General features: G+C 37.6%; 10 protein-coding genes across 12 annotated transcripts; 6 read left to right on the forward strand and 4 right to left on the reverse strand.

Moving 5' to 3' along the window:
* Positions 1–5,685: 5,685 nt before the first annotated feature.
* Positions 5,686–8,178, reverse strand: LOC121751285 (palmitoyl-acyl carrier protein thioesterase, chloroplastic-like). Its single transcript, XM_042146002.1, has 6 exons — positions 7,680–8,178; positions 7,424–7,557; positions 6,525–6,638; positions 6,267–6,444; positions 6,134–6,202; positions 5,686–6,026 (listed from the first exon to the last, which is right to left on the reverse strand). Exons 1-6 carry the CDS (start codon positions 8,028–8,030, stop codon positions 5,802–5,804), a joined length of 1,071 nt encoding a protein of 356 aa, XP_042001936.1. The 5' UTR covers positions 8,031–8,178; the 3' UTR covers positions 5,686–5,801.
* A 7,737-nt stretch (positions 8,179–15,915) lies between these two features.
* Positions 15,916–20,643, forward strand: LOC121751630 (5-oxoprolinase-like). Of its 2 annotated transcripts, none has more exons than XM_042146424.1 (3): positions 15,916–16,111; positions 16,198–16,285; positions 16,608–20,643. In XM_042146424.1, the coding sequence occupies exon 3, from the start codon at positions 16,657–16,659 to the stop codon at positions 20,470–20,472; it is 3,816 nt and encodes a 1,271-aa protein (XP_042002358.1). In that variant the 5' UTR covers positions 15,916–16,111; positions 16,198–16,285; positions 16,608–16,656; the 3' UTR covers positions 20,473–20,643. The 2 variants fall into 2 exon arrangements, with proteins under 2 accessions (XP_042002358.1, XP_042002357.1); XM_042146423.1 differs by having other exon boundaries at positions 15,923–16,078.
* A 785-nt stretch (positions 20,644–21,428) lies between these two features.
* LOC121752895 (protein DEK-like) lies at positions 21,429–28,061 on the forward strand. Of its 2 annotated transcripts, none has more exons than XM_042147986.1 (11): positions 21,429–22,081; positions 22,706–22,739; positions 23,112–23,191; positions 23,297–23,356; positions 24,269–24,379; positions 24,453–24,533; positions 24,645–24,725; positions 26,617–27,124; positions 27,261–27,358; positions 27,440–27,470; positions 27,563–28,061. In XM_042147986.1, exons 1-11 carry the CDS (start codon positions 21,656–21,658, stop codon positions 27,712–27,714), a joined length of 1,662 nt encoding a protein of 553 aa, XP_042003920.1. In that variant the 5' UTR covers positions 21,429–21,655; the 3' UTR covers positions 27,715–28,061. The 2 variants fall into 2 exon arrangements, with proteins under 2 accessions (XP_042003920.1, XP_042003921.1); XM_042147987.1 differs by having other exon boundaries at positions 24,648–24,725.
* A 130-nt stretch (positions 28,062–28,191) lies between these two features.
* LOC121752897 (acyl transferase 5) lies at positions 28,192–30,224 on the reverse strand. The gene is made up of 2 exons (XM_042147988.1): positions 29,511–30,224; positions 28,192–28,911 (listed from the first exon to the last, which is right to left on the reverse strand). The coding sequence occupies exons 1-2, from the start codon at positions 29,964–29,966 to the stop codon at positions 28,282–28,284; spliced, it is 1,086 nt and encodes a 361-aa protein (XP_042003922.1). The 5' UTR covers positions 29,967–30,224; the 3' UTR covers positions 28,192–28,281.
* Positions 30,225–32,825: 2,601 nt separating this feature from the next.
* Positions 32,826–34,733, forward strand: LOC121752898. Its single transcript, XM_042147989.1, has 3 exons — positions 32,826–33,451; positions 34,244–34,353; positions 34,460–34,733. The coding sequence occupies exons 1-2, from the start codon at positions 32,841–32,843 to the stop codon at positions 34,347–34,349; spliced, it is 717 nt and encodes a 238-aa protein (XP_042003923.1). The 5' UTR covers positions 32,826–32,840; the 3' UTR covers positions 34,350–34,353; positions 34,460–34,733.
* Positions 34,734–41,303: 6,570 nt separating this feature from the next.
* Positions 41,304–41,915, forward strand: LOC121752899 (auxin-induced protein 15A-like). Its single transcript, XM_042147990.1, has one exon. It carries the CDS (start codon positions 41,535–41,537, stop codon positions 41,799–41,801), a length of 267 nt encoding a protein of 88 aa, XP_042003924.1. The 5' UTR covers positions 41,304–41,534; the 3' UTR covers positions 41,802–41,915.
* Positions 41,916–48,067: 6,152 nt separating this feature from the next.
* On the reverse strand, positions 48,068–48,531 carry LOC121751386 (auxin-induced protein 15A-like). The gene has a single exon (XM_042146123.1). It carries the CDS (start codon positions 48,446–48,448, stop codon positions 48,182–48,184), a length of 267 nt encoding a protein of 88 aa, XP_042002057.1. The 5' UTR covers positions 48,449–48,531; the 3' UTR covers positions 48,068–48,181.
* A 2,485-nt stretch (positions 48,532–51,016) lies between these two features.
* On the reverse strand, positions 51,017–51,583 carry LOC121752962 (auxin-induced protein 15A-like). Its single transcript, XM_042148072.1, has one exon. The coding sequence runs from the start codon at positions 51,393–51,395 to the stop codon at positions 51,129–51,131; it is 267 nt and encodes an 88-aa protein (XP_042004006.1). The 5' UTR covers positions 51,396–51,583; the 3' UTR covers positions 51,017–51,128.
* Positions 51,584–52,038: 455 nt separating this feature from the next.
* LOC121752961 (auxin-responsive protein SAUR20-like) lies at positions 52,039–52,500 on the forward strand. The gene has a single exon (XM_042148071.1). It carries the CDS (start codon positions 52,116–52,118, stop codon positions 52,392–52,394), a length of 279 nt encoding a protein of 92 aa, XP_042004005.1. The 5' UTR covers positions 52,039–52,115; the 3' UTR covers positions 52,395–52,500.
* A 9,566-nt stretch (positions 52,501–62,066) lies between these two features.
* LOC121752610 (RNA pseudouridine synthase 7-like) lies at positions 62,067–68,455 on the forward strand. The gene is made up of 12 exons (XM_042147732.1): positions 62,067–62,178; positions 62,258–62,301; positions 62,380–62,457; positions 62,950–63,050; positions 64,047–64,134; positions 64,704–64,782; positions 64,947–65,029; positions 65,375–65,440; positions 65,591–65,647; positions 66,149–66,277; positions 66,545–66,783; positions 68,323–68,455. Exons 1-12 carry the CDS (start codon positions 62,067–62,069, stop codon positions 68,423–68,425), a joined length of 1,179 nt encoding a protein of 392 aa, XP_042003666.1. The 3' UTR covers positions 68,426–68,455.
* Positions 68,456–69,414: the final 959 nt, after the last annotated feature.

Here is a 69,414-nt window from a genome sequence, read left to right on the forward strand (position 1 = left end):
GAATTAATGACACATCATCAAACTACTTCAATTTCTACATTATGAAAAAAAATTGGAAAATAAAAAATAAAATTAGTTAGAGGAAACCATCAACAATTTCTAAATCAAACACGTGTCTGGTCGTCCAATCGCATAGTCATTATGAGCCCTGCACTCGCCCGATATGGGCGAGTGGCTCTCCCCCGTACATGTGTGGGTGGGCAATGAGACTCATTGTATCATACTCCCTCCTGTCCCAACTTAATTGTCACTCTTGAAGTGGGCACGTATATTAAGAAACGTAAAGAAAAGTTTGTTTGAAAAATTAGTGGAATATGAGACCCTTTTTTTTAAATATTAGTTTTATAATAAAATGTGAGTAGAGTGAGCTAGTGGAATGTGCGACCTACTTACTATTTATGATAAAAATGAAGTGTAACAATTAAATTGGGACGAATCGAAATGGAAAAGAATGAAAATTAAGTTGGGGACGTAGGGAGTTATTGTTTTTTTCCTAGAAAATCTCAAGTAAATTTCAGTATCGATGTACACTCATGTGATTTGATTGGTAAAATAGTACTACCGTAAAAATAGTACCATTCCGTTAAACACTAGTAGTACATGTTATTTACAAATTTACATAGACTATTACTATGTTGTAAAAAAGTTATTAAGAAATTCTCCAAATGTAGTGATGCCCCAATAATTTTCCACATGAGAAAAGGAATCTTATGTCGAAATTAATCAAAATAAAAGCATATATGATAGCGTTTACCTATATTTAATTTTGTTCAGTTCTCACATTGCCGATTTACTGCGTATGTGCTATTGTACTCCTATTATTTTCTCCTTTAGTAAAGGAAACTAACTTTACCAACCTCACCAACTTAAAATTTACATACTTTTATAGGGTAATTATTTCGAAACGAATCATGATTACCGACATGATTTCTTTATTTTGTTGCTTTGTAATTTGAGTATCGTCTAATTATACATGGTGATTCGAAACCAAAATCATTTGAGAAATTAATCAGTGACAAAATAAACATATTAATTACTTTCTGCTTTTCATTAATTTACGTCCACTTGACGTGGATCTTTGGTCCGATAACAAAATGTCTTTAATTAATTATGAGATGAAAAAAACTCCTGCATAGCAAAGAAAATAATAGAAATAACAGCATTCTTTGTCATTTATTTCGGACTGCATAGTTATGCTTAATTATATATAAAAAAAATCTGATTAAATTGGTATATCTATTGCTTCATCTTTTTTCTCAATCTATACATAACTGTTTACAATGCTAGAATTACACTAATTAGAATAAAATTAGTCTAAATCATTTTTATTTATTTTATCAGCTACTATGTATGCGTTTAATTTTTTGAGAAACTATTAAATGATTTAATGGTATGTTATGGAATCGAAAGAAGTATAGTGTGGTTGACAGAATTGATCTCTCTACATATACGAAGGATGGCACTGCGCATTCTTCCCCACTGTGAATGCTCTAATGTCATAGATCATTTGATTGTTTTTTTGCCTTTCATTTGTAATATTATCATGGGGTGCTAATTTGTGAATAAGGTGGAAATAATTTTAAATGTGGCCATAAAATATCAGGTTGGGATATGGCATGCGTCCACTTAAATAGTAGTAATATTTTTAATTGTAGCACGTGATAATCAAGGTTAGATGCGAAATTAACTGCTCCTATTTTGAATGTGTCATTACGGTAGCTATATTTGAAGTTTACGTTGGAGTATCAGGTGGGGGCATCTTAAGTTTAAAAATCAATTTTATAAATCAATAAGAATGAATTAATTTCCAAATCTCAGTAGTAATAAAATACTACTCCTACACAAAACTCTATTTTTTCACAATGGAGTAAACACCATACGTTTAACTGTTGAAATGCAGAAGGATTTGACCAAGATTCAAAAATAATTGTTTTTATTTTTGTTACTTCATGAATTGGAGATGTATTGGATTCGTGAAATTCATATCCTAGCTTGGTCGCTTGATTTTATATTTTTATTTGCAATTCGTATTAATAACAAAACAAAAAAACAATACTTATATGATTAGATTATTAATTAAAAAGGGCAATCCTTTAATGGCATGGACGTGGGTATTGTCAGTTTTATGTTTTATGTGTAGCTTTCCATTTTGAATTCATCTCATTCCGTACGTTTTCCAGCTTTCCACCACATAAATACCGTATAAATAGAGAAATAATAGTATTATATTTGCATATTAATCAATTAGGATTCATGTTGAAATGATTTAACAATAGATAAATTAAATGCAGTAGTACTTTCCTCGGAATGTGTAAATGATGTTTCCAATGAATACATTTATGTTAAATAAGGTCATCCGCAATGGGGCGGACGATGGCACGCCCAATAGGGCGCATCGTCGCCCCCATTGCGGTGTGTGACATAGGCCGCGGACGATCGTCGCGCCCTATACTAAGGGCGCGGAGTATAGCTCGGACGATGTCTATCGTCCGCGCCATCGTCCGCCCCATTGCGGCCTACGCGGACGATGGCCGCGGACGATAGGCCATCGTCCGCGTCATCGTCCGGCCCACTGTGGGCTACGCGGACGATCGACGCGGGCGATGGCACGCGGTTTCGTTTTTATATAAATAGAGTTCATTTGTAATTTCATTTCACGATTTCACTTTCGAAACTTATTACATTTACATAATTACTACGAAATGGATTCAAGTCCCAATAGTCCTATGTTTAGCGAAGAGGCGCGTTGGCCCGGTACAGAACCCGGCGAATATCGTTCGTTCGACGCCGACACCCAGTACGATCCCGATTTCAGTACGGAATCGTACGGGTTGTCTGACATGGAGCCGTCACCAAACCGACCAAGCGTTCCCTCCCGCCGTGACGCCGCAGCGACCGATCCCGAACTCGCCGCGACCGCTTCCGCCCCAGCCAAAAAGAAGCGGAACCGGCAGCGGGCGCAGAAGTTGATGCCGCCTCCCGGAAATTGCGATGAGTACGCCCCCGGCCGTACGAACTACACCGACGATGAAACCCTTATTTTGGCCCGGTGTTGGGTAGATATATCGGAAGACCCGATTTTCGCGAACAACCAGAGGCAGGGCGCGTACTGGGAGCGCATCGCCGGCCTCTACAATGAGGCCAAGCCGCCGACCGCGTACAAGCGCAAACGTGAGCAACTCCGCAAGCACTGGGATCAAGTGAAGAAACAAGTGAACTTGTACGCGGCGGAGTTCGAGAAGTTCACGAGGGCACAGGGGAGCGGCGAGAGCTTGAGCGACGTGCGCGCTAAAGCGCTGTTGTCGTACCGGTCGATGTACATCGACTTCAAGCACGAGGCCATCCGGGCGCTCTTGAGGGACAAACAGAAGTTCCAAGGTGGAATTCTGCACACTGGTGCGCCGAAGAGGACGAAGACCACCGAAGCTGGTGATTACACGAGCAGCGGCAGCGGCAATCACCCGGTTGACCTCAATCGGACGTACGTGGATGAAGGGAGTTTCGGCACACAGGTGTCCTCCCGACGTCCGCCCGGCGTCAAGGTTGCGAAGGCCAAGGGGAAGGCGGCCGCGACCTCATCCTCGACTGCTGCAAACCCATCTTCGTTCCCGGAAACGCTCCCGACCCAGACGGCTACCGCGTTTGAGTCGTTGGCAACAGCGTCGATGGCGAGGACGTTATTGCAGACGCACAAGGCCCTCAAGAAGTGTACCGACCCCGACGAAGCCGAATATCTCCGGGCATTAATCGATGAGCTGCGTCGGAAGTTGGGAATTGCACCGACTTAGTTGTTTTTTTTTTGTAAGTTGAATGGTGTAACTTTTTTTTTATTAATGCGTCGCCATTTATTATTTAGACGTTTTTTATTTACTCGTTACTTGTTATTTGAAAACATTTAAATTAATTAAACAAAACAATAAAATGATGATGTGGCGCGGCTTAGGGCGCCCCACTACAGGTGGGGAGGTAGGAGGATAAAACTGATGACGTGGCGCGCCATAGGGCGCGCCTTAGGGCGCCCCACCGCTGATGCTCTAAACCCCTCAATCGATTTGAACCTGAGTTTTTCTTTCTTTTATTATGAATTTTAATAGTATTAAATCGAAAAAAGTGGATTCATCAAATTTAAAAAGTTTAATTCCAAATAACATGGCACATGACACGTGGCAAAACAAAAAATCGCCAGCCAAATAGGTGGCATCAATGTTTTAAATTTTTATTTTTGAAAACTTCCGATATAAATGGTTTAAATCCGCCAATGGCAATGATGCACCTTATCTCCCCTAAAAAGTTCAACTTTTTCTTTGTTTTTTTAAATAAATTTTATCTGTTAGGCCATCCATAATGGGACGTCCTAAGGCGCGCCCTAAAGCCCGCCCTATGTACCGTCACGTCAGCATTTTATCCTCCTACCCTTCCATCTACGGTGAAGCGCCCTACGGCACGCCCTAAAGGACGCACTAAGCATTTTCTTTTATTTGAATATTTAAATAACTACAAAAATTGGGAAAAACTTTCATTTCATTTATAAAATTAATTATCTTAATAACTTGAAGAAGCAAATTCTCGTTTCACCGAATTCTACTTTTTAATCATAATTTTATTTATTCATTTTCCCAATCATACTAATTAAATATAACCTTATTGCGAATAAATTCGTGTAAATCTAAAACTATTTAGGGGTCTACTTTAACAAAGCTAACAAATAATTAGTAAGACACTAAGCATTTTTAATAATTAGTTTTCAAAATATCTCAACTAGTGCTTATAGTCCAATGGTTAGGATACTACCCTTCCAAGTAATAGACCCGGGTTTGACTCCCGGCAAATGCATTTTTTTAAGGAAAATGCGTTGCATCGTCTGCTTCGCCCACAGTGGGCGGACGATGGCGCGGACGATGTCCTATCGTTCGTCCGCGGACTAAGCTTAGCTGCTTAGGGTAAGAAAAATGCATTGCATCGCATTTTTTAAGGAAAATGCGTTGCATCGTCCGCGTCGCCCACAGTGAGCGGATGATGGCGCGGACGATGCCCTATCGTTCGTCCGCGGACTAAGCTTTGCTGCTTAGGGTAAGGAAAATGCATTGCATCACATTTTTTAAGGAAAATGCGTTGCATCGTCCGCGTCGCCCACAGTGAGCGGACGATGGTGAGGACGATGCCCTATCGTTCGTCCGCGGACTAAGTTTAGGGTAAGGAAAATGCGTTGCATCGTCCGTGTACCCACAGTGGCGGACGATAGCGCGTCCGGAGTACTTCGGAATTACTTGTTGACGATATTGAGGAATACTGAATTAGTGTTAAATGGTTTAATTCGAATTTGCCGTTAAGGTTATGATTGTTTTTACCACCGACTCAACTGTAAAATAAGATAACCTACTAATTTTACAGAGAGGCAAGTTTATTTTTCTGGATATTTTTGCTAAAACAGGTTAGACAGGAGGACAAATACCTCTCATTCAAATTAGCTATTTTAATTATACACTCATTGATAACAGAAATATAGTAGTAGAGAAAAGGACATAAAAGTAGTAGCCACAAGTTACGATGAACTTTGGATTTCTCTCATTCCACCACCACCCACGTGATTCCTTTTTCCAGAATTGCAGTTTTCAAGAATTTGGCAGTTTTAAATGTTAATACATTCAAATTCAATTAATTAATTAATTAATTAATTATGCCATAGGAACAAAAGATAGATATTACTACTCCACACAAAATCCTCCAAAAACCTGAGTTTACATGAGCACGATAATACTAAGTTTTTAGTTGATTAAATCAAAGTGAGAGAGAGAGAGAGATCATGGGAGAGTATGTTTCTTGGAGTGCCAGAGTGATCTAGCTCTCACAATATCAGCATGACTTCCTTCCATCCGAAGAAGAGATGTGCATTCCAAGTGTTGTTGTTTAGTGATGGGATTGATGGTTGTTAAGGACTCAAGCACATTGCTCTGACGACATTCACGTCTATACTCTAGAGTTATGTTCTTCATCTTATAATCTTCCAGCACATTTACAGGCATACTCTGCACATATGTATAATCATTCCATCACTAATCTTATAAGCCTAGCCTAGCCTAGCCTTGCCTTGCCTTAAACACTGTGTACAAATGGTAAGTAAAAGTAATACTACCTCCAAAATCCATCCTATGTACTTCACGTTGTTGACGTGCTGATTGGCATCCATGTCGCTCCATCGAGGCTGCACAGGCGATTAATTAATTTTACAACATTAATGATAAGAAAGGGACTTAGTAGTAACTTACAGCCAAGCCGGTGCGAATTCGATTAGCAATTTGATCACTAAGCTTTTGGATGTTTTTGGTGTCCATGTTTTCGATTGCAATAGCTGCCCTGTCAAGGTAAAAGGGCTGCAGCTCCTGCCTCACTTCATCTGGAATTTTACTCAGTCTTCTTGTTTCTCTGTTCATTATGGCCCACGTGCTGCATATATGCATCCAATCAAATTCATTTACTACTCCATAATTTTATATCTCAACAAATGTGATTTCTTTAATACCTACCTTGTTGCTCTTGTAATAATTTTCTGGGATTTGTAGTCTCTGATAATCCAGTCACGCCGCATTCCGTTTTTGCCCGCCGCATCTACCCACGTGTCTATCTCCACCACGTCACCCCTGCACCAAATATACTTTTTTTTCACTCCACCTACTTAATTACCATCAACTATCCATAGTTTACATTCTTCATACAAGGTTTACTAACTTAAAAGAAGACCATATTTAAGATTCTTCGTAGAGACTAGCATAATTTATTGAATTTAAGTTCAGAGCTAATAATTGATTTTTCCTCTCCATTCTGCATATTTATTTCTTTTCATCAACTCCAATACCTTCAGCCCTTTCTTATTTTTTTTTTATCTCGATGTCATAATCTTGTGAAATTCACTAGAATCCCTATTATTCCTTTCAAATTAATGATATTGGTGGTCAAAACTCGACATCGCATTTAAATAGAAAGTTATAGTAGTATGTAAAGTTAATGGATTCTTTCAAATTAATGATATTGGTGGTCAAAACTCAGTATCGCAATTTAAATAGAAAGTTATAGTAGTATGTAAAGTTAATGGATTGAATATATATGAGATGATCAAAGTATGACTAATCTTAAATGCATGATTAGAGAACAAACATTTAGTCACTGTAAGAATAATTTTAGTTCATTGTAAGAGCGATTTAGTTCACTATAATTTATAGAGAAGTATTCAATCCGTGAAATATTTAGTTAACTATAATGACGTTTTGGTTCACTCTGTGTTTTCAAATTCGTGAACTAAAACACATGTATAGTGAACTAAATTGCTTTTACAGTGAACTAAATTCTTGTTCTTTAGTTATGCATTTAAGTAATGGTTGCTCTATATGGCTACTCTTTACTAGTAGTATAAATAAAAGAGAGATACCATGAGCTATATTTGTCAATTTGAACATGGATGCGGGTGACGACCCAAATAAGTTTCCTAAGGCTCATCTCCCAGGTCGCTCCAAACCCGCCTCCAGCCACTCCAGATTTCGCTACATGATTCAATGCTGTTTCCTGCACCCACATAATCGATCATCATTGCAAACACAATAAACTAAAGTTAGAAAGTGTGAAGAGATAATAAAATGAAAATCAATCTTGCTAATTATCAAATGTTAAAATAATCTGTGAATGACCTGGAGAAGATTCATGAGGGTTTCCATGGTGGCAGTTTGATCAGGTCCAATCTCATAAGACCTAATTACATACGCCTGTCTGAACACAAATCGTTCCTCCGCAAATCTCCCCAACAGAAACTCATGGTTCATCAAATTCGTATCCCTCTCTACGCACACTCCATTCACTTTCTTCCCGTTTATCGTCTCCACATTCGTGTTCAGCACCAACTGCAGATTTCTCCTCCTCGGCCTCAGCTTCCATCCGCCACCAAAACCCACGCGCACACGCGCACCCAAACCCTCGTATTTTTCTAAGCTGATGAGCGAATCTCGATTGAAGGGCACCGCGGCGCTTTGCAGCAACGCCATGACTGTCACTGATTCAGTAATGTGTCAAATTTTGGATTTTGAAGCTGGAGTGTGGCATCTCAATTAGGTTTAGTGAATTTATTTGAATTTAAGTTGGTAATCTAATTAATGGAAATTAGAGCTGGAACGAAGGAGATGGGCAGCTAAAGATTGACTTGAAACATTCAAAGGAGGGAGTAAATAAGCAGCTCAACCACTTGTTTAAGAGTGGGAGAGAAAATGGTGGAGGCCATCACGGAAATAGTATAGCATACGATACTACAAAGTACAAACTATTAGAAATTTTAATGTTGCAATTAGTAAATTAAGTACAACTAATTTCCATCTAATTATAAACATATTTGCCTTATGTATATAATCCAGACAATATTGAAGGTTGTATTGTAAAGACAAGGTTTTTCTCCTCAAACAATTAGGATGGATTCCTTCAATATTTCAAGTTTCAAAAGGTGTTTTAAGTATATTTATGTTATTTGGGGGCTATAGGTCGTGGAATAAATTAATAATTCTATATGATATTATTAATCTAAACTGCGTATATGAGTATAATCGTGGCTATGATTTACTTTCCAGGCTTAGTGGGTTCAGGCCCATTTCTTTTTATTCTTTTTATGGAATGGGCCATTGTATTAAACGCGTAGGAATTCATACTATATGTACTACTATATGGAAACAATATTACTTGGGTGTCTTAATAGTTTTCCATCTACCTATATAATCATTTGAATGTATAAAAATTATTACTAATATACGAAATCTGAAAAAAAAAAAAAATAATCAGTAAGTAGGAATTTTAATAAAATGAAATTAATAAGTATTCACACAAAACACCATAATATAATAGCATCTCCAATAATTTATATTAAACTCAAACCCATTTTAGTATAAATATCACATTAAATATGATTTTACTACAACTATTTACACTAAACTCAAACTTAAAAGTATATTCTCTATTTTATGTTTTTTTTACTCACAAAATTTGAAAATATTTTGGATTTGACTTTCGTGTAAACCTAAAGATAGGCATTTTTTCCCCCAAAAATAAAAAATGGGATTGGTTTTAGAGTACTATTGGAGCTAATTACCTATCCCATTTTAAATTTTAGTATACCTTGGAGATCGTCTAATAGCCTTATACTCATAAGCATACAAATTTAAAGAACATGTTTGCCAACTTGGACCAAATAAAAAGTGAAGGTATAAAGCCCAATCTAATTATAGCCTCTCAAAGTCTTAATTGTCACATCTACTTCCTTCCTTAGTAAAACCCATTGTAGCATATTGTATTTATCGACTGATTAAATGCATTGTTCCACCATATTGTTAGCGTGACTTTACCAAGTAGCCCTCACTCAAAAATATTGATTTGGGCATAATGATGCCACAAATGAAGTACTTTGATGCACGCATACCTTCTAATTAATGAACATATAAATTATTAAGGAGTACTCTCTCTGTAAAAAAAATTGTGTTAAGTGAGTCAAGTAAAGGAAGAAGAAAATGAGAAATTAAAATGGTAGAGAGATGAAGAGAGAATAAAGTAAGAGAGAATAAATACGCTGACTTTTATTAAAAAGAGAAATGACTCTACTACTAAGGAAAGTACCAAAATGATAAAATGACTCAATTACTATGGAATAAGGGGAGCATAACATACACTAAATTGTATAAATCTCCTCAAATTATTGGAGGAAACAAACTATAGCGTGTCTATTAATGTACCTTCTAGAAATACTTATTATACTAGTACTTACTAAATAATTTATTTAGCGACCAATCTTTATAGAAATATTTAGATATTCCAATTAGATACTAGAGGATCTAGTCGTAGTTTTTAGTGCTCGGGACAGACAGTATTGAACTCCAACGCGTGGAATGGCCTAAACCAATTGTTGCTCTCTAATTCGCAAACCTTACAAGTTGGTGCCTACAAAATATAAAACAACATGCTTTCTCCCCAACTTCAATTTTTAACTCTAACTCAATCTTGCTTTAATTATAAGAGAACAAACAAATGAAAAATTAATCCTAGGATGAGATTGCTGACCAATGAAATGGATCATCGTTACGGACGTGGAATCACTAGAAATATCGGTCAATTACAAGTCATGTTCGATAATACTATCTATGATGGAGTAGTAGTATTGTCTTGTCTCTTTAAGTGTGTTTATAAAATCATTAATTATTGGGTAGTGATCATTTCCAATTATAAGCAGAGTTACTAATTATAGAAAAGATCCTTATAAAACAATTAGATTCACATCCTCAATTAACAATTATTTTTGGTAGAGTGTCTAAATCTAAGAGGCCAGGGAATTTAGAATCTAGAATATCAGATCTTGAAAGAAAATATCAGATCCGAGGCGAAGCCGGATATCAATTTCTTGTGTACTTTGAAATCAAGCCAATTCAATAGAGTGGACTTCAAATAATCATATTCTATATATTTATTCGCTATTTTAAAGACTGTATTTTTTTAAATGTGTATATATTTATGAAGTAATAGTATTCCCTCCGTCTCATAATAATTGTCACTCTTATTATGGGCACGGGTTTTAAGAAATGTAAATAAAAGTTGGTTGAAAAAGTTATGGAATGTCTGATTCACTTTTTTATATTGGTTTTATAATAAAATGTGAGTGAAGTGAGTTAGAGAAATGTGAGACCTACTTACCATTTATGGTAAAAATGAAGTGTGACAATTCTTGTGGGACAGACCGAAATGGAAAAGAGTGACAATTATTGTGAGACGGATGAAGTAGTAACTAAGGGCATCCACAATGGGAAACCCTATAGTCCGCCCTATAGGGCGCCCTATGCTCCACCACATTAGCATTTCATCCTCCTACCTTCCACATGCAGTGGGATGCCCTATAGGCCGCTCTATAGTCCGCCATAAGCATTTTATTTATTTAAATATTTAAAACACTACAAAAATTGGAAAAAAAAACTTCATTTCATTAAAATTCAAACATTACACTACGAAATTAAAAAAAAACTAAAAATTCTCAACGGCGGTTACGGTCCCAAACTTCTTCAATCATGTCGTTCATGAGCTGAGCATGGTCTTGTTGGTTGCGCATTGAGGCCTGTCTAGATAGAACCTCATTGAAGCCCATCGGTAATCCTCGAACGTGGGACGGGGCCGCCATGTTGGAGCTAGATCCACCTTCGTCATTGCCCCAATCGGCGACTCTTCCACCTTTGTGTTCGACTATCATGTTATGCAAGATGATGCACTCATACATGACATCGGCGATGGCGTCCTTGTACCAGAACCGCGCCGGACCCTTCATTATTGCCCACCGCACTTGGAGCACACCAAATACCCGCTCCACATCCTTACGCGCAGCCTCCTGCTTTTGCGCGAATAAAACTCTCTTCTCACCCATTGGGCAACTGATCGTCTTCAAAAAAATAGGCCACCTCGGGTATATGTCATCGGCCAAGTAGTACCCCATATGATATTGGCGTCCGTTGGCAGTAGAGTCGATGGCCGGGCCGTTGCCATTGCATTGCTCGGTGAAGAGGTTGGATGAGTTGAGGACGTTGATGTCGTTGTTCGACCCCGCTACACCGAAGTAAGCATGCCAGATCCAGAGCCGATGGTCAGCGATGGCTTCGAGGATCATCGTCGGGTGGCTGCCCTTGTATCCACTGGTGCAATTCTTCCACTCACAGTGCATGCAATCGATACTCCCTAGCATTCCAGGAAAGTCGTGCGCCGTCTCGTGCATCTTCATCAGGGCCTGACAATCCTCAGCAGTCGGCTTTCGCAAATAGGCGTTGCTATAAGCCTCCACAACTCCCCTACAAAAATTCTTCAGGCACTCGCGACCAGTTGTATTCCTGGCGTGAAGGTACTCGTCGAACATGTCCGCTGTGGTGCCATAGGTCAACTGCAAGAGCGCAATCGTGCATTTCTGCAACGACATAAGTCCGGGTCTGCCGATGCCATCTTCCCGATACTGGAAGTATTCATCACGTGCCTCCAACGTTTGGACAATGCTGAGAAAAAGATCTCACCGCATTCTAAAACGGCGGTGAAAAACCATTGGGCCCCACCGTGGTTGCTCGTCAAAATAGTCTGCGAACAGACGTTGGTGAGCTATGTCGTGCTCACGGCGGACAAACGTCCGACGTCGAATCAGGCGTGGGATCTGCACCACCTGGGCCTGCTCCGCCGCTTCGCGCTCCATTTCGGCCAAGCATTCCGCCGCAGCCTCATGAATGCAATCGAATAAGGCCCGAGTAATGCCCTCCGAGGTACTCCACTCGTCGTCGGGTCTCATTTTTTTAGTGAGAAAGATTGAGAGTGAAATATTGGTGTGTGGGGAAAGTGAGAGATGAGAGAGAATTATTGGTGTGGGAAATGGAAGAGAAAAGGGGGTTTAAATAGATAATAATTTCAAAAAAAAAAAAAAAAAAAAAAAAGAAAACGCGTTGCATCGTCCGCGGTATCGTCCGCGTGACCCGCAGTGGGGCGGACGATGCGTGTTCCGACGCCATCGTCCGCCGATGATGTATCGGGCATCGTCCGCATGAATACAGTGACGGACGATGTATTGGGCATCGTCCACTGTGGATGCTCTAATAAGATTAAATTTAATTGGGATTCGAGCATTTCCTCGCTTAAGAAAGCTAATTAAAAAAAGTGAAAGAAATAAAGAATAAAGTACGCCCATTTAAGTTATGTTACTTGGGACAAAGATATAAAAAAAGAAGATCCCACCAGATGTTCCTATGATTGTACATTAGTATTTTTTATTCACGTGTATTTAGTAGGTAAGAAGGTCTAATTTTACTTATGAAATATCAACTAATTTTACTTAGGAGTAGTATTTTCGAATTATGTACCTATTACAAAAGAGAGCATTCTTCGCCGTTGAGCTAATGTTTATTTTCAACTTCAATGTGTGTGTGTATCAAAGAGTATATGAACACAAGATTCTAATATTTTTTGAGGATTGAGACCATCACCAGATTTGCTTAGAGGGAAAACAGCCTCAGGCTCAATCAAGACGATGACAACTCTTTTTGCGCTTACAATCCTCTATCTTAATTTTGTGTCCCATTTATTGAGATATTCATACTTATTAATTAGTTGTCTCAAGGAGTGTAAAAAATACGAAGCATTAAAAAAGTTAATTTAAATATCTAGTAAATCATTTTTATAATCAATTGTTGTTGGAATAGAACGTTACAAAGACTTGATTAACGGTTGATATTCCTTTCACATATAGATACGCTTAAAATGAAATTGTATATAGCCTTTGTAAATCTAACTTGGTATTAGAGCACACTACACGATCAAGCCTCACAAGAGAATGTACTAAAATATGCACATGTGATTTATATCCCATGTTGAAAATATATCCTCTTATAATGGTTTGTTATGAAATGTTACAAATGTTGATTGGTCTCTCATTCACAAATGAGATTATACTTACTCCTCATAAAATATAATACCATGCACTAACAACTTTTTTTATTATTTAATTAATTTCAATTTTTATGATTTGGTTTGCTGTTATAATCATTGACACTATCATTAGTCCAATAATGATTTCTAATTATTTTTCTATATTTAATTTTCGTATCAAAGTAGTTGGCAATTGAAACATAAAAATGAATATAACAATCTCACATCGGTGTTCACAATGAGCTTAATCCACTATATAAGTTTCATGGACCTCTCCTCCTATCACCAATTGGTTTTAGGATGAAACTCATGAATTATTATCAAAAGTTAAAAACCGATTACTGCTCCAAATTTTGAAATTTTCATTTTTACAATAAATATATACTGATATTCATTACATAAATACACACACTGCAAAAAGCAATTGAGGTAGGCATATATATATAAATTATAACAATAAAACTATGTTGCAAATTAATAGTTGTATAGTACGTGACTAGTGACGACTATGGTGGAGAAAATCCTGGAATTGGATTGGTATCGATGTGCACCAATTAGATGTGAAATAATGAAAGTTGCACCTGATTTTGCATGACTCATCACGACCCTCTACCTCTATATATATACACCGGAGTTGGCTATCGATCATTGTACAAGAAAACATACATCTCATCAGCCCAAAATTAATAGAGCCTAGCTAGTTAACTGTGATGGCTTACAAAAATTGTAATGTGATTGTTGTAGCAATGATGGTAATGGTGTTTGTAGTGTTGGCTCCCAAAATAGTGGAGTGTGCAATTGGTATAGATCTGCATCCTTGCACACTTCCGGAATGCATCGCTGCCTGTAAGAAAGTGTTGAAGGCAAAGTATGCTAGTGCCACCTGCGCAACCGGCCCTAAGGGGAAGTATTGCATCTGTCTAGGCTAGTCCACTCCATGTATGTATGTGCGCGCGCGCATGTATTTCTATGGCTTTCGTTTTCTCCTTTCTGCGGTGTGTGTTACGTATGAGGTGTTTTGAGTCCTGCAGTTGGCAAAGTACTGCTCAAATAATGTCGTAGATCTTATGACACAAGTAGTATCTGTTTTAATTGTATCAAGTCTCTATATAATGTTTCTGTTGTACTTATTTATTTTATTTTAAAAAAAAATCTCGAACTCAGCACCTCATGCAATAATGTCTAAGCTCTTGCCGCTAGGATAAAGTGTCTGGACTATTTTCTGCTGTACTTAATTTAAAGGCAAAATGCTCAAGTTTGATTTGAAGGATATTTAGAAACATAGACAAGAATAGAATTAAATAAATTGGCCATGATGAATAAAAAAGGATCGGACTAGCTGGGTACTTTAGTTTTAGGTACGGTGTATTTTTATCAGTATAGAGATAGTGTATTAAACGTAGGTGGAAAACGCATCTTCATGCAATCACATTTATAAATTTGGAATATCAGAAATTAATGTAGTTAAATAACGAAGCCAGAAGACAAATATATTGCATCTGGATATTTGATTGCTTACATACTGCGGCAATTTTATCAACTTCAAATATTTTTGAAGCATGTGACATAGTTGATATGCATTTTACAAGTTTTGATGTCATCTATATTCTAGACCATAGGTGCACAATGTAATAATAGTATATAGTTTTATAGCTAAAGCAAATATATCAATCTTGAAGAATTAATACAGTATGATAAAAGAGGGAATCTCAGGGATTTTATTAATTGGCTACTTATTAAATCCAACTAATACATCTAATATATTTATTTTTATTCAAGTTATACTATATGTTATGACTATCACTAATCTAGCTCAGACCTTCTCTCAAAGTATCTAAACTGTGAAGTATACACTATATCTTCGTTTCATTATTATAATGCAATTCCTAAAGATATAGTATCAGAATCCAAATCTCGTAGTTGATCTCAATTCCCTTGAGTTAATTTCTAAAGTCAATTATTACCATCAACACTTGAGATCTTATCAATAATGACCTAAATACTAGTAACTGAAAGCATTATTAAGCACAAAAATAGTCCAAACAAAAAAGATATGATCATTAAATATATAGTCCAAATAAACATTCGATTCAACTACCCTTTATCTAGTTATTCATAAATTTTTAACATACAAAATTGATATTTAATTATTAGTTATTACTTAGTATTCGATGACACAAAGTACATATAGAAACTTGTTCAATTTAATAAAATGCAAATAAAATATAAAAGGACAAATCTCCCGTAAAACCTGTAGGGGTTGAGCGTGGTTGGCCTTTGAAAAATCCTGATTTCGTACTTAGTTATGGTCTCAAAATGTTAAGATCTGCTGTCTGTGCCAAATACTCTAATATTCTGTTGCTAGCTTCAATTAATCAAGATGTTTCCTTTATTATAAGATATTAATTGTATTAAAAAAAATTGTTAAAAAAGAACGTGAACCGAAATCTAACCTGATTGGGTAATGAGTGTAGTGTGTCAGCGCTCCACCTAAGCTATCTACTCTCCAAGTCTCATTTCCACTATTCTCATCTCTCTCTACTCAGCGCCGCCGCCTCAACCAGCCTTCTCATCTCACGTTGATACATATGAATCCTAATTAGCCCCCAATTAATATGTCGAGGTATATCTCTTGAACACAGCTACACAAATAGAGGTTTGTTTGATCGATCTTTTATCCGTCGAACCTTTCCGAGTTGGACCAACTACTTATATAAACATGGTTTGGGGTTATATTTGCAGGTCATAACACTGATGAATGATTTGAAGCTTTTGAGGCAAATAGGCGAGCCCGTATAGATTCTCAAGTGTCGATTATAATAAAACAGAGGTATGGTGCTAGAATCTGGAATTGGATCTCTACTCTGATTTGTAATTTGCTAATTTTTGTTTTCAGCAAACATTATATGGTTGTTTAATAATTGGTAGTAGTTTGTGCAGTTGATTTTTGATAATAACGAGAAATGAGAACTGTAAGATGTTGGCATATTGTATCGCAGGCCCAGTGAAAGTCGAGTGATATTTAGTGTAATTTATAATGAAGTTAGTTCTCAGTTTTATGACATCTTGAGCCATACCTTTGTTCCAATTTGTTAGTTGACTATATACAAACATCATACTATGTCTTTCTTACTTGCCAGAATGTTTAACAGGTTCATATATCTCAAGATATCCGGATATCCTGTGTTAACTTGACTACGAATGGGGAGTGTTGAAGGAGGAAAGCTCAGGTTTTGCATTGATAGAGGGGGCACGTTTACTGATGTCTATGCTGAATTTCCGGGTAGGTCTGAAGGCCGAGTGATGAAATTGCTATCTGTTGATCCTGCTAATTATGATGATGCCCCGGTAGAAGGAATTAGGAGGATTTTGGAAGAATTCACTGGAGAAAAGATTCCCAGAAGTTCTAAAGTTCCCACTAATAAAATTGAATGGGTGAGGATGGGAACAACTGTGGCAACAAATGCTCTTTTAGAGAGAAAAGGCGAAAGAATTGCCCTGTGTGTGACTCGAGGCTTCAGGGATCTGCTGCGGATTGGTAACCAGGCTCGCCCAAATATCTTTGACCTAACTGTGTCAAAGCCATCCAATCTTTATGAGGAGATTGTGGAAATTGATGAGAGAGTCGAGCTTGTTATTGATGAGGCGAATGTATCAGATTCTTCTGATTCAGTAGTTCAGGGTGTTTCGGGGCAGCTTGTAAGGGTTGTGAAGCCACTTAACGAGGAAGCTTTAAGACCCTTGCTTAAAGGTCTACTGAATAAAGGAATCAGCTGCTTGGCCGTAGTGTTAATGCATTCTTACACTTATCCTAATCATGAAACATCAGTGGCAAAGTTGGCAATGAGCATGGGATTTAAACAAGTGTCTTTGTCATCGGCTTTGACACCTATGGTTCGAGCTGTTCCTCGAGGTTTCACAGCATGTGTGGACGCGTACCTGACTCCCGTTATTAAAGAATATTTGAGAGGATTTGTATCTAAGTTTGATGAAGGAACGGGTGAATTGAATGTTCTTTTTATGCAGTCAGATGGTGGATTGGCACCAGAGAGTAGGTTTTCAGGCCACAAGGCTGTTTTATCAGGCCCAGCGGGAGGAGTAGTTGGGTACTCCCAGACACTTTTTGGGATTGAGACGAACAAGCCTCTTATTGGTTTCGACATGGGTGGAACATCTACTGATGTGAGCCGTTATGCTGGTAGCTATGAACATGTGATAGAAACCCAAATCTCTGGGGCAATAATTCAAGCACCTCAGATTGAGATCAACACTGTTGCTGCTGGAGGTGGGTCGAAGCTGAAGTTCCAATTTGGAGCTTTCAAGGTTGGTCCAGAATCAGTTGGTGCCCATCCAGGACCTGTTTGTTACCGGAAGGGAGGGGAATTGGCTGTTACTGATGCGAATCTCATCCTGGGATATGTCATTCCGGATTATTTCCCGTCTATCTTTGGCCCCAGCGAGGATCAGCCTTTAGATGTCAATGCAACTAAAACTGAATTTGAAAAACTTGCAGAGCAAATCAATATCTACAGAAGGAATCAGGATCCGGCAGCAAAGGATATGACAGTGGAGGAAATTGCTCAGGGATTTGTTAATGTTGCAAATGAAACAATGTGCCGTCCTATTCGACAATTGACTGAGATGAAGGGTCATGAGACGAAAAACCATGCTCTTGCTTGTTTCGGAGGTGCCGGACCCCAACATGCCTGTGCTATTGCTAGATCACTGGGTATGAAAGAGGTACTTATTCATAGATTCTGCGGTATTTTAAGTGCATATGGGATGGGAATGGCAGATGTTGTGGAGGAAGAACAGGGACCGTATTCTGCTGTTTATGGACTGGAATCTGTGTTGGAGGCCTCAAATCGCGAAGCAGCTCTATTAAATCGGGTAAAGTGGAAGCTCCAATTACAAGGTTTTCAAGAGGAGAATATTAGAACTGAAACATATTTAAACCTGAGATATGAGGGAACAGACACTGCAATTATGGTAAAGAGACCTAATGACGATGGTGGATCTAAAGGAGATTATGCCTTCGAATTTACAAGATTATTTCAGCAAGAGTATGGATTTAAACTTGAGAGCAGGAATATCATGATATGTGATGTGAGAGTTCGTGGTATTGGAGTCACTAACATACTTAAGCCTCGAGCTCTCCCGCCTGGTTCAGGAACCACAAAAAGTGTAGCTCAATACAAAGTTTATTTTGGAAACAGTTGGCACAACACACCGTTATTCAAGCTGGAGGATTTGGCATGTGGTTGTGTCATATCTGGTCCTGCCATAATTATGAATGGCAATAGCACTGTAATAGTAGAACCTAGTTGTAAGGCTGTTATTACAAATTACGGAAACATCAAAATCGAGATTGAGTCGATTCACAAAGTCGTGGAGGTATCCAAAGAAGTGGCAGATGTCGTGCAACTCTCGATATTCAACCACAGATTCATGGGAATAGCTGAGCAGATGGGGCGCACCTTACAGAGGACTTCAATATCGACCAATATTAAAGAAAGACTGGATTTCTCATGTGCTCTTTTTGGTCCGGATGCCGGGCTAGTTGCAAATGCTCCGCATGTTCCTGTGCATTTGGGAGCTATGTCGAGCACAGTAAGATGGCAGATGAAATATTGGGGTGACAATTTAAAAGAGGGCGACGTTCTGGTTACTAATCATCCTTGTGCTGGAGGTAGCCATCTGCCAGATATAACTGTTGTTACGCCGGTTTTTGATAAGGGGGAACTGGTTTTCTTTGTTGCCAGCAGAGGGCACCATGCGGAGATCGGAGGTATTACTCCTGGAAGCATGCCTCCGTTCTCAAAGTCCATATGGGAGGAAGGAGCTGCAATAAAAGCATTCAAACTTGTTAAAGAGGGGATTTTTCAAGAAGAAGGAATCAGCCAGCTTCTCCTTTTTCCATCTTCTGAACAACCGGGTCAGAAAATACCCGGGACTCGCAGGCTTCAGGATAACTTATCCGATCTCCATGCACAAATTGCTGCAAACCAAAGAGGAATTTCACTTATAAAGGAGCTTATCGAGCAATATGGTTTGGAGACTGTGCAGTCTTACATGAACCATGTCCAGGTTAATGCAGAAGGCGCAGTTAGAGAGATGCTCAAGTCTGTTGCCGCTAAAGTCTCTGACTCGGCTAAAGTTGAAGGAGATTCTTTGATCATCGAAGAGGAAGATTCCATGGATGATGGCTCTGTTATACATTTGAAACTCACTATTGATCAAAAGAGAGGAGAAGCATTTTTCGATTTCTCAGGGACAAGCCCAGAGGTATACGGGAACTGGAATGCCCCGGAGGCGGTCACAGCTGCTGCTGTGATTTATTGTCTGCGCTGTTTGGTGGATGTCGACATCCCTCTCAATCAGGGGTGCTTGGCCCCAGTGAAAATATACATCCCTCCCGGTTCTTTTCTTTCCCCGAGTGATAAGGCTGCAGTGGTTGGTGGTAATGTTCTAACATCTCAAAGGATAACAGACGTTGTTCTAACAGCTTTCCAGGCTTGTGCTTGCTCGCAGGGTTGCATGAACAATCTCACCTTTGGGGACGACACCTTCGGCTACTATGAGACAATCGGAGGTGGATGTGGCGCTGGGCCTGGCTGGGACGGTACCAGTGGTGTTCAATGCCACATGACCAACACTCGTATGACTGATCCCGAGATTTTTGAGCAGAGATATCCGGTTCTGCTGCACAGGTTCGGGCTGAGGGAGAACAGTGGAGGTGCGGGGGTTCATAGAGGAGGCGATGGGATTGTTAGGGAAATAGAATTCAGACGGCCTGTTGTCGTGAGCATTCTTTCCGAGAGACGAGTGCATGGCCCGAGGGGACTCAAGGGGGGGAAAGATGGGGCTCGGGGAGCCAACTACCTTGTTACGAAAGACAAACGGAAGGTATACCTCGGAGGGAAGAACACGGTAGAGGTGCAGGCTGGGGAAATTCTTCAGATTTTAACTCCAGGAGGTGGGGGTTGGGGTGGTTCCTCCGAGTATGCTTCAAACTGAGGGAATTACCATGCAAGGTATGGTGTTCGGAAATGTGGCCTTTGCCATTTTTATGTTTCTTTTGTATAATTTGTTACAGCAAGCGCTCGGTTGAAAACTTTGGGATAATCTCTAATAATAATAATCTACTCCATGTTTTCTATTCGAATAAAGTTGATTATTTTGGGATGATTGTGCTATGAGTCTATCACCTAGCCTAGTATTGCATTCCTTGTTATTTTAATTTTAATTTTAATTTTAATTTTAATTTTAATTTTAATTTTAATTGTGTGAGACAATTATGGAGATGTTCGAATTCAGGTTGCGTTATTCTACAGACACCTACGTGAATCAGAAGGCAGGAACAGCAATTTTATCAAATTTATGCCATCACTTTTTTTGTAACAGACTGCAATACAATTTTGGCTTAGGAATTAGCCAAAAACCGGAAGGGCTTCGTGTTATCTTTCCTTGTCCTCACATTGACAAGCCTATGAATAAGGACCCATAATAGTACATGAATATATTGTAGTGGTAACTTAATTTCACATTTGGTTGGTCCGAAATGAGATGCCCAAGGTTTAAGGTTCGGGCGGTTAACGTTGAACCGCAAAAAAACATCGGAAACCGATGGTTCAGAAACGAAACAAACTGCAAAAAACCGCTGGTCTAAAACCGAAACTGTAACTGTAACCGCGAAATACGCTCAAAATTTTCCGAAACTATAACCGGCGGTTCCAGAACCTTGGACATGCCCAGTTTCCCTCATCTCCTCATTTTCTGTTTTAAAAAATAAGATAAATACATGGTAAAAAAGAAAAAAATAATTTTATAACTTAATTTACTGTATAAAATAATCTAAGTTATTAAATATTCCTAACTTAACTTATAAATCTAACAATAATATATAAAAATAATTTAAGTTCATGATCTATTTTACGTTAATTTATAATCCTTCCAGCCGTATATTAGCATCACTAGCCAACAACCCTAAGAAGGGGTTTAGAGATGGCGGCAGATAAAAAATTTCAGCTAAAATTTCATAAATTCGGCGCCAAATACACCCTCCTTTTCCCCAATTTTGCACTTAAAATTCCCAACATCTGCGCGCCAAACCGTCACTTCTCTTTCCTCTGAATTCATCTGCTCTCAATTTCAGTGTGCCGTTCGGATCTTAAGGTTTTGTGAAACCTTGAGGGCTTCCATGGCTACAGAAAAGGAACAAGTCGCTGTCGGTGGGTGCGAGAACCAAGAGAAAGACGCGAACCCTAATGAAGTTGAAGATGAAGGCCTGAAGATAGACGCTGACAAAGGAGATGAAGAGAAAGGAGGAGAAGAAGGCGAAGATGAGGCGAAAGTAGAGGAAGAGAGCGAGGGAGGGATGGATGAGGAAGAAGCAGAGGGGAAGGGCGAAGATGAAAGTGATGAAGGAGAGAAAATGGAGGAGGAAGAGAGTGAGAAAAAGAGGGAAAATTTGAAGAAGAGATCGAGAAACGATAAAAAAGGTGAGGCTATGGAGTTGGAATCGCCGAGGAGTGAGAGGCCAACAAGGGAGAGGAAAACGGTGGAGAGATTCGTCGTGGGGGAGAGTCCCAGGGCCTCGGCTAGCAAGACTCTGTCAATTGAAAAGGTACCACCACTATTTTATTTTATTTTTAATTTATTAGATATGGAGTTGTAAATGCACAGTTTATATAGCTTATACAAGTAATTATATTTGGCCTAATCGTAAGAGGGTATTTTGATGGGTTTGATCTGAATACATCTGATCTTATTGGCATGGGATTGAAGGTTGAATATTGTGTAAATCAAGAGTTTTGTTTCTATGTTGATATGAATGTCACTTTGCTATGTGGAATGTACAACGCTAAGTATGTTTTTTATGGGCAAAGTGAGATTGAAACAGAAGTAGCATATAGTATATGCTCTATTTATTCATTGCTTTCTTGGTGTGGACATATATGTTTATGTTCTGAAAACTTATGGCGTTGCTATTTGGGCAAATAATCATGTTTTGGGGTTGGCTTTCTTGCATGAAAGAAGAAACTTGTGCTGTCATTTCATGGAAATTTCATGTTTTTAATCTCTTGTTGTTGTCGTTGTGACTTCTTGTTGATTTTAATCAAATTGTGGACTTCTTAAGTATGATCCTGGTTATAATTTGATGTAACACAAATGATCATTTGTGGTGCATTTGCATTACATATTGGGTTTTATTTAAACTCTGACCAATGTCTGTTTATTATGTTGACAGGGTAAAGGCACACAGCTTAAGGACATCCCAAATGGTATGATAATTATTTTTGGTACTTGAACTCAATTTTTGTTTGGTAAATCACACAATAAAGTTGGATAAGATGTCTGTTTGTTTCATAAATTTTTCTTTCAAAACATATGATTCTGTTTCAGCAGCTGCTTTAATTCGTTGGTACTGTGTTTATTGGTGCTGACTACTGTATATTTCTAGGAGGATTGGGATTTTCAATCAATTACTGCTAATACGTGTTACACAAGATTTATAATATAGTTTAAATTTATTACTGGCTCATAGTTAACCTGAATACATTATCCTTCGTGACCTTTGCATTTCTAGTGCCTCTTGATACATTACTGCTGATATTCATGTTCTGAGATAATGAGCCTCTTTCATGTCATTTCAGTGGCATTCAAGTTGTCTAAGAGGAAAACTGATGAGACCCTACAGCTTCTCCACACTGTTCTTTTTGGGAAGAAATCTAAGGTTTCTTTCAACCTAAACTTTTCAAATGAGTAAATTTTATGTTTGATTCTTAGCATTTTTTTATCAACCTTTCCTCCTAATGCTTCTTTTCTATGTAATGTTCAGGTTCACACCCTTAAGAAAAATATAGGCCTCTTTTCTGGTTTTGTATGGGTTGAGAATGAGGTAATCTTGTTTTCATCTTTTCCTTTTGAGTTATGTCTGTCAGCACTCATGGTGATGTTTAAAATATTTCTTTTTTCCTGCTGAAGTATTTTTTACTTTTGATCAAAGCCTACAAAAGAAAAGTTTAATACAAGCTGATTAGTTTGGAGTGTGCACACAAAGGACATATAATTTCTTTCTCTTAATTGATTCCAACTGTTTGTTGAGTATTCTTGTGAATACCCATTCTATTCTACTGAACAGTAGAGCATTTGTGTACAAGATGAAAGACACTTGTAAGGTATATACATGCAACAATAATTCTAATATTGTTCACTATTTGACTCCTGGAAGCTTGCTATTCTAGTGAGAAGAGGAACTCTTGAAAAATAATTTGTTAATCTGATTAACCTCATTCATTGTATATGAGGACTTGTGCGGTTTGGTGACTTGAATACTACATGGCATAATAGTAGCATAAAATTGACTAGTGCAGTAGTAAAGTACTACTTACTCGATATTCTATAGCTTGTTCCCAAGCTTAAACACTTTGGGACATAGTATATTGGAATTTCACATCTTATAGATTTTGAGTAGTTTATGAAGAATTCATATTTTTATATAGAGTAATATTATAGGGGATATAGCTCAAGAACAATAACAGTGTCTTTTATATGCTGCACTTTATTTTGGTGGCTTTCTGTTTGTCATATTTTACCACTTACAACTGAAATGACAAAATATCTACACTAACTGAAGCATGTATTCAGAATAATGGATGATGGGGGTGACTATTGGTTGTTGTGGTACTGTGGCAGCTTTTCCAAATTTTTTATATGTTCTGCTCTAATTCTAATCAGCAACTATTCTGTAGTTTTTTAAGTGCGTTTGCCCCTTGACAAGAGTAATAAATTTCACCATTGTTTTAATCAGGAAAAGCAGAGGACAAAAGTCAAGGAGAAATTGGAAAAATGTGTTAGAGGAAAGTTACTGGATTTATGTGATGTTCTTAACATCACTGTGAACAAAACCTCTACAAAGAAGGTAATATATCTTCCATTATCTGGTTAGGAATTTCTGCAACATCCTTGTCTTACTGAACACACTGTTATTTTAGGAAGAACTTACAACAGTGTTGGTGGACTTCTTGGAATCTCCACATGCTACAACAGATAGCTTGCTTGCTGACAAGGAGAAGGTAAATCTGTTGTAGTTCTGTCTTGTATGTTGTATCAATGTTACACTGGTTTTATCTATATGATGATTAAAAAATTTTAACTGATGTTTTTACCTGACAACATATCATCAGAAGGGTAAGAAGCGGAAGAGTAGGGGATCAACAAGCAAAAGTCCCAGTTCTTCTAATGCGACTGTTGGACAATCAAAAAAGGTGGGGCTTTCTCTTTCTACTTTGCAGAGCTATCTTGATCCATAAATATAAAATGAAAATCTAAAGATTGAACTCATCATAATTCGTTTCAGACTCAGTATAATTCAAGGTGGTCTTGTTAAAATATACATAAGCGGGGCTAAGTTCAAAATTTATCAAGGCAATATCAATATGTTGAGTTTTTGGGATATGGGGAGGCAAATAAAATTTAAATAACTTAATCAATTCCTTTTGCATGCCTAATTATGAAAGATGCTAATTGTTTGATCTTTCGTTACTTATCTTTTATATGCTTGAAACTTTAGAATGTATATGTGAAACCATTTGAGACCTAGTGGATGCCTGTAGTTTTATGTTACCTTGTTGCTTTTGACTCTTGAATCATTGACTTGGTATGCTATGTAATACTCCCTCCGTCTCACAAAGATTGTCTCACTTTGACTGGGCACGAGTTTTAAGAAATGTAATGAAAAATGAGTTGAAAAAGTTAGTGGAATGTGAGTCCTACTTTTATATATTAGTTTTATAATAAAATGTGACTAGGAATGAGCAGTGTTGTTAAAATCGCGCCCCGAGAGCGCTTGGGTCGCGGGTCGCAAGGGTCGAGACCGACGTCGCCCCATTGTGGGTGGGTGGGTCGAGATTCAGGGGTCGCCGTCGGGGCGGCTGAGGCGGCTGGGTCGAGCGGCTGGGGCGAGCGGTTGGGTCGAGCGGCTGGGGCGAGCGGTTGGGTCGAGTGGCTGGGGCGAGCGACTGGAAGAAGAAGATCCTCGGCCATGGCTGCTCAGAAATGGGTCTGTGACTCTGTGAGAATGAAGAGAGAAGAAGGGATGGGAATGAAGAGAGAAGAAGGGGGGTTTACCGAGACAAGAAATTTTAAAAGTAAAGTAGGCAGAAGCTATAGCTAGGGCTTCTAGGACCTATAAAAGTTAATAATCATTTTCTTCCACCTTCATTTTTTAATATTAGTATTAATATTGGTTGTCAAGATTCTCTATTCTTTAAATATGATTAGTTCCTATTTAAATAAAAAAATACCTTTAATTACCAATCAAAATTACATTCAAATCTAATTAAATATATTGTGATGTTCTAATTAAATTAAATATATGTTCATTTTTATTTAACTATATAACTAATTTCTTAGAGAATTGCAGCTGCGCTTTATCTATTTGTTTAATTTAAAATTGCATTTTATAAATTACTATATTAATTTGAGAATTATAATTAAATTTATTAATTTTGCATCTAAATAGTTATAAATTTAGGTTTTAATTTGTAATTTATGATTTTTTGAATATGAGTGGAGATTTATTGATTTTCATTATTTATTATTATTATTATTATTATTATTATTATTATTATTATTATTATTATTATTGTTATCTAAAGTCTCTAAAAGATATTAATTTAAGACAATTGTTTCAATTATTTATTGTGTTATGACTTATGAATTGTTTTGATATCTTGATCATTTCTATTTTTCATTTTATCTCTATTCACATGAATTGCATCTACATTTATATTATTTGATATATTATAAACATTAGAGCAATATATTTATTTTATTTAATATTAAAAGGCAAAAAAATTAACCTAGCTTTGTGGGTCTCTCGACCCCGTCGACTCGTCGACCCGCGACCCGAATTTTCACCTCATCGACCCGATGCGCCCCGCGACCCTAACAACACTGGGAATGAGTTAGTAGAATATGGAGTCCACTACCAAAAATGGTAAAAAGTGAAATGGGGCAAATTTTGTGGGACGGACGGAAATGAAAAAATGGGACAATCTTTGTGGGACGGAGGGAGTAATTTGTATTTTTTGCTATGCACTATATCCTGTATATACCCCCATTTGCTGTAAATCATTGCTCTTATCTGACATGTAGAAACAAAAGTTGGATTCTAAATCTGGGAAGAAGTCAAAGCCTTCTATAGAAGAAGAGCAAGACAGTGATGATGATAAAAGTAAATCTTCACAAATTGAAAATGATCATGATGATGACAGCATAGTTGGTGAAGCAGAAAGTGAACAGGAAGAGCATCACTCAGATGAAGGAACGGATGATGATGAAGATGAACCTGAGAAGTATATGGTTGTCGAGAAAAGTTCCTCTAAGAAAAGTGCAAAGAAAGATACTGAGAAGACTGAGGTGAAGTCTAAGTCTGTTGGTAAAGGAAGCCATGTAACACCATCGGAAACTGGTAAACCTACCAAAAAACCTTCCAGTTCAGCATCAAAGAAAGAACCTGCAGCTGAATCAAACCGTAAAGCTAAGACACCTTCGAGAAAGAAGAAAAAGGATGATGAGGAAAGTGAGGAGGACAATGAAGTCCCGACCAAGGGTGCATCCGCAAGCAAGAAAAAGCCAAGCAAGTCATCAGAAAAGGAACAAGGTAATATTTTTCAATAATGAACTATAAGTATCTTGTAACACACATTTAATTGTAATACTATGTTTGATGTAAATCTTTGTTTCTTCTTTACATTTCTTTCTCCTTTACTTAATGCTGAGTGTTTCCAATATGGCAGGGAAAGGGAAAGGTACAAAAGCAGCTGAAAAACAGCCTAGCAGAGAAGAGATGCATTCTGTGGTGACAAATATACTGAAGGAAGTTGATTTTAATACGGTAAGTACAACCGTTGTCATAATATCCCCATTGCTAATGTTTGGTTGTTATTTACAGTTTTCAATGTTTTCTAAAATGCAGGCAACATTATCTGACATTCTACGACAACTTGGTATGTCTCATCCTTATTTGGTCATTTGTTACTACAATTTTTTCCACTCACTTTTTCGTCAGTTAATCGTTACTTATGTTGGTAACAACCAGGGGAGCACTTTGGAGTAGAACTGATGCATAGGAAAACAGAGGTGAAAGAAATCATTACTGAAGTAATAGAAAGCATGTCTGATGATGAAGAGGAAGAGGAAGAGGCGGCTGGCTCTGGGGATGAAGCAGGAAAAGATGGAGACGACGAATGATGAGCATCAATAGCTACCACCGGAAGTTTTCTTCTTTCCCCCAAGGCTGGTGGTGTACAAGTTAATGGCGTTTGATCACCTATTTATCTACCATTTATCATTGGATCTTGCGCATAGCAGTAGCTTAAATTATAACTTAGGAGCTAAATGCTAATGCTGAAATCATAACCTTTTGCTCTCTTTTTTTGGCTTATATAGGTAGCATTTTCTGTGTATTTTTTGATAATCACATTAGTTGTATTTAATTTTGTAAAATTAGTTTGAGACGTTTCAGATGAACTATATACAGATATTTGCAAGTACGTGATTTGTATAAATTTGGAATTCATGCTAGGCCAGTGGTTGAAGATTGTATGTCATCTCTTATTTGAAATTTTGCTGTCTATTTACTTTTATTTTGAATCACACCAAGCATTGTGTTTTTGTCATATTTCTAATAAATTAAACATGAAATGGTTACCTTACAGCACAACAGAATAACCCCATAACAACATTTTATTATAAATTGATCGAGGATACATATGAAGCACATAATAATTTTAATAAATGCACTTTGTGACCACAATTCTAAGTGAATGTGACCACAATATGAAGTCCTTGATCAGTTGATGGTGCAATAATCACACAAACTTCATCAACCATTGAGTTGATCCAACACGAGGCATAAATGGGCTTGTTTCCTTCACTAAAACATATCTTGTCCAATTCGAGTTCATCCCATGCTCTTGTAAAGCTCACTCCTTCTGCACCATGATCTAGTTTAGAACACTCTAAGAGGCCTTCTCTCGAGCAAACTTCAACCCTATCATCCTCAGAGGGCACCTGGACAAGCAGGGACAAGTTTGGAGCCAGTTTCCGGCCGGTCTCGCGCTTGGCCTCTTCGATGCAGAAGGCAGCAAGATGCTTGTGGGTGATGTTGTTGTCTGAATTAAGGATGTTTGCTGGGAAGTTGAAGATGAGACTCTCGGCAGTAATATGTTTGGTTGTGTTGGATCCAATTGGTAGAGATGTAGATGAGGGTGGTGGGCCATGATTGGGGAGGTAGAATATGGGGATTTGGGGAATTTCATTTGATGGAAATATGCTGGTGTGGAGAGTGGCCCATTTCTTGATGATGGTTGTTAGGGTAAAAGGATCACCAAGGAGGATGCTGCAGCTTATCCCAATTGAGTATCCCCCACATGTGAAGTTTGTTACCTTAAATTCACACAATTCTAGAGTTCATTTTTTTTTGTGGGAGGTATATATGCTTAGTTTTGAGTTCAACTAAATAGTAGTAAATTGTAGATTGATTAGTATACCATGTAGTAGTGTGAATTTGTATCAACATAATAATTTAATACTAGTGACTAATCACCCATTTTAATAATTATAGCGCATGGCATACTTATGCATTTATAATGGAATGTTCTAAAAGTATACTTATGCACAAAATAGAGAAATTGGTGAAAAATGAGGTGACGTTCTTCACTTCCTAAATCGGCATTAACAATTTAGTAGTAGTACTTTAGTATCAATAGAAACAGCTACCCATACCCATATTCATGGCATAGTATTATTAATACACATTAAATGCTATGACGCCATTTACTACTGCTATTATCTATCATTTCAAAAAAAAATATACTAGTATGTATATTCTTTGATTATTGCATATATTAAAAACTTGCAATGAAAATAATGATTATGGTTAGAATTAGTAGCGTTAATTGAAGTGATTTAATACTAATCGTCATAATTAGGTCTTAATTGCATAATTGAAGTGATCAGCAGATGATGACATGAAACAAAATTACCTGAACATAAAAGAGGGGAGAAAATTGAGGGGTATGTTGAAGAAGATCCTCCCAGAAAACGAGCTCAGCTTCATCCTCTCTCTTGTCCTCCATTTTGACGAAAGCAGCCAACGCCATCTCCGCCTTGGTCTCCAGTATTCGAGTGCCGGAATCATTGCACACGATCTCCAAATCAGCGTCGCACCAGCGCAGCCTGCCGGCGAGCAAGGGGTAGTCCTGCAGGACCCTTCCGAAAGACTCTTTAATCTGGCCGGCAACCAGCCATCCGGAGTCCTCGGAGGAGCCCTTGTTGTAGCAGAGGAGCAGGTGGAAGCGCCGCTGCAGCACCGCCGCCGATCCCGCATTCTGTGAAACCGTGATTCTGCACGATTGCCGTGGATCTGTTGGCTTTGTTGGAACCACTGTTTGAAGTGCTTCCACGCGCACTTTGCCGCCATTAACCACCGGATTTGCCATTTTTATTTTTATTTTTATTTTTATTTTTATTTTTATTTTTATTTTTAAGATGTGGTGGATGAATTTCAGTGGTAATAGCCTTATATATATATATAAGTTTGGATTGATTTTTATTATTTTTTTATGTAATTAAATCATATCGAGGTTTTATGTTTTAAATTTTAAATTTGTCAAATTCTGATTCGAGTTATAAGTCAACTAGCAATGGGTTGGTTAGGCGTCACTACATAGATACGCTGGATAAATTAATGTTGATAGGAATGTAAAATTTAGGTTTACAAGAAAAGTAATGGTTAGAGTTAATAGGGTAGGGAGGGAGTAGTTGTTATTCCAAATTGTCATAATCCCATACAATTGACCTCAAACCGAATACCGTTTGGCCGATCTCTCCCCCATCTGTATTTTTGGTATTTTTTGAAAGGGGAGTGTAAAAGTACATAAATTGTCTATTCAACTTTCATGTGCTTTATAATATTCCATTCATAAATTGTCTAGTATTTGCCACGTTATTTGTTAAATTATGAAAAATGAAAGTATCGAATTAAACTAGAAGTCATTATTGAAGCATTTAAATTTTAAAGTACCAAATAAAAAACTAGACATTACACAAATTTGGCCTAACTTTGATGCAAAGCGTTAGGACAGGTGTTCTAAATTCTAATAAAAGAAGAAAGCGAGAAGTACAAATAGAGATTGAAGGATATCGATATGTGTGTCCTTTTTTGGTTGACCTATAAACCAACTTGGTTGAGGAAATGCATTCATTCTATGACATTATTATTATTATTACTATTATATGACCCCACGATCGTCCAACTGCTTGCACAACTACATTTATGTATTGTACAATATCAATTGTGTAGCTATTCACTTAACTGTGGAAAATAAATAAATAAGGGGGAGTTACACCTAATAAATTTATCGAAAATTCGAAATCTCTAAAAAAACACATCAAACAAGTGCAAAAAACTAATAATATCTAAATTCCAAAAAAAATTTAAAGACACCTCCTCCTCGTGGTTCTCTACGGATTAATCAGTTTTTTGGATCTTGCAACTTACAGTCTGCACAGCTAATACACTACCAAGTGATGGGCTTCATTATCATATAGCAAAACAAGTTATGGATTTCCTATGGGCTTCATTATGGATTTCCTTATCCATCCACGACTAATATCAATATCAAGTAAATTTGAAAATTTTAAATTCACTTTAGGCAAGAAACCAGTTCATCAGATTTAGAATATGAGATGCCAATAGCATACCTAGCAATCATTTTCAAGACATATTATGGAAATTGGCAGCCCAGTAGTCCCCTGCAATGAGGGTGAATTTTATGTAGATATGAATAAAATTTAGTACTCTACAATATTTTTATGTATGCAAAAATATTGAGTTTCTATAAGAAATCAATGTCTAATTAACTCAAATACAAGCACATGCCTTTGTCTTCCCACACCACCTTTGTCACGACCACAACTCCCTAGTGCTAGTGAGCGTAATTATTTCTCAACTAATTAAACTCATCAATCATAAACTAATCATAAAAGGAATACTTAACTAAAAAAAAATAGTCTTGAAGGCGAATGGGTACAACCAAGTAAAAAACAAAGTATTTAGACCGATTACATTGTTTTACTAGAGCAATACTTAAATATGCAGCGGAAGGTTCCAAGACAAAATAAGATGTATGGAGACATGTTATTTTAGCTACCTAACTACTTATTCATAAGTCCTTCCCAACACCTTCAGCACCTCGCTCACCTTCAACCTGCACGTTAGCAAATAAACATGCAGGGCTGAGTATTTGGTATATCCAGTGGACTTAGTGCCAAAAACAGTTCTTATTTCATTGTCATTCGTAGTTGAGTGAACGCAGGGTTTTTATTTGAAATAAGGCCCGAGTCACTAAATCCTTTTTCATTTCATAAATTTGATTGCGCAATCACATAAACATAATACCATATCTGAACTTATGTGAACCGGGAATGTGACCACATTCCACAACTGTCACTGGACCGGCCAACTCGAGAGCTAGCACATAGTCCCCATATGTGTACACTAGTCCGAGTAGGGTTTGCGCCCTACTGGGACCCGAATTCGATTTAACATGTTTGGCATAGCCAAGCAAATAGGTAATCATAAAACAAAACGTGGCATGACAACATATTTAAAATATATTCACGTTTTCACATAAAGTCACGTTTCAAAAGAAAACCCACCTTGTTCGATTAATTCCTCAATTGACAGTCCCTTTACTTGGTCTTACTTGACGTGCGACGACACCCCTTTATAAACAATAAGTATACTTAAATTAGACTTAAGTAACTATTTATTTAGTGTGTATGCATTCCTAAGCGTGTGATTATTTTTATTTTCTTCTTCCTAAATCCATAAAATCCTTAAGTATTAATCAAATCAAGCGATTTAATTTATTTGGGAATTTTTCGAATTATTCGAGCATTAGGTAAATTCCAAAAATTTTAACTTTATTGCCATGAAATTAAATAACGGCTACCCATCATTTAATTTGGCAAAACATTAGGAGAGTCTATAAATTAAATTCGATGTTCTTGTCATACTAGTGTTTTAATTAGTAGCCCCTCCATATTTTGTGTTATTAATGGTGCAACATAAATTAATCCTCTTGAATTAAAATACTTAATTGGATTAAAATGACCTACATTTTCTTGTGTTCTAAAGAATTACATTCCATGGCCCCAAAATTATTAAGGGCAGTGGCCCAAATTTAAATAAAACCGTGGTCCAATTCAAATTGAGGAGAAGGTGGCCCAAACAATTAAAATAAGGAGTCCAACTTTTTTTTATTAAACTCCCTGGCCCAAAATAATAGAAGAGAAGCCCAAGCAAAAAAATGGCAAGGCCCAAATTTAAAATATATTCCCATCCGCCGACTGTCTCTCTCTCTTCTCTTCTCTTCTCTTCTCTTCTCCTCTCCACAATCCAATTCCTCCCCCAAATTAATTCCAAATCCCTAACTTCTCCATCTCTCTCCCTCCTCTCGTTGACATTGCAGGCAGCCGCCCCTGCCGCGCCTCACGGAGGCGCCCTCCCTCCTACCGTCGTCTCCTTCTCTCGCGGCACCGCCTCCATCTCTACCATTCCCCGTTTTCTCGCCCCACTTTCGAGTTCCCGATTTAGGGAAGGAAACCCTAGCTCGAGACGGACACAGCGGCGCCTCGCCCGTCGGCCACCACCGTCGCCTCCGTGTTGCATCGTGGTCGGCCCCGCCGTCGTCTCGGAAAGGGAGGGAGCATCGCCTCCTTTATTCTCCTTCCGGCATCTCCGGATTAGCCGTAACACAGCGGAGTACGCGGGTTTTTTTCTTCCGTTCAGCGCCGTCTCTGCCGTTGTCATCCTCACCTCCGGCGTGAGGCTACCGGCCTCTTGGTTGCTCGCAGCTGCCCTTGGGCCGCCGCTGCACCAGGAGCTTCTGCGGCGGCCCTCGCGGCTTTATCGTCTCAGGTGACCTCCGTGGAAGTTTCTTCTGCCCTAGAGCTAAGTCTCCTTAACTCCGCTAACTTATGATTTCCGTAGACGAAACCGTCTCTTTATTGCGTGATTTAGGATTTAGGCAAGTTATGGTGCTTCCTCAAGTCTCATACTAAAGATTAACTGCAGACTCTTAAGCTTGTTGCCTAGTTTTTGTGACGTTATCATTCCATGAAATCTCTATAAGGCGCGAAACTCTAATGACTTCGGATTAATTGGCTGTGGTTATTATTTCATATTGTTCATTGTCATGGGGTCTTATTTGATGGTATTGCTAAGTTCCAAAACTAAATTTCTTTAGCATTCTTGGATCTATGCCCTTATGCAGTTATGCTATCTATGATGCTCTCTAAAAGTGCAAGTGTTGTGGTGTTACCTCTTGTGACTGTGATGGAATGGGGCTGCCCTAGTTGTTGCTCACAAAAGCTCCACTTTCTTCTCTATATGCGGCTGAAATTTGTAGTGTGTGTGGGGAGAACTTGATGCATATGGAGGGGGGTCTCTTATAGGCAAAGTGTGTGACTATGAGGGAATTAAATGGCTGATTTCCTTGTTCTTATGCACCGTACCTCTCTTGTCCTTGATCCCCTTTTGCAGCCTTCTACTTAGGACACTTTGGTGCTATTTGGAGTACTAGGTCCTTGAGTATTAATTCCATCTTGTCCTCACATGGTTACCTAGTACTTGGCCATTAAATTTGATTGTTTACTTGTAGTTAATGAGAAAATAGGTGCTGCTAAAAGGGTGTAAGGTTTTCTTTGTCAGGTTTGACTTGGGTTCTACCCCCTTTCTTTCGTTTGGCAGCTCTCGGCTGGTGGGGGAAGGCTGGAGGAGACGCTGCCATTTCAGGCGAGTCTTGAGTTCTCTTTAGAAAGGTATTGTTGTCTTTTTCCTCAATTTCCCTCCTACTTGCTTACTTTGTTTTATTAGCTTTTGGCAATCTAATTATCTTATTTACTTGTCACATTTTTCATTTTGTAGAGGTGAAGGAGTAGTTGGCTGGAAACGGCCTCCCGCGCCATGGCTCACTGCTCTTGGCCCGACGGCCGATCGGACACGGGCGTGGAGTGTAGCTTGGCTCGAAAAGAGAGACACACGTTTTTCCTATTTGTATACCCTCATTTTGTAACATAGTTACTTAAAGTGTATGTAATAAATCTTATTAGAAACAAAATCTAAACTCTTAGTTTTTCTCTTGTTTGAGTGTATATTGTTTAATTAGAGAAGTAAATAAGGAGAACGCAAATTCATTTTAGTTTGCTCTTGTATCATTTTAAATTTTCCGTTTACGAGTTAACAACACTACGCGTTCACGAATGAAAATACTTCCATTCCGAAGCCCAAATTAAGGAACTAGAATTTATTTGGTTCGACTTTACTGTTCTTGACAAGATGATACAAAGGGGCGGTCATTACAACCTTATCTATCAGTACTAGTATAATTTTTTACTTCAAAATTTCAAGCATTTTAAGGCGAAAATAAACATCAAAGTTTGTTATGAAGGTTCAAATTAAGACAATCCATGTGATTCCTATGTGGTTGGTGGAGTACATACTTCTACATCACAAATTCTATGATGATTCAAACACAATCCATGTGACATCACAAGTGCCTGTGTTCATTTGGTTTATGTGGGCAGATGAGTTCTACATTGCAAGAGTAGGTGGGAACAATGGCATTCAAATTCTTGATTTCTTGCTAAATATGTTTATAGACAAATTCATGTGATGATGATCCATTTGCTTGTGTTTCCTAACTCTGGTATCCACCACATATCCATCATTTTGCTAACCAATCTCAATATCTTAAGGGATCCAATATTTCTTCTCCACCTATATATACAACACTTTACTCAACTTCAACCCATCACCTAGCCTTGAGCAGATACCTTACCTTTCTTACTTTGAATTTCTTTCATAACTACTCTCTTCATCTCATCCTAACTCGAAAAAAAGTTCAAACAATGGCCATTCGTCAGATTCTAAGACGGTCTTTGTCCAATGAAAGAAGGTCGGCTGAAGTTCCAAAAGGGCATGTTGCCGTCTATGTTGGTCATAATGAAAAGAAGCGTGTAATAATGGAGTGCTCATTTCAGTTGGAAGAAGAAGGCAGAAGAAGGAAGCTCGGCTTTGAGCTGGAACTAGCTGAGAAGGGAGTTCGGTTTTTGAGCCAAGAAGGGAGTTCGGTTTTGAGCCGAGAAGGGAGTTCGGTCTTGAGCCGAGAAGGAAGAAGCAACCTAGAGAAACTAGCCGTTGGAGCAGCAGTTAGTTAGCTGAGATGTAGCGGTTATTCTTCTTGTTTTCTTGATTCTTGTTGTAGTTAGTTAGTAGCAGTTGCTACTTGATTGTAGAGCTTTAAATAGCTCATAAACCGTGTATGTAGTCAGTAGTTTTATCAATAAAGAGTTTTCCAGTTTCTCTCCAAGATTATCATCTTCAATACTCAAAGTGTGAGTGTGTGTGTTTCTGCATTGTGTGATCTCATACAACAGTGAGTGTGTGTGTGATCTTCTTGAGTGTGTGAAAGCATTGTGTGTGTGAAACCCAACAAGTGGCGCCGTCTGTGGGAAGGGATATTGAAGCTGATTTGCAGAGGATCAAACGGTTTCAGAGATGGCAGCAAGGCTTGATGCAGAAAAGTTCACAGGCAAGAATGATTATAGCCTGTGGAAGATGAAGATGAAGGCGGTTTTGATTCAACAAGGCTTGGCCGCAGTTCTTGCAAAACCAAAGTCAGAAAGGAAAGGCTCCAGTGCTTGATGATAAAGCTCAGGCAAAGATGGAGGAGATGCAGCTCAAGGCACATTCTGCAGTGATTCTGTGCCTTGGAGATAAGGTCTTGAGGGATGTTCAAGAAGCCAAGACTGCGGTGGAGATCTTGGACAAGTTGGATGAAGTTTACTTGGCCAAATCCTTGGCTAACCGGCTGTATCTCAAGAAGAGGCTGTATGCCTATAGTTTTTCTGGAGATAGGTCCATCATTGAGCAGTTAGAGGAGTTCAACAAGATCATTGATGACCTGAGATCTGTTGATGTCAAGATTTCAGATGAGGATAAGGCCATTCTCACATTGAATGCCTTGCCTAGCTCGTATGACCAGTTAAGTGATGCAATTATCTATGGAAGAGATAAACCTATCACCTATGCAGAAGTCTATTCAGCCTTGATGGCCAAAGAACTCCAGAAGACAGCCAACAGAGGCTCTGCAAGCTCCAATGTTCAAGCTGCAGAGGCCTTGAATGTGAAGAAGTTCAAGAAGCAGAACTTCAAGAAGAAGTTTGAGGGCCCTAAACCCTCAAGTTCTGATGCTCAGAAGGAAACCAGAGCTTGCTATTGGTGCAAGAAACCTGGACATTTGAAGAAAGATTGTCATGCATGGAAGAGAAAGATGGCCTCTGAGGGACACAACCAATCTGATTGTGTGGAGAGTGCTGATCCCCCGGCTCAACTTATGAATATTAGTGACAGTGGGGTCAGTCACAGGTGGATAATGGACTCGGGGTGCAGCTTCCATATGTGCCCCAATAGAAGCTGGTTTCATGATCTTCAAGAAGCATCGGGTACGGTTGTTCTTGGAAATAATCATACTTGTCAGATAAAAGGGATAGGGAAAGTGAAGCTAAGCCTACAAGATGGCTCTGTGAAGATCCTGACTGGGGTGAGGTATATTCCAGAAGTGAAGAGGAACCTCATCTCATTGGGAATGCTGGAGCAGAGGGGGTTCACTATATTAATGAGTCAAGGAAAATTGTTTGTGAAATCTGGAGATGCAGTGATGATGGAGGCTGACAGAGAGCATATTCTCTATTATTTGAAGGCTAAGGCTGTTGATGGAGAAAGCAATGCTGTGTCAGATGATTCCCTAATGCTATGGCACAAGAGGCTGGGCCATCCAGCAGAAGGAAGCTTGAAAGAACTCATCAAGAAGGGCCTGATCTCTGGAGATTTCAACAAGATGGACCCTGTGAGCAGTGTATACTTGGAAAAGCAAAGAAGGCACCCTATCCTACAGGTATTCACTCTTCTACAGCCCCTTTAGACTACATACATAGTGATCTTTGGGGGCCTTCACCGGTGTGTTCAATTGGTGGAGGAAAGTATTATCTAGCTATCATTGATGACTATACAAGGAAGTTGTGGGTATATATTCTTAAGAAAAAATCTGAAACACTCACTAAGTTCAAGATATGGTGTAAGGAGGTGGAGCTAGAGAAAAGAAGGAGTGTTAAATGTTTAAGAACTGACAATGGCTTGGAATTCTTGTCTGCTGAATTTGATATATTTTGCAAAGAGAAGGGTATGAAGAGGCACCGTACTGTTCCTGGTAATCCCCAGCAAAATGGTGTTGTGGAGAGGATGAATAGGACTATCCTAGAGAGGGTGAGGTGCATGCTTCTTGGTTCTGGTTTGAGCAGCAGGTTCTGGGGAGAGGCGGTGTATACAGCAGCCTATCTCATCAATAAATGCCCATCTACTGTCCTGAAATCTGAAACTCCTGATTACATGTGGTATGGAGCTCATAGTGACTACTCAAAATACAAGGTGTTTGGGTGTGCAGCCTATGCTCATGCTAGGCAAAGTAAGCTTGAAGCTAGGGCTCTGAAATGTATCTTGCTGGGATATCAGAGGGGTGTTAAGGGGTATAGGCTCTGGTGTATTGAGCCTGGTAGGCAGAAGGTGGTGGTGAGTAGGGATGTGGTGTTCTTGGAGGATCAGATGCCCTACTTGAAAGATAAGCTGGACTCCAGTGACTCCAGTGAAGTTGAGAGTGATTTCTTCAAGGTGGAGCCTATGGGAGTTGGCCTAGGAGCAGGTGGAGTCACTGACTCAGAAAATGAACCTGATCCAGAGGGTGATGATGCTCCAGCTCAAGGTAGAAGAAATGATGAGCCCACAGCAGATCCTACCAGAGAGTACCAGATTGCAAGAGATAGGGGAAGGAGAAATGCAAAGCCTCCTGAGAAATTTGCAGATATGGTCTATTATGCACTGTGTGCTGCTGAGAGTATTGATATTGCTGATCCTCTCACCTATAAAGAGGCCATGAGAAGCAAAGACAGAGAGAGATGGATAGAGGCCATGAATGAAGAAATAGAGTCTTTACTCAAGAACAAAACCTGGATTTTGGTGGACAAATCCAAGCTGAATACAGATGGAAAGGAGAGGAAGCTGATCAGTTGCAAGTGGTTGTTTAAAAAGAAGGTAGAGACCACTGATAAAGACAGAATCAGGTTCAAAGCAAGGCTGGTGGCAAGGGGATTTACACAGCAAGAAGGAGTTGACTTCAATGAGGTGTTTGCTCCGGTTGTTAAGCACACTTCTATTAGGATTTTGTTGGCTGTGGTGAATCAGCTAGATTGGGAATTGCAGCAGCTTGATGTGAAGACTGCCTTCCTAAATGGAGACCTAGAAGAGACTATCTTCATGGATCAGCCAGAGGGCTATGTGAAGAGTGGTGAAGAAAGCAAGGTGTGCTTGCTACAAAAGAGTCTTTATGGTCTTAAGCAAAGTCCTAGACAGTGGAACAAGAAGTTTGATGCACAAATGAAGAAGATTGGCTTCATTAGATCAGAGTTTGATGATTGCATCTACATCAAGAGGAAGGGCAAAACACCCATTGCCTACCTATTGCTCTATGTGGATGATATGCTACTTGCAGGACCTTCTATGACAGAAACTGAGGAGATGGAGTCTATTCCTTATGCTAGTGTGGTTGGAAGTGTTATGTATACTATGATCTGTACCAGACCAGATCTGGCACATGCTATCTCAGTGACTAGTAGATACATGGCTGACCCGGGGAAGGAGCATTGGAATGCTCTTAAGTGGATATTGAGGTACATGAAGTCAACCAGTGGCTGGGGAATTGTCTTCAATGGCTGGGAAGGTGAATCTGAGGAGGTTGTGCAGGGCTATTGTGATGCAGACTATGCTGCAAACCTGGACAACAGAAAGTCCCAAACAGGTTATCTTTTCACCATGTTTGGAACTGTAATCAGCTGGAAATCAGGTTTGCAAAGTGTTGTTGCTCTCTCAACAACAGAATCAGAGTATATAGCTCTCACTGCAGCTGTACAGGAGAGCTTTTGGATTCAGGGAGTGATTTCTGACTTTGGTTTTGACCAAAAGACAATGGTGATTCATTGTGACAGCAGCTCAGCTATGTGCTTGGCTAAACATCCAGGTTTTCATGAAAGGAGCAAGCACATAGACATAAAGTTGCATTTTATTAGAGATGAGATTGAGAAGGGGAGAGTGAAGGTGATTAAGATTAACACCTTGCACAATCCGGCTGACATGCTAACAAAGTCTCTAGGTAGAGACAAGTTTGATCATTGCAAGAAGTTGATCAATGTTTGTGCAAGAACTGAGATGAGCCCTCAGGTGGAGAATTGTAATAATGGAGTGCTCATTTCAGTTGGAAGAAGAAGGCAGAAGAAGGAAGCTCGGCTTTGAGCTGGAACTAGCCGAGAAGGGAGTTCGGTTTTTGAGCCGAGAAGGGAGTTCGGTTTTGAGCCGAGAAGGGAGTTCGGTCTTGAGCCGAGAAGGGAGTTCGGTCTTGAGCCGAGAAGGAAGAAGCAACCTAGAGAAACTAGCCGTTGGAGCAGCAGTTAGTTAGCTGAGATGTAGCGGTTATTCTTCTTGTTTTCTTGATTCTTGTTGTAGTTAGTTAGTAGCAGTTGCTACTTGATTGTAGAGCTTTAAATAGCTCATAAACCGTGTATGTAGTCAGTAGTTTTATCAATAAAGAGTTTTCCAGTTTCTCTCCAAGATTATCATCTTCAATACTCAAAGTGTGAGTGTGTGTGTTTCTGCATTGTGTGATCTCATACAACAGTGAGTGTGTGTGTGATCTTCTTGAGTGTGTGAAAGCCTTGTGTGTGTGAAACCCAACAAAGCGCTTTGTGATTCCAGTTTCGTACTTGAACCATCCTTCATTTCAAGAATTGTTGTTTCAAGCTGAGGAAGAATTTGGGTTCAATCACCCTATGGGTGGCCTCACCATCCCTTGCACTGAGGACTTATTTGTAGATTTCATCTCTGGTTTGAGCAGAAGATGATTTGTAGCAATAGTGTTTTAGGAGTAGAATTTTGCAGATTAGAAAATGTATCCACTGAGAATACATTAGAATGTACACCAAACATATTATTGAGAAACTGTGGTTTCCTTAATTCTTATTGCTCTCTCAAACAACCAAAATCTTCTGATAAATTTGGATGCTGTTATGTGTTTTAAAACAATAATGAAAGTCATGTGATTCAACATATTACTAGTGATGGACCTACTCAAAATTTATAGTTAGCTCTATCAATCTTTGATTGAATAGCATTCAAGTAGCTACAGACATTATACTAAGAGCTTAAAACTGCATATCCTTTTTTTTGGTTCCATCTATAGAAAATACGACCAAAGATAAAGTCTTATTTGGTGATGTTTTTCACTCCTTCAAGTTGCAGATAGATATTTGAGAATTTCATATTCTCTAAGTAAATATATTTACTCATCTAAAATAGTGTTTCTATAAATGTCTAACTCAAACAGTTTGGGTGATAAGTGAGATAGTAGGGGCCATAAAAACACATGCATTTGTCTTTTGCATATCGTCTTCTCTCTTAGTCTTATCATTTTCAACTAAACCTTTAATTTTGACAGATAAGACCGCGTTCATTATCAAATTATCGAGCATTTTAGGTGAAAATATGCATCAAAGTTTGTTATGCGAGGGCCCGCGTTGTTACTTGCAGTGTTGGTAGACTACATAGTTCTACATCACATATTCTTGTTTGCTATAAAATATTGATGATGATTCAAAGACAAGTCCATGTGACTTCTTGTGCTTATGCTTCTCAACTTACAATTGCAGGCCATTGGCATTCCATATCCACTTGTTATGTTATCCACTTACTCATCATGAGAATACACGGAAAAAAAAACATTTCTTGATCATCTATATATACACAACACACTTCTTTATTGCAACCATCAACAAAAGCTTTCCTTCTCATTCAAACAAATATTTTCTTCCAGCTCAGAAGAGTTCGAATTTGCACAGCAATGGCCATCCGACAGATGCTGAGACGTTCCTTGTCTAGTGAGAGAAGGTCAGCTGAAGTCCCAAAGGGGCATGTTGCTGTTTATATTGGCGAGAATGAAAAGAGGCGCTTTGTCATTCCAGTGTCGTACTTGAACCATTCCTCGTTCCAAGAATTGCTGTTTCAAGCTGAGGAAGCATTTGGTTTCCATCACCCTATGGGCGGCATCACCATCCCCTGCAGCGAGGACTTATTCGTTGATGTCGTCTCTAGTTTGAGAAAAACATGATTAATGTAGAAGATATGTGTAGGAAAATCACCATTTTGTAGATTAAAATCTCTTAGAAATGTAGTCAATGACATACTACAAATGAAGATTATATATAGAACCATTTTCGGATTATTTCTAGACAAATGATATCCTTGAAATATCTCATCATCTGTCATATGAAACATCATAAACTGTCAATTTCCCTAATCCATTAAAGAAAAGTTTCCTTACAACTTCAAAATTTATTTCTAGTATGAAATCTGTTGTTTTAGCTGCCTTTTAGTGAAAATAATAACGTTGTTGTAAAACCAGTGGCCAATGGTAGTACTATATTAACCTGACAGAATGAGATAAGAAAAAATTGTGAATGATATGTACATATGCTGTTACTCTGATACTATGTTGTAACTATGCCATATCTTCAACCTTATATTGTTCTATTTACAACAGTTTTGCAAAGAAGAATAGTTTAGAAATTTTTACAGAACATAAAATTTATGATAGATGAATCAGAAAAATTATGTATCTTTAAGCAGTAACTTAATGACCGCAGCTACTTTATTTCTGTTCAGTCAAGATAGAATTATAATAAATGTTGAGTGAGTCCATCACTAGAAATCTGATGCATCACATGATTCTGTATTCTAACAATCACTAGTTTTAAAGAAAATGATTGTGTTAAAACATATACTATAAACTTGTCTTGATTTGATTGAGGCAAATGCTGATGAATTTTATGATATAACAGCATCCAACTTTATATAGTTTCTGTTGAAAGTTTATCAGAAGATTTAGTGGTTTAAGAGAGCCATATGAATTAAGGAAACATAAGTTTCTCAATAATATGTTTCAGTGTACATTCGAATGTATTCTCAATGTATACATTTTCTAGTCTACAAAGTTCTACTCCTAAAACAGCATTGCTGTAAATCATCACGTGCTCAAACCAGAGATGAAATCTACAAATAAGTCCTTGCTGCAAGGGATGGTGAGACCACCCATCGGGTGATTGAACCCGAACTCTTCCTCAGCTTGGAACAACAATTTTTGAAACGAAGGATGGTTCAAGTATGCGACTGGAATCACAAAGCGCTTCTTTTCATTATCACCGACATAGATGGCAACATGCCCTTTCGGAACTTCAACGGACCTTCTTTCATTGGACAAAGACCGTCTTAGAATCTGGCGAATGGCCATTGTTTGAAGCTTTTTCAATTTAAAATGAGATTTGGAGAGAAGTTATGAAAGAAATCAAGAAAGGTAAGAATATGCTGTAGGCTTGTTGATGGGTTGAAATTGAGAAAGTGTTGTATATATAGATGGAAAAGAAATAATACAACCCTATGGAAACTAAGATTGGTTAGAAAATTAAATGGATATGTTGTGGGAATGAGAGTTGGGAAACACAATACAATGGATCATCACATGGACTTGTCTCTAAATCACACAAACATATTCCACAAAAAATCAAGATTTTAATGACATTGTTATCAACAAACTAGTGCAATATAGACCTCATCTGCCCCACACATAAACCAAATTGTAGAGTAGAATATGTCATCCTGATAAATTAAGTCATATTAGGACATTAATAATCACATGATTCAGTTTTTTTGTTTGTTGAGAACATAATGCAGATTTAAGGAATAAATATATATGTGAAGTACTGTTCAATAATTGGACCATAATGATATGATTACAAACAGCACAACCATATAATTTGTTAAAGTTTGGTATAATTAACTTGTACCACAAATTTTCATCAACCTAAATTTCTGATTGATGGACCATTTTAGAAGCTTTGTTCACAAACCACTCAACCATAAGAATTACTAATCTGGCATTCATTTTTTTATGTCTATAAAACTGAATCTGGACTTCATTTATATATTATAGGTGTGACATATTTTATTGTATGTGGGGCAGATGATGAGGTTTACATTGCAAGAGTTAGTTGGGAATAATGGCATTCAAAATCTTGATTTCTTGCTAAATATGTTTGTAGACAAATCCATGTGATGATGATCCATTTGCTTGTACTCCCAACTCTTATACCCACCACATAGTTTGCTAACCAATCAATTTCCAAAGGGATGCAATATTTCTTTTCTATATATACAACACTTTTATTCTCAACTTCAATCCATCAGCAAGCCTTCTGATTCATTATCATTCTTAATTATTTTGAAATTCTTTCATAACTACTCCACTCTTCTCTTTCTAACATTAGAAAACATTCACACAATGGCCATTCGCCAGATTCTAAGACGGTCCTTTTCCAATGAAAGAAGGTCAGCTGAAGTTCCAAAAGGGCATGTTGCCGTCTATGTTGGTGATAACGAAAAGAAGCGCTTTGTGATTCCGGTCTCGTACTTGAACCATCCTTCGTTTCAAGACCTGCTGTTTCAAGCTGAGGAAGAATTTGGGTTCAATCACCCGATGGGTGGCCTCACCTTCCCTTGCAGCGAGGACGTATTTGTAGATTTCATCTCTGGTGTGAGCACAAGATGATTTATAGAAATGGTGTTTTAGGAGTAGAGTTTTGTAGATTAGAAAATGTAACTACTGAGATTACATTAGAATATACACAACATATTAATGAGAAACTTTTGTTTCCTTTATTCATTCTACTAAGGCTTAAAATTAAATAGCCTTTTTTTGATTAATCTTTCATTACAGAAAATACAAACAAAGATAAAGTTTTAATTTGGTGATGCTTTTCACTCCTTCAACTTGTTGAAGAAGATAGAAATTTGAGAATTGCTAGTAAGTAGTAACAGTAGTCAAATTTTCTTAGTAAATATATTTAGCCATCTAAAATAGAGTTTCCATAAGTAATAAATGTCTAACTCAAACTGTTTGGGGAATTAAGTGAGATAGTAGGGGCCATAAAAACACATCCATTTGTCTTTTGCATATCATCTTTCTTTTAGTCTTATCATTTTCTCAAAACCTTCAACGTTGACGGATAAGAACTCGTTCATTATCAAATTATCGAGCATTTTAGGTGAAAATAGGCTTCAAAGAGTGTTATGCGAGGGCCCGTGTTGCTACTTGCTAATGCTGGTAGCCTACGTAGTTCTACATCAGATATTCGTGTGATGATTCAAAGACAATTCCATGTGATTCCTCATGTGCTTGTGTTTCTCGACTTACAATTTGCAGGCCTATTGCATATCCTTTTATTATGTTATCAACTTACCTATTATAAAACTGTTTCGACTTTACATCTTATTATAAAAAATTGAAAACACAAGCACATGAGAAACCACATGGAATTGTCTTTGAATCATCATCATGATTTTGAAGCAAACAAGAATTTGTGATGTAGAAGAATGCAGCCTACCAACCCTACCCTCACATACAACCTATGATGTCCATTTTCACCTAATTTTCTCAATTTTTAAAAATTTGAATTCTTTTTATCTGCATAAATATTTTCTAAATGAAGAACTGTTTAAAAAAATTACAGACATAATTTCTTAATTAATGATATACTCTGTTATATTCTACTAGCAATTCTAATACTCCAACCGATCTCTTTTAGTAATTTTTAGAGCTTCAGAACATCAGCAAAGAGAGTGTATTATTATGAACACTTCTCATAGTATTCTGTTAAAATTACCAATTATCACTGATTTTTCAAGAACTTAATTATTTTCATGATGTCATTATTGAAGAAGAATAAGTTGGGTATGTACTTATCTGCCTAAGTGGAAGGCAGATGAATTTTCAGATATAAGAGCATCCAAACTTATATAGTATTTAGTTTCTGTTGCAAGTTTATCAGAAGATTTGGTTTGTTTAAGAGAGCCATATGAATTAAGGAAACAGAAGTTTCTCAATAATGTGTTTCAGTATAAATTCTAATGTATTCTCAGTTAATACATTTTCTAATCTACAAAATTCTACTCGTAAAAACCATTACTATAAATCATCTCGTGCTCAAACCAGAGATGAAATCTACAAATAAGTCCTCGCTGCAAGGGATGGTGAGGCCACCTATGGGATGATTGAAACCGAACTCTTCCTCAGCTTGAAAAAGCAATTCTTGAAACGAAGGATGGTTCAAGTACGCGACTGGAATCACAAAGCGCTTCTTTTCAGAATGACCAACATAGACGGCAACATGCCCTTTTGGAATTTCAGCCGACTTTCTTTCATTGGACAAAGACCGTCTTAGAATCTGGCGAATGGCCATTGTTTGACGATTTTTTGAAGTTGGGATGAGATGAGGGGAGTAGTTATGAAAGAATTCGAAATAAGAAAGGTAATGAATCTGTTCAAGGCTTGTTGATGGATTGATGTTCAGGAAAATGTTGTATATATAGGTGGAAAAGAAATATTGCATCTCTTTGGAAATAGAGATTAGTTAGCAAAATAATGATTTTGAAAGTTGGGAAACACAAGCAAATGGATCATCACATGGATTTGTCCATGAACATATTTAGCAAGAAATCAAGACCTTTGATTGTCAATGTTCCCAACTAACAATTGCAATGTTAACTTCATCTGTCCCACATAAACCAAATATCAATCAAATCTGTCACACATATATATTGAGTCCTACATATTCATTTATGACCTTTCTTCGGATCAGAGAGGCATCAAAATTTATTATGTGGCCATGGCTTGTTGCCAACATAGTTGGTAGGCTAACAATGTGTCACACCACATATCTCAAGACAAATCCATGTGATTCATCATGTGCTTGAGATTTTGAACTTAGGCTTCATACCCCATTTGAATATCTACTTGTTATCTTCTCATCATATTTTAATATAAACCATTTTTTAGAAGTCTATATATACATAAAACACATTTCTTCATTCAACCATTATCAACTCTTTCACCATATAAACTTGAGATTCTCTCTCCCACAAAAAGTTGCTCATTTCAGCGCGGCTTTGTACAAGAATGACCATGCGACAAATGTTGAGACGGTCTTTATCTAGCGAGAGAAGATCAGCTTCATCAAGAAATGAGGTCTCAAATGGCCATGTTGCTGTCTATGTAGGGGAGAGTGAGAAGAAGCGTTTCGTTATTCCATTGTCGTATTTGGACCACCCCTCGTTTCAAGCTGAGGAAGAATTCGGGTTCCATCACCCCATGGACGGCCTCACTATCCCCTGCAGCGAGGACTTATTCATTGACGTCGTCTCTGCCTTCAGCAAGACATGATGATATAACAGAAATGTTTAGGAAAAGCACAGTTTGGTAGATCAACCTTTAGAAATGTATGTAATGACAAGATATGAATATACTTAGCCATTTTCAGATGCAAAACTATATCTCTGTGGATTTCTTGAAATTTCAAATTCTTAAACTTGCAGTAGTCTTGAAAGAAGTTTAGAAGCTATTATCACTCAGACTTATCCACATTTGTCCATAACGTCGTTGTATATGTTCTAACATCGTCTTTTTAGACTATTACAACATCTTCTTTACTACCATTGAAGGTTGGAATACAAAATCATATGATTCCTCAGATTTCCAATAACGAGATCAGGCACATTATTCTGACTCTATAAATCTTGATTGTGTTCTTATGAAAAAGTGGAAAAGTACAGTAATAAAGCAGTATATCCACTTGTAATGCTAGTCACTGCCCCAAGAAAAAAAAATTGGAGAAAAAAAACATTTTTGATCAACTATATATACACAACTTATTTCCTTATTGCAACCATCAGCAGCAGCTTTTCGTCATAATTTTTTTTTTCGTTTCATTTCAGCAGAGTTTGACTTTGTAAAACAATGTCTATATGACAAAAGATATGACGTCTTTTTCTAGTGAGAGAAGATCAGCTGAAGTACCAAAGGGCCATTTTGCTGTTTATATTGGTGAGAATGAAAATATGGCTTATTCATTGATGATGAGATGGTCATTGAATCACTCTTCTTTTCAAGAACTGTTGTCTTAAGCTGAGAAAGAATTTGGGATTATGGTAGGCTTCACCATCCCCTGCAGCGAGGACTTATTCATTGAAATCATCACTAGAAGATGTCTGTAATGATGCATGAATCAAAAGTTCTGTATATTTAAGCATTAGTTCAATACATCACCAGAAATTAGTTAATCACAGGATTCTATATGCTGACAATAAATAGTTCTAAGATCATGACTGTGATAAAATATATACAAACGTGTCATGATTTGATCAGGAAAATGCATATGAATTATAGGATATAACAGCCTCCAAACATATTTAGTCTATGTTGCAAGTTTGTCAGGAGATTTGGTTATTTAAGAGAGCCAAATGAATTAAGGAAACAAGAGAGCCAAATGAATAAAGGAAACAAAAGTTTCTCATTAATATGTTGTGTATATTCTAATGTAATCTCAGTAGTTACATTTTCTAATCTACAAAACTCTACTCCTAAAACACCATTTCTATAAATCATCTTGTGCTCACACCAGAGATGAAATCTACAAATACGTCCTCGCTGCAAGGGATGGTGAGGCCGCCCATGGGGTGATTGAACCCAAATTCTTCCTCAGCTTGAAACAGCAATTCTTGAAACAAAGAATGGTTCAAGTAGGCAACTGGAATCACAAAACGCTTCTTTCCATTATCACCAACATAGACAGCAACATGCCCTTTTGGAACTTCAGCTGACCTTCTTTCGTTGGACAAAGACAGTCTGAGAATCTGGCGAATGGCCATTGTTTGAAGCTTTTCCAATTTAAAATGAGATTTGGAGAGAAGTTATGAAAGAAATCAAGAAAGGTAAAGAATATGCTGTAGGCTTGTTGATGGGCTGAAATTGAGAAAGTGTTGTATATATAGATGGAAAGGAAATAATAAAACCTTATGGAAACTGAGATTGGTTAGAAAATGAATGGATATGTTGTGAGCATGAGAGTTGGGAAACACAAACCAATGGATCATCACATGGACTTGTCTCTAAATCACACAAACACATTTCTCAAAAAATCAAGATTTTAATGACATTGTTATCAACAAACTAGTGCAATGTAGACCTCATATGCCCCACACATAAACCAAATTGTAGAGCAAAATGTGTCATCCATATAAATTAAGTCATATTAGGACATTAATAATCACATGATTCTGTTTTACAAAATGCAGATTATATGTGTGACATATTTTATTGTACTATTTGGTTTATGTGGGGCAGATAATGAGGTCTACATTGCAAGAGTTAGTTGGGAACACTGGCATTCAAAATCTTTATTTCTTGCTAAATATGTTTGTTGACAGACAAATCCATGTGATGATGATCCATTTGCTTGTGTTTCCTAACTCTCGTATCCACCACATATCCATTAGTTTGCTAACCAATCAATTTCCCAAGGGATGCAATACTTCTTTTCTATATATACAACACTTTTCTCAACTTCAATCCATCAACAAACCTTCAGATTCCTTGTATTAATTATTCCAAATTTCTTTCATAACTACTCTCCTCATCTCATCCTAACTTCAAAAAATCTTCAAACAATGGCCATTCGCCAGATTTTAAGACGGTCTTTGTCCAATGAAAGAAGGTCGGCTGAAGTTCCAAAAGGGCATGTTGCTGTCTATGTTGATCATAATGAAAAGAAGCGCTTTGTGATTCCAGTCTCGTACTTGAACCATCCTTCGTTTCAAGAATTGCTCTTTCAAGCTGAGGAAGAGTTCGGGTTCAATCACCCGATGGGTGGCCTCACCATCCTTTGCAGCGAGGACTTATTTGTAGATTTCATCTCTGGTTTGAGCATGCGATGATTTATAGCAATGGTGTTTTAGGAGTAGAGTTTTGTAGATTAGATAATGTATACATTGAGAGTACATTAGAATGTACACTGAAACGTATTATTGAGAAACTATAGTTTCATTTATATGGCTTTCTGAAACAACCAAATCTTCTGATAAACTTGCAACAGAAACTAAATAAGTTTGGATGCTGTTATATTTGAAAATTCATATGCATTCCACTTAGGCCGATAAGTACACACTCAGCCTAATCTTCTTCAATTATGAATGACCTCATGAAAATAATTAAGTTATTGAAAAATCAGTGATAATTGGCAACTTTAACAGAATAATACTCCATAAGAAGTGTTCATAATAATACACTCTCTTTGCTGACGTTTTGAACCACTAAAAACTACTAAAAGAGATCGATTGGAGTAATAGAATTGCTAATAAAATAATTTACTATCATTAATTAAGAAATTACTATATCTGTAAAAGTTTCTAAACAGTTCTTCTTTAAGAAATAAGATTTGTGCAGATAAAAAGAATACAACTTTTTAAAATATTGAGAAAATTAGGGGAAAATGGACATCATAGTTTGTATGTGAGGGTATGGTTAGTAAGCTGCATTCTTCTACATCACAAATTATTGTTTGCTTCAAAATCTTGATAATGAATCAAAGACAATTCCATGTGGTTGCTTATGTTCTCGTGTTTTCAATTATTTATAATAAGATGTAAAGTCTTAACAGTTTATAAAAGGTGAGTGGATAAAATAACTAGTGGATATGCAATAGGCCTGCAAATTGTAGCTCAAGAAACACAAACACATGAGGAGTCACATGGAATTGTCTTTAAATCATCATCAAGATTTAAAAGCAACAATAATATGTGATGTAGAACTATATATGTAGTCTACCAACATTAGCAAGTAGCAACACGGGCCCTCGCATAACAATCTTTGATGGCTATTTTAACCTAAAATGATCGATAATTTGATAATGAACGCGCTCTTATCTGTCAAAGTTGAAGATTTTGAGAAAATGATAAGACTAAGAGAGAAGCTGATATGCAAAAGACAAATGCATGTGCTTTTATGGCCCCTACTATCTTACTAATTCCCCAAACAGTTTGAGTTTGACATGTTTTACTTATAAAACTCCATTTTAGATGAGTAAATATATTTACTTAGAAATTTTGAATATTGTTTCTAGCTAATCTCTCATTTCTATCTTCTTTAGCCAGCTTGAAGGAGTGAAAAGCATCACCAAATAAGACTTTATCTTTGTTTGTATTTTCTGTAATGATAGATGAAGTATAAAAAGGATATGTACTTTTAAGCCTTAGTTGAATATTCGTAGCTACTTGAATTCTATTCAGTCAAGATTGATAGATGTTGGGTAAGTTCATCATTAGAACTCTGTTGAATCACATGATTTTCATTATTGTTTTTAAAACACATAACAGCATCCAGTCTTAGTCTCTGCTGCAAGTTAAAAAAAAGACTTTGGTTGTTTGAGAGAGCCATAAGAATTAAGGAAACAGAAGTTTCTCAATAATATGTTTGGTGCACATTCTAATGTACTCTCAGTGGATACATTTTCTAACCTACAAAATTCTACTCCTAACACACTATTGCTATAAATCATCTTCTGCTCAAACCAGATATGAAATCTACAAATAAGTCCTCGCTGCAAGGGATGGTGAGGCCACCCATCGGGTGATTGAACCCAAATTCTTCCTCAGCTTGAAACAGCAATTCTTGAAACGAAGGATGGTTCAAGTACGAAACTGGAATCACAAACCGCTTCTTTTCATTATCACCAACATAGATGGCAACATGCCCTTTTGGAACTTCAACCGACCTTCTTTCATTGGACAAAGACCGTCTCAGAATTTGGCGAATGGCCATAGTTTGAAGCCTTTTTTAAGTTAGGATGAGATGAGAAGAGTAGTTATGAAAGAAATTCAGAACAAGTAAAATGTAATGAATCTGTTCAAGGCTTGTTGATGGATTGATGCTCAGGAAAATGTTGTATATATAGGTGGAAAAGAAATGTTGCATCTCTTTGGAAATAGAGTAATGTTAGCAAAATAATGATTATGAAAGTTGGGAAACACAAGCAAATGGATCATCACATGGATTTGTCTATGAACATATTTAGCAAGAAATCGAGATCTTTGATTGTCAATGTTCCTAACTAACAATTGCTATGTTAACTTCATCTGTCCCACATAAACCAAATATTAATAAAATCTGTCACACATATAATATTGAGTCCTACATATGCAATCATGACATTTCTTCGGATCAGAGAGGCATCAAAATTTATTATGTGGCCATGGCTTGTTGCCAATATAGTTGGTAGGCTAACAATGTGTCACACCACATATCTCAAGACAAATCCATGTGATTCATCATGTGCTTGAGATTTTCAACTTAGGCATCATACCCCATTTGAATATCTACTTGTTATCTTCTCATCATATTTTAATATAAACCATTTTTTAGAAGTCTATATATACATAAAACACATTTCTTCATTCAACCATTATCAACTCTTTCACCATATAAACTTGAGATTCTCTCTCCCACAAAAAGTTGCTCATTTCAGCGCGGCTTTGTACAAGAATGGCCATGCGACAAATGCTGAGACGGTCTTTATCTAGCGAGAGAAGATCAGCTTCACCAAGAAATGAGGCCTCAAAGGGCCATGTTGCTGTCTATGTAGGGGAGAGTGAGAAGAAGCGTTTTGTTATTCCATTGTCGTATTTGAACCACCCCTCGTTTCAAGAATTGCTGTTTCAAGCTGAGGAAGAATTCGGGTTCCATCACCCCATGGGCGGCCTCACTATCCCCTGCAGCGAGGACTTATTCATTGACGTCGTCTCTGCCTTCAGCAGGACATGATGATATATCAGAAATGTTTTAGGAGAAGTACATTTTTGTAGATCAACCTTTAGAATTGTATGTAATGACAACATAGGAATATACTTAGCCATTTTCGGATGAAAAACTATTTTGTATTTCTTGACATGAATAGCTCAAAAATCTACGTCGTTGTGGAATTCTTAAAATTCCAAATTCTTAAACTTACAATAGACATGAAACAAGTTTAGATGCTATTATATCTAAGACTTATCCGCATTTTCCCAAAACATCGTTGTATATGTTCTAACATTGTGTTTTTAGACTCTTAAGCATCTTCTTTACTACTCTGAATGCTGGAATACAGAATCATGTGGTTCCTCGTATTTCCAATGATGAAATCGGCACATTATTCTAACTCTAAAAGTCTTGATTCCGGTCTTATGATAAAGTAGAAAATCACCAGTAACAAAGCAAATATATCCACTTGTAGTATTAGCCACTGCCCCAAGAAAAAATTGCAGAAAAAAGTTAATTTTTGATCAACTATACATATACACAACATATTTCCTTATTCCAACCATCAACAGCTTTCCATAATATTATCAGCTTTTCTGTCGAAAACATTTTTTCGTTTCATTTCAGCAGAGTTCGACTTTTGTACAAAATGGCTATCTGACAGATGACGACACGGTCTTTTTCAAGTGAGAGAAGATCAGCTAAGTCCTAAAGGGCAATCTTGTTGTTTATATTTTGATGAGAATGAAAAGAGATGCGTCGTCATTCCATTGTCGTACTTGAATCACTCTTCATTTCAAGAATTGCTGTCTCAAGCTGAGAAAGAATTCGGGTTCTATCACCCTATGGGAGGCCTCACCATATTCATGTACAAATTATGTTTAGGAGAATCACCATTTTGTAGATTAGCATCTTAGAAATGTAGATAAAATTTATTAAGCCATTTTCAGATTTCCAAAATCAATATGTGCTTATATACATTTGCTGTTATTTCTAGACAATATATAACTTTCTGTATCTTTAAGCATTAGTTCAATCCATCACCAAAAAAATTAAAAGATCACATGATTCTATATTCTGACAATCAATAGTTCTAAAGAAAATGAATATGATAAAACACATACAAACGTGTCATGATTTGATAAGGCAACAGAAGATGAAACAACATCCAAACTTACTTAGTTTTTATTGCAAGTTTATCAGTAGATTTTGGTTTTTTAAGAGAGCCATATGAATTAAGGAAACAAAAGTCTCTCAATATATGTTTCACTGAACATTCTAATGTATACATTTTCTAGTCTACAAAATTCTACTCCTAAAGCACCATTGCTATAAATCATCTCGTGCTCAAACCAGAGATAAAATCTACAAATAAGTCCTCGCTGCAAGGGATGGTGAGGCCGCCCATCGGGTGATTGAACCCAAACTCTTCCTCGGCTTGAAACAACAATTCTTGAAACGAAGGATGATTCAAGTAGGCGACTGGAATCACAAAGCGCTTCTTTTCATTATCACCAACATACACAGCAACATGCCCTTTTGGAACTTCGGTTGACCTCCTTTCACTGGAGAAAGATCGTCTCAGAATTTGGCGAATGGCCATTGTTTGAAACTTTTGTGGACTTAGATTGAGAAGACTAGTTATGAGAAAAAATCAGAATCAAGAAAGCTAAAGAAGTTTTTGAAAGCTTGTTGATTGGTGAAGTTGTGAAATGTGTAGTATATATAGGTGCACAATAAATGTTGCAGAATACAAATTGATGAGCAAAAACCACATATGAATAAGTGGTGCCTCTAAAACTTGGAAAACACAACCACATGAATCTGTCCATCAATTGTCAAGTAGATATGCCACATTTGATTAAATCAACAGCTCATGTGATATGTTTTCTCCAACTATTTGATTTATGTGTGGGGCATTTGAAAGGGCCATGTAGACTTGGATGGCCTCATTCAATGCTTTCAATTCCTCAAAAATCTTCATTTTATTGCTTAATCATTCTTGGACATGTCCATGTGATTTCTCATGTGCTTGTGTTTTTCCAAATTCCATAGCCAACACTAGTCAATTTTTCTATCATTTCCAAAGGAATGCAACATTTCTTCTGCACCTATATATACAACACATTAATCAATTCCAACCATCAACAAGCCTTCAATAAATTCTTTATTTCTTCCATAACTACTCTTCTCATTCTAACTCGAGAAAAGGTTTCAAACAATGGCCATTCACCATATTCTGAGGCGATCTTTTTCCAATGAGAAAAGGTCAGCTGAAGTCCCAAAAGGGCATGTTGCCATCTATGTTGGTGACAATGAAAAGAAACGCTTTGTGATTCCGGTCGCCTGCTTGAACCATCCTTCGTTTCAAGAATTGTTGTTTCTAGCTGAGGAAGAATTCGGGTTCAATCACCTGATGGGCGGCCTCACCATCCCCTGCAGTGAAGACTCATTTGTAGATTTCATCTCTCGCTTGAGCAGAAGATGATTTGTAGCAATGAAGTTTAGGAGTATATTTTGTAGATTAGAAAATGATCCACTGAGAATACATTAGATTGTACACAAACATATTATTGAGAAATTTTTGTTTCCTTAATTCAAATGGCTCTCTTAAACAATCAAAATCTTGTTCTAAACTTGCAACATAAACGAAATAATTTTGGATGCTGTTATATCTACAATTTATTTACATATGCCGCAATCAAATCAAGACAAGTTTGTGTATAAACTTTAATGCCTATTTTCACCTTGGAAGTTCAATGATTAAGTTGAGCGCGTTCTTATCTGCCTAAGTCGAAAGTCTAGTAGAAAGTGATACTAATAAGAGGGAAAAAAATACGCAAAAATTAGACAAATGCATGTGCTTTTAAGGCCACTACTCTCACTTGTTCCAATCCAATTCTACATGGCCCCCTCTCAAAATGCTCCACCAAAATAAATAGTTGCAGAAAACAGCACAACCATATGAATTATAAGTCTGGTATAACTAACTTGTACAAATTTTCATCAACCTAAATTTCTGATTGATGGTTGTTATTGTTTGGATATCAATTTCTGATTGTCAATGTAAACAACCTATAATAAAGATTGGACCATTTTAGAAGCTGAGTTCACAAACCACACTCAACCACATGAATTACTAATCCGACATTCAATTTTTTTATGTCTATAAAATTTAATTTGTAGGACTTCATTTATTGGTGTGACATAATTTTTTTTGTTATACTTATTTGGTTTATATGTGGGGCAGATGATGAGGTCTACATTGGTTGGGAACAATGGCATTCAAAATCTTGATTTCTTACTAAATATGTTTGTTGATAGACAAATCCATGTGATGAGCTATTTTGCTTGTACTCCCAACTCTAATACCCACCACATATTCATTATTAGTTTGCTAACCAATCAATTTCCAAAGGGATGCAATATTTCTTTTCTATATATACAACACTTTTATTCTCAACTTCAATCCATCAACAAGCCTTCAAATTCCTTACTTTCTTAATTATTTTGAAATTCTTTCATAACTACTCTACTCCTCTCTTTCTAACTTGAGAAAATATTCACACAATGGCCATTCGCCAGATCCTAAGACGGTCTTTGTCCAAGGAAGTTCCAAAAGGGCATGTCGCCGTCTATGTTGGTCATAATGAAAAGAAGCGCTTTGTGATTCCAGTCTCGTACTTGAACCATCCTTCGTTTCAAGAATTGCTGTTTCAAGCTGAGGAAGAATTCGGGTTCAATCACCCGATGGGCGGCCTCACCATCCCCTGCAGCGAGGACTCATTTGTAGATTTCATATCTGGTTTGAGCAGAAGATGATTTATAGCAATAGTGTTTTAGGAGTAGATTTTGTAGATTAGAAAATGAACCACTGATAATAGATAGGAATTCATGTAAATGACACACATTACTGATAAACTTTTATCACCTTAATCTTTTAAGTTCTCCAAGAATGAGTTTATTTGAATTAGTTTTCAAGTTCTTAAACCAAATATACGATTCTAATGGATAAATATGTGTGTTTGCAACTAATATTGGATCCATATCCCATGGAACTAACAAACTAGTTAACATTAGACTAGGGGATGTAGTTAAATTGATAGAACATTCAACTATTTAGAATGGTATACTCATATAGGGTTATCATTTCTAATTTTGTTTATATCACAAGTTATCGACTGTTTTCTTTTTAAAATTATTTTAAGTAATTTATAAATTGGATGGCAATATTATGGGATGTAGATCAACTGGTAAAGTATTCAGTTATTTAGAATGATATACTAGGATTCAAATCCCATCATTTAAATTTTTTTCTATAAATCAAAATGTAATCATTTTTATAATTTCTAAATTGAATGGATATTAACATTTTAATTGAATGTATGTTATCCAGGAGATAATTAGCATGGGCCACGTGATGGGCTCTTAATTCAAGTCTAAACCAGCAAAGTAAATTTTATTCTTAATAGAAAAGACATAAAGCCCACATAAACAAAACAAGAATCCATTAGTCTAAAGGCCTGTTACCTTCATCTTTCTCCTGAAACCGCTTGATTTCAATGAAGATGAAAGATAATGCATAGAATTAGTGAGCAGCAGCTAAACCTAATGGTATGAAGAGAAAGTGTACCTTTATAGCTCGCTATCTTGTGTTGCATGCATTTTACGCATGAATGATCATGCATGCAACAATACCCCCGACTTAAGGTTCCTTGTCCTCAAGGAACCAAGGGAAACGCTCGGTGACCACGTCCGCGAATTCCCAAGAAGCATCGGCAGGGGATCTATCTTTCCAATGGATCAGCCATTTTGTAGCCGCTTGATTGTGTCGCTTCACCATTTTTCTATCCAGAATCGCTTGTGGTATAGCATCATTGATATGAGATGTAGATGGTAGATCTGAAATAGGCCCGAGAGGAGGTGCAGCGGGCTTCAGTAATGAAACATGAAAGACATCATGTATAGCAGCTGATGAGGGTAAATTCAGCTTATAAGCTACCTTCCCCATTCTATCCACGATCTGATATGGTCCAAAAAACTTAGCTTCGAACTTGTGGTGTTTGCCCCGAATAGATTTCTGCCTATAGTCTTGAAGCTTCAGCCAAACCCAATCACCAATCTGAAACTCTCTGTCAAAACGATGAAGATCAGCTTGTTTCTTCATTCTTGCTGCAGCTTTCTCAATATTTTTCTTTAATATGACAATCATCTCCTCTCTATCTCTCAAAGCAATGTCTATAGCTTCAATATCTGAATCCCCAGGTAGGTATGGGACATGTAAAGGAGGTGGAAATCCATATAATGCTTCAAAGGGAGTCATCCGAATACTCGAGTGATAAGTAGTGTTGTACCAATATTCGGCTAATCCCAGCCATTGAACCCAAGAGTGTGGTTTCTCTCCCATAGAGCATCTCAAATAACATTGTAAACATCTATTAACAACCTCAGATTGTCCATCGGTCTCAGGGTGATAGGCTGTAGAATATAGCAATTCCACACCCAATAAAGTCATAAACTCCTTCCAGAAAGCTCCCACAAACACAGCACCTCGATCACTCACAATTTTAGCAGGCATGCCATGTAATTTGAAAACAAAATCCATGAATATTTCTGCTACTTTCTTGGCTGTAAAAGGATGGGACAAAGCCATAAAATGAGCATACTTACTCAACCGATCTACCACCACAAATATAGTGTCTTTTCCATGCGAAGTAGGTAAAGCCTCTATGAAATCCATAGTGATATCAGTAAAAATTGCAGCAGGCATAGGCAGGGGTTGAAGTAATCCAGCCGGGGAAGTAGTGCTTGGTTTATATCTTTGGCAAGTCACACACATCCTCACAAATTCTTTAACATCCTTCATCATCTTAGGCCAATAACACAAGGCAGAGATCCTCTTGTAAGTTCCCAACACACCCGAATGGCCAGCTGTTGCAGACTCATGGAATATAGTTAGAATTTTGGCCTTCAAGAATACATCATTTCCAACTACAAGTCTGCCATTTCTCCTTAACTCACCATTTTTCCAGCTAAATTTAGGGTGAGAAGTAGTATCAGTCTGTTTTGCATTCAAAATTAATTGAATTTGTTGATCTGCTTTCCAAGATTCCTTAATCTGCTCAATTAATTCCAAGGGAATTATAAGAGAAGTTAGAGCAAATATCATAGATTCTGGCACCCTAGATAAGGCATCAGCCACTGCATTATCACATCCTTTCTTGTACCTTATCTCATAATCGAATTGCATAAGTTTTGTCATCCAAGCTTGTTGAGTTGGAGTTGTCAACTTCTGCTCAACCAAATATTTGAGGCTCTGATGATCAGTTAGGATTATAAACCTCCTACATTGCAGGTAGTAATACCATTTTTTTACTGCCATCAAGATAGCCAAGAGTTCTTTTTCATACACAGACAGGGCTTGATGTTTAGGAGTTAAGGCTTTGCTGATAAAAGCTATAGGATGTTTCTCCTGCATTAGTACAGCACCAATACCCACTCCAGATGCGTCTGTTTCAACTACAAACTCCTTGGAGAAATCGGGTAAAGCTAAAACTGGTGCAGATATCATAGCACTTTTTAATTTATCAAAAGCTTCTTGTGCTTCCTCAGGCCAACTAAATGCAGCACCTTTTGTCACCTCTATCAATGGTTTAGCAATGACTCCATAATTGTATACAAATCGCCTATAATATCCAGTTAAACCCAAGAAGCTTCTAACATGTTTAATCGTTTTTGGTCTTGGCCAATTCTTAACCGCTGCTATCTTGGCTTCATCAGTAGCAACACCATCAGCAGAAATGACATGTCCCAAGTATTCCACCCTTCTACACCCAAAACTACATTTAGACTTCTTAGCTAGAAGGCTGTGCTGCTTCATTAAGTTCATCACAGCCTTCAAGTGAAACTCATGGTCTTCCTTACTTTTGCTATAGATCAAGATGTCATCAAAGAAAACCAAAATAAATTTCCTCAAATGCTCTCTGAAGACAGAATTCATCAAGTTTTGAAAGGTGGCCGGAGCATTTGTTAATCCAAATGGCATCACTAAAAATTCATAGTGACCGGAGTGAGTTTTGAAGGCTGTTTTATGGATGTCCTCCAGCCTCATTCGAACTTGCCAATAGCCAGACCGTAGATCAATTTTAGAAAACCAAGTAGCCCCACCCAACTCATCCAAAAGCTCCTCAATAACCGGTATAGGATATTTATCCTTAACCGTGATAGCATTTAAAGCTCTATAATCCACACACATGCGCCATGATGAGTCCTTCTTCTTGACTAAAACAATAGGGCTAGCAAAGGAACTCTCACTATGCCTTATAACTCCAGATTTCAGCATTTCATCAATCATAGTTTCAATGATATCTTTCTGTTTGGAAGCATATTTATAGGGCCTTATGTTGACAGCATTAGACCCCTCTTTCAAAATGATTTTGTGATCTTGCTCCCTCGGTGGTGGTAATGAACTTGGCTCTGCAAATATGGCTTCATTCTCATCCAATATCAGTTTAAGTTCTGGCCATATTTCCTCTGTACTGATCTCATAACAGAAGGAAATTTCCTCTTCTATTGAAGGCATCAGCTGGCTGATCTTTCTTTCATTTTCATCTTTTTCTTGCAGGTTGCAGATATGTAAACAATGTAATTGATCAGATTTTGGTGACCATAGCTCTCCTTGCAACTTCACAACCGCACCAGATAATTTGAATTGCATAGTCAGCTTGTTGAAATCCCATGTAATCTCACCCAAGGTAGACAACCAAGCACCACCCAATATCAAATCATAAGTTTCTAAATGAATAAGATAGACCTCAGCTTGAAATGTTGCTCCCTGCATTTCCCACTCAAGGCTACTACATTTCTGATTGCATTGCAGTAGTTGTCCATTAGCAACCTCTACAGCCTTAGAGCTCACTGCAGTGAGTTCACACTTAATCTTTTTAGCTACTCTGGAACTCAAGAAGTTATGAGTACTCCCAGTATCAATTAAGATCTTTAAAGCCTTTTTCTGACAGATTCCCCTAATCCTCATCAGTTGAGGTCCATTCTTACCCCAAACAGCATGTAAAGACAGCTGGAGATCCGGTTCTTCACCAGCCCTTGTTTCATCTGCCAAATCTGCTTGTTCCTCACTTTCTGCTGTGTCTCCCAGCTCAATCAGTTGTATAACATAAAATTTCCTCTTAGAACATTGATGATTAGGAGTGAATTTTTCAGTGCACCAGAAACACTCCTTCCTAGCTCTTTTTTCATCCATTTCTTTGGGTGATAGATTAGTGCTAGCTCTAACACCACCCAAACGATTAGGCTCCTTATTACCTCCACTCCAATTGTTAGTATTCACCACAGGTTTACTATTAGTGGTGACTGCCAGGGGCTTACTACTCGAGTAATAACTGCTATTAGAATACACATTACTCTGCATCACCTTAGGCTTAATTCCTAAAGCCTTCACAGTTAGTTCTTGCAATTTAGCTAATGAGTAAGCCTCAGCCAAGCTCTTAGGTTTAAACATTCTCACTGGCATTTGTAGTTCATCAATAAGTCCAGATAAGAAAAAACTAAGTGCTTGATCCTCTCTTATACTAGCTCTCGGATACAACTCATCAAAAGTATCCATGTATGATTGTAGCGTACCTTTTTGTTTGAGATTCCTCAGATCTGCAAGCGGATCCTCAAAAGCATGAGCTCCAAAGCGAGCTGCTACGCACGAGATGTAATATCTCCAATCAATATACGCCTCATTTCCATGTAGAGTCAAAAATCCTCTATGCCATTGGAGAGCTTTTCCTTCCATATGAATTGCTGCTACCTTTACTTTCTCCGCCTCTGGTACCCTTGCTACTTGAAAAAAATATTCAGCTCTCATCATCCAACCTTCAAATCCTTCACCATCAAATTTAGGAAACTCATATCGAGTAGATCTTCCCCAATCTGATTTTCCTTCGCTACTTCCTTCACCATTATCCATTGCTGCGTTGTTTTTCTGATTCTGCAAATTAATCGTAGCGATTGCTTGCCTCAATTCCAAAATTTGGATTTCCTGCTCATGAATGACTTGATCACGCTCACTTAACTTCTGATCCATCAATTCCGCCATTTTCTTCTCCATTTCAGCGCCTCGCGTCACCGTTCCAGTTTCCGGAGATCGACTGCTCTGATACCACTTGTTACGATCCGAGCTCGTAGCTTCCCTATTTTAGCTCGCCACTGCCGAACTCAGTGACTTCTTCGCGGTCTTCCTATCTTAGCTCGTCACTGCCGAACTCAGTGACTTCTTCTCGGTCTCCCTCTCTTAGTTCGGCATTGCCGAACTCAGCGATAATACGCAAAGCAACTCTTGAATGAACAATCGAGGATCGTATTATTGAATCAACAAGAAGTTTACACGATAGAAACAATCAAACGAAGAGGAGGAACTAGATCCACGATCTAAGCTCCGATTTACAATTCAACACTATACTCGACATAACCGAAAGAAATAAGCAACTCCTCTACTTATACTGTTCATCTTAGCTCACTTAACTAACTAACATCCACGTGCTCGACTCTTATTGGCTGCAACACGTCATATCTCACGTGATGATTGCCAGCTGGCTTGAGTTAGTTACACAGCAACTAACTCCTACTTAACTCCCAACTTCCAACGACTTCCTTTATAGCTCGCTATCTTGTGTTGCATGCATTTTACGCATGAATGATCATGCATGCAACAGAAAGAGGAGCCAACCAGACGACGCCATGGACATCGTCTGGCAAACTCCCTCCAATCCTCCTCATCGCCAAGATTACATTTTCCGCGACGGTAATTCACTTCATATCTTATCCCACGCCCAAAATCTCCACTTTTTTTCTTCACTCATTTGCTTTCTGTAATTCAACAGGAGTAAGATATGTCAGGCCCTACTATTTCGATTTCATTTCGCATGTAAGTATGCAAACCTTGCTGCACTGTTTACCATTGCTTGATAATTATCCAAGTGCAATTTGGATTGTATGTGTGCAGGCAAAGAATAGATGGGCGGGGAAGACGATTGTCGATTTGTTTGCGGATGAATTTAAAGGCCGACCTCGCGATTACTATGTAAGTAAAAAAAACAAAGTGTTCAGGATTAATTCGGCTGATTTGTGCTAATTGCCCTCTTAATTACCAATTTTTCTAATGTGTATGATATGATTGGAAATAATCTGCCTACTTTGTTGATGTTGTGTTTGTCTTGTCACTTATCTGAACTTCACTTCATTATACTCTTTTATATGGTACTCATATATAATTTCAGCTAAAACTTACTGAAAGCTTTTTTTTATGGAGTTAGTTTGCAACTTCGCTTTGGTTCTGGAGTTAGACCTGGAATGTTGATATCCATGTGGGATATAAAAGATTACGTGCATTTAATTTTTCTATTGGTGTGTAATGCTTTGTTATTATTGTCATACTTATCAAATAAACTTCTTGTTTTGAATAACCCTGAGCTTGGAAATTGCTTTTCATTAGTTCTCGAGGTTGAGATATTTGGATCATGTAACATTAACTTGTTTGCACATGTAAGTGGTTGATGCTATAAGTCGATGACAGGTGTCTGCAGTGAAAACTGGACGTATACAAGTTGATGGTCAGAAAGTTCCTATATCATATGTAGTTCAGTCATCCCAAAAAATAAGCCATTTTCTGGCAGTGTTGTGAAAATCGTTCTTGGGGCGTGGGGCGGTCAGGGCGCGGCTGTAGTCGTCCCAGCCACCCTGGGCCGAACGATATTCATGGGGCGGGCTGGGGCGAGACTGGGGCGGCTGAAGCACACGCGGGGCGACGGCGGGGCGTCGGCTGTTTCATGCTCAGAATTTCGGCGTATTTAATAAAGAGGGAAGAAGGGATGAGGAAGATGAAGGAATCACTCATATTTTAACGTTACAACTTAAACACAACTTTTTAGGTGTCTTAAGTAATCAATTAGTGGGCAGCTTTTTAGGTCTACTAAATAAATAAAATAAGTCATCTCTCTGTTTCTCTCTTGAAGAAAGCATTTAGTACACTCTTTCTTATAGATGCCTACTCGCCTACTGGTAATATTATATATTTATTTATTGTCTACTGATAATATTATATAGGAGTATTTATTTATAGTATTATGCTTTTAGGAAATTTTGAACAGGTATTTCTCTCTTACTTAAGGCCTAAAGGCACATACTGTTACACTTATACACTTATACTACTAAGAAATTTATACAAAAAATCAGTTGCATGCACAACAAATTAGTATAAGAAACAACAAACTCCTATATAACTACATAAAATATATATTAAAAATAATGCAGTGGTACTAATTCTATTTTTTAAGTATCGGTTCGGGTAAAAATAATGAAGTGGTACTAATTCTATTTTTTAAGTATCGGTTCCCCCGATTCGTGGGTCTCTCACCCCGTCGCTCCATCGCCCCGCGCCCCAGATTTTATAGAATCGCCCCACGCCCCTAACAACACTGTTTTCTGCATAGGTAATAATTTTGAGCCTTTTTATTCATATACATTTAGTTAATTTTGTGGTTTTATATTTGTAGTCATTCATACTCTATAACCTTTTTTTATCATTTACTGTGACCATTTCGCCTTCTTCCTGTTTAACTGTTATGGCGAAATTGTACTTAGCCAGAGTAATTAATATTCTGAAGGCTGTAGGCATGAACCACCAGTTATGGCTATGGATATCCAGATTCTCCATACAGAACCAGATGTAGTAACTGTTTACAAGCCTGCAACAACTCCTGTAAGTGACTTCTACTGATAAGTTGGTTTCCATTTACTGACTTCCATTCCCTGGCTGAGTTGGGTAGTAATATGATAAGTTGGTGGCAATAATAGGGTCCTTTTAGATATGTAAGCGGATGTTAGTTGATAGCTGTAGGCTCTAATGATGTGGTTTATTGATGAAATGATTAACAAGTGTCACATATAGTGATCTGGAGGGTTGAAAACTGCAAAAAAGACTCATATTTGGTTCCCTTCTAGCTCTTTTCAGACTCATTTAGCTAAATATTTCATGCTCAAATCCTTGTTTTCAGAAACTCAGTTATATTTAAATGCTGATGATTGAGCGTGACTGGATCATTGATATTTTTTGGGTATCTGATTAGTTCATTATGGCTATTCTTTTTATGTTTTTGATCAAGTGGCCTGTACATTTTGTTACATTCATGTACTTGTAGATTATGTATTGAGCTTTTCATACATTTATTCTTTATCGTGTCTGTGCAATAGTTAGTTAGTTGGAGTCACTTTCTCATATTTTACAACCTGAATGATCCTTTGACTAAAATGGAACTCATTGCTATTTAGGTGCATCCTTGTGGAAAATATCGGAAGAACACAGTTGTTGGTATTCTTCAAGCAGAGCATGACTTGGCACCCCTATTCCGTATCCTACTTTTCATTGATTGGACTAATATGGAGAATTTTATTAGTTTATCTACACGGCTACACCCAGGAAATTGCTAGTTGCTACACCATTTGTTTTTCTCTCTCTCCTACTTCATCTGCAAGTTTAGATTCTTCTTGGCATCCTTGACATTCAAATACCAGCAATTCATCGATTAGATCGCTTGGTCTCTGGGCTTCTTATCATAGCTAGAAGTGCTTCCAAAGCTGATAGTTTCAGACAACAGGTTTGCAAATTTGGGCTTATATCATATATATAGTATATTGAGAATAAATTAGTTAAGTCTCTGTCTTAATTTGTGTTTTTATTGAATGTCGTACGATTTAAAAGCTTAAACCTTCAGAGTGGAAAGTCTTTCAAAAAAATTAAATAATTTACCTGATACAGTGATACTTCTTGCCTCTTGTGGCCTTTATATGTTATTGATAACCACATTAATTCTAACCTGTCAATGAAGAGAGCAATTCACTATTTTATAAACCGAACAATATGTGTACCACTACCACAAGATGCAAAGGATTTGGATGATCACATTCTGATGCGTGCTACTCTTGCATCTCTTTTCCTTTAGATTGAATCAGGAGAAGTCAAGAAACAGTATATTGCAAGAGTGACTGGAGTTTTTCCCGAGGATGTGGTACTTAACTGCCTGTTCTTATTGGCTTATAAATGGAGTACTATAATTTTCCTTGTTAAATAATTCTAAATCGTTCAAAAGAATTAATATGACATACATGTTGTATCATAGTTCTAATATGACATACTTGATTTTTTTTGTAATGTGCAGCAAGTTGCTGATGTCAGTGTCAATTATAATGCCCGAGAAGGAAGGAGCACGGTTGAGGTAATAAATTAGTATCCTCATCCCTGTTTTGTGGTTTTGAAGTTGTATATTGATCTTTGTTTGCTAAAACATTAGCACACCGCAAATGCACGAGCGCAATTGTGTACAGTAGACAACAAGGCTGTATCAACTTAGATTGAAGAAATCAAACAATAGATTGCTGCTATTAAAGTGCCTTTTGCTATCTAGACTATGGAACTAGGTTTGTGAATACATTCCAAAGCAATAGTAAGGTGTCAATTAAAATCTAACTAACAAAAGGCTTAGGGAATTTCAAATAGGAGAAAGTTATTCTAGAGATTAGATTTCAATGGATACATCAAGCTCAAACTTTCTAAACTACATGGTGTAGTACTATGTTTTTTTCTTGTTTTTTGTTTGCCCGTCTTATTACATTTATCTGGTAGCATATCTAAAATTGTATGTGCCAAATGCACCAACTTTTTTTATTACTCTGTAGTTTTAGCACCTGGAAGTATCATGCCTTCGAGACTTATGCAGGTAGAAAATGGTCCAACTGGGAAGAGTTCTGTGAAAGGGAAGTTCGCTTGTACCAAATTTACTAGAGTTAGTACCAATGGAACAGAAAGCATTGTTTTATGTGAGCCAATCACCGGCAGGACACATCAGGTAAAAAGACTCATACTGCCAACGGAAGTGTCTCCCATTTTAAATTCGTGAAAGAGTCTCTCATTTTAACATCTCTGATAATTGAAGGAAGTACATTTTCTAAAAATTACATATGCATGCTAAAATTGTTTCATATTAAGGTTTTAATAATGATAGACATGGGCAGTAACTTTACACTATGATTGAAAAACATGTTCACTTTTAAAATTTTCCTATCACAATATTTATAATGTGTTTTGTTGTAACATCAAAGTTCCTCTCTTTCAGATACGTGTTCATCTGCAGTATCTGGGGCATCCCATAGCTAATGACTTTCTCTATTTATCGGAAAGTGTTCCTCATCCTTCTATTGAAGGATTGAGTGCTGATAGAGCTGCAGCAAACCCAGGACTTCCCTTAAAGGTCAATCATTGTGAGATTAATGAGTCTGGTTCTGAAGATGAGTGTGCTAAAGATTTCAATATCAATCCTATGTGTACCAACTGTCCAGATTTGCCACCCAAAGGGTGAGAAACTGTTCTTGAATGGTGCAATTAGAGATGCCCACCGGTTCCGGTTCCGGCGGTTAACCGGCAAACCGGAACCGGCAGTTCCGGTTCCAAACCGGAACCGTGGCAAATTTCCCGAACCGGAACCGTTACAAATCGGGTCGCGGTCCGGTTCAGGTTCAAGTTTTTTCGAACCGGAACCGTCACCGAACCGGCGGTTCGGGACGGTTCGGAACCGCCGGTTAACCGGCGGAACCACCGGTCGGGCATGCAAATCAAGGCAGCAGGGGGATGGGTGGAGGCGGCAGCTTTTCAGCGGAAAAACCGGCCGGTTCTGGCGGTTTTTGGGCGGTTAACCGTGAAAACCGGCGGTTAACCGCCGGTTCAGGGGCTGTCGGAGGCGGCGCGGGACACGAGGCGACATGGCGCAGCTTTGGCAGACGGTTTGTTGACCGAACCGGTGGTTTTGTCCCGGAAACCAGCGGTTCCGGCAGTTTTCCGCCGAAACCGCAGGTTTTCCAAAATTCTATTTTTTTTTTATATATTTCAGATTTCAAATTCAAATTCTTCCATTCCCCCCCCCCCTTTTATCTATAAATACCCCCCTCTATCCTCATTTACATTTACCCCACTCTTGTGTTAATAAGAGTTTCTCTCTTCAATCTCCCAATTCTCTCTTTGACTCCAATTTCTCATTTGTGCTATTGTGCTTCCATTTAATTACTCAAGTGCTACTCTTATTACGCATTGTTATACACTTATACAGTACGGCCGACCAAATAGGTAAGCAAGGTAAGAGAACTACGTGGGCTTTGATTCCTCAATAAAATTGTGGATACGTAGGCAACTCAACTTAAATTTGAAAAGTTTAACTTTGAAAGTTTAAGTTGAGCTCAAGCCCTTTTCAATTTTTTTTCTTCCCCCATTTCATGTTTTTTTCAATGTAAATTATATTACATTGTTGTATGTTGTATACTTGTATACTTGTAGTTGTAGTCTTGTAGATGTATTATGTATATGTATTGTAATTTGTAATGTATCGTTGTCCGTTACAACTCAAACTCAATAAAATTGATATCATTTTCTCCTTATTCGCCGTATTTCTATTTGAATTATACATTGTCTTGTTCCAATTTGTTATATAAATCCAAATTTCAAATTAAAAACAAAAAAAAAAAACAAAAAAAAAAAACCGAACCGCGAAACCGCCGGTTCCGAACCGGAACCGCCTAAACCGCCGGAAAAACCGGCGGTTCCGAACCGGAACCGGAACCGCCGGTTTTCGAACCGAAACCGGAACCGTGAAATAGCCTCACGGTTCGGTTCCGGTTCCACCTTCGACAAAACCGGAACCGGCGGTTCCGAACCGGAACCGCCGGTTTTTGAACCGTGGGCAACACTAGGTGCAATGATGTTTTGTCTATAAGCTCCCTTTACTTGGTTGAATGACTTAACTGCTCTTGCTGAAAGATGTTACTCTTTTCCTTGATTTTTTAATGCACTGGATCTCTTTACATGGCTGGGCAACAATTGACGACTACTCTTTTTAAAATGCAGATATGATATACATGAAGCAGGTCTATGGCTGCATTGTATTAGATACTCGGGCCCTGATTGGACGTACGAGTGTCCATATCCCAAATGGGCATCTCTTAGTTAGTTCTTTTTGTTTGTTTTTCTTTACATATTTGCAGTTGATAGAATGATTCAGTTAATGATGGAACTGTAATCTGTCAACGTAGCTATGATAGTGTAATCTCAAAATTTTCCTCCTAGAATGACCTAAATGTAGAACTTCTGTATCTCTATACAAGCTCCATCTATAGATATCCAAGATATAATCATTTAGATGCTTGACAAAGAGATGGCTTAGAATTTTCGAGCACTTTAGAGAATGGCATGCTTGTGGGTGTCCCAACTCTTTGTTGTTATATTTGACTGTTCACAGTATGATTGACATGGTAAAACAGATGAGTTAATTGATGAAACAGGTTTATTCACTCACTGCTTGCATAAGTGTGGCATAAGCATATGTTCACTTCTCTCCATCCATTCTGCATGGTACTGAGTGGATTGATCTTCTCTTCATTTTACATCAGTTAAGGCTATGAAGTGTTTAGTGACTTTTGATTTATTTCAGTTTACGCGATTGGTTTTTCTCATCTTTTCCCCTCAACACTACTTCTCATGAGTTTCATGTATATATTCTTTTAATCCCTCGTTATGAAATTCCGATGAACATTACCAGCCAGTGTCACAGGTTTTGCTGATCATAATGTAAGGGATTACAGAGACTATTGAAGATAATAGATTTTAAAGGGAGCTTGTATGCGGAGCTCATCAACTAAAGCAAGGTATGACCCATATTTCTCAGATATAACCTAGAGATGCATTGATTACAGATGCAAGTTGCTTTCCTAAGAAAAGAATATCCAACTCCAAAAGCATTGGTCTACTCATTTTACTTGTTCTTACAGATATAGAAGATTCCTGTTTTAAATCTGGATGGATCCTCTATAGTTGAGCAATATCTTCACCTAGATACTTACCTATTCTTATTTAGATGGTGGGCCTATCTTGAAGTTCAATTATAACTACTTTCTAGTCATTGAACACCCACACAGAATCTCAATCTATTTCACTTTTATT

This window comes from Salvia splendens, chromosome 10 (assembly GCF_004379255.2).
Source record: "Salvia splendens isolate huo1 chromosome 10, SspV2, whole genome shotgun sequence".
Classification (NCBI taxonomy): Eukaryota; Viridiplantae; Streptophyta; class Magnoliopsida; order Lamiales; family Lamiaceae; genus Salvia; species Salvia splendens.

What these genes read in the sequence shown, in the direction of transcription:
- LOC121752610 (XM_042147732.1), top strand. Translation starts at nt 62,067, where the DNA reads ATGAATGATCATGCATGCAACAGAAAGAGGAGCCAACCAGACGACGCC. An exon ending in AGATTACATTTTCCGCGACG is followed by an intron (nt 62,179 to 62,257) that starts GTAATTCACTTC and finishes GTAATTCAACAG; the next exon opens with GAGTAAGATATGTCAGGCCC. An exon ending in GAGTTTTTCCCGAGGATGTG is followed by an intron (nt 65,441 to 65,590) that starts GTACTTAACTGC and finishes TGTAATGTGCAG; the next exon opens with CAAGTTGCTGATGTCAGTGT.
- LOC121752898 (XM_042147989.1), top strand. Translation starts at nt 32,841, where the DNA reads ATGGCAAGGCCCAAATTTAAAATATATTCCCATCCGCCGACTGTCTCT. An exon ending in TCGCGGCTTTATCGTCTCAG is followed by an intron (nt 33,452 to 34,243) that starts GTGACCTCCGTG and finishes TTTCTTTGTCAG; the next exon opens with GTTTGACTTGGGTTCTACCC.
- LOC121751285 (XM_042146002.1), bottom strand. Translation starts at nt 8,030, where the DNA reads ATGGCGTTGCTGCAAAGCGCCGCGGTGCCCTTCAATCGAGATTCGCTC. An exon ending in GAATTCGCACCGGCTTGGCT is followed by an intron (nt 6,203 to 6,266) that starts GTAAGTTACTAC and finishes TCGCCTGTGCAG; the next exon opens with CCTCGATGGAGCGACATGGA. An exon ending in ACATAGGATGGATTTTGGAG is followed by an intron (nt 6,027 to 6,133) that starts GTAGTATTACTT and finishes ACATATGTGCAG; the next exon opens with AGTATGCCTGTAAATGTGCT.
- LOC121752899 (XM_042147990.1), top strand. Translation starts at nt 41,535, where the DNA reads ATGGCCATCCGACAGATGCTGAGACGTTCCTTGTCTAGTGAGAGAAGG.
- LOC121752962 (XM_042148072.1), bottom strand. Translation starts at nt 51,395, where the DNA reads ATGGCCATTCGCCAAATTCTGAGACGGTCTTTGTCCAATGAAAGAAGG.
- LOC121752897 (XM_042147988.1), bottom strand. Translation starts at nt 29,966, where the DNA reads ATGGCAAATCCGGTGGTTAATGGCGGCAAAGTGCGCGTGGAAGCACTT. An exon ending in CTCCCCTCTTTTATGTTCAG is followed by an intron (nt 28,912 to 29,510) that starts GTAATTTTGTTT and finishes TGTGAATTTAAG; the next exon opens with GTAACAAACTTCACATGTGG.
- LOC121752895 (XM_042147986.1), top strand. Translation starts at nt 21,656, where the DNA reads ATGGCTACAGAAAAGGAACAAGTCGCTGTCGGTGGGTGCGAGAACCAA. An exon ending in TGCTTGCTGACAAGGAGAAG is followed by an intron (nt 24,534 to 24,644) that starts GTAAATCTGTTG and finishes ACATATCATCAG; the next exon opens with AAGGGTAAGAAGCGGAAGAG. An exon ending in TGACATTCTACGACAACTTG is followed by an intron (nt 27,471 to 27,562) that starts GTATGTCTCATC and finishes GGTAACAACCAG; the next exon opens with GGGAGCACTTTGGAGTAGAA.
- LOC121752961 (XM_042148071.1), top strand. Translation starts at nt 52,116, where the DNA reads ATGGCCATGCGACAAATGCTGAGACGGTCTTTATCTAGCGAGAGAAGA.
- LOC121751386 (XM_042146123.1), bottom strand. Translation starts at nt 48,448, where the DNA reads ATGGCCATTCGCCAGATTCTCAGACTGTCTTTGTCCAACGAAAGAAGG.
- LOC121751630 (XM_042146424.1), top strand. Translation starts at nt 16,657, where the DNA reads ATGGGGAGTGTTGAAGGAGGAAAGCTCAGGTTTTGCATTGATAGAGGG.